Consider the following 59,508-nt stretch of genomic DNA (forward strand, 5'->3'; position numbering starts at 1 on the left):
CCATCGAACAAATGTGGCGGTCATCGCATCCGTCTGGAATGCTCCTCCTTCCGACATGAGGAAGCCACTGAGGCTATGCACTCTTAAATAATCTAGATTGAAAACGAATTTCTTTAGAACTAACTTGTTGTGTTTAGTTGGTTGTCCTTCCCCCGCACCTCCAATGAGCATGGTTGGCTACGTACGGTGCGAAAACAGTTCTACATACGTACGTTCTTATCCACAAGTGATGAAGTGGATAGGGAAATTATTTTCATGGATCGGTGTCTATCATATCTCATACCAAGTTCCCCCAGGTCAGATCGAATAAGAGGAGTTCCATTGTAATGTGAAGCAGCAACCAGGATATAATTTTCTGTTAAATTGTTCATCAGAATGTAATGTTTACTAGACTCCGAAATGTCTACCGCACCTCCGATTAGCATGGTTGGTTATGTACGGTGCGAAAGAAGTTCAACATACATACATTGTTAAATTATCTTTCAGTAATGCCATTGATAATGTGAAACATTATAATGACCAATCCATAACTAGGAGGCCGAATATTGTATCCAGTTTTTTTTTTAAGTCACACTAATAACAAATTGTGATATTCAAATTCACTTCACATTAATGTTTGATCATATCATTCAGCAGTGCTGCACTTAATAAATGACACCTTGAGAGGTAATGGCCTCCCATGTTGACATTTGAATCTTTTATTAAACCTCTATTAGGAATCCATTAACTATGCCGATCTTAATTTCAAACACACTCGTGTTGGGGTGTTCTTAATTCAGGAGACAGCATGTGCGTGTGGAAAAAGGATGAACCACTTTATTTTCAGATACACGACAGATGTGGTTTGCTGAAAAATGCTCAACAACAGCATTTGTAGATACAACTTTGATCAAACGTGATAACACTCACCCAACTCACCCCGTCACTGTGTCAACTCGCACCTTTTTGTGTTTGGCTTGTGGTCCCCCCCTCCCCACCTCCGATGGGCAGGGTTGATTATGTACGGTGGGAAAGAACTGCAACATGCATACATGCCAATCCAACCCTGCCTTCATTTATTGTAACATTCACAAGATAACCAATCAGTTTGCTTCCCAGCGGGATGTTTATTATTCTGTCAGCACATCAACAAACTAGGCTGTAATTGTTTTATTGTTTGCTCAGTCGCCTCAAATTTCCGACACACAGCAGGGCATTCTATGAAGCAGCGATAACCATACATGTATAAATATACGAGGAGTTTGATGTTATCTTCTCAAATTCCAGTTGTTAAGTATTACCACAGTACACATTTATATAATCTGATCATTATTTGCAATGTACCAATATTGATGCTAATCTGGCTGGGTGGGGTAGCAGTGGAGATCATGGATTGTAATTTTAGTTCAAAATTCAGTCGGGAGTTCCTCCAGGGTTGATAATATCGGAATAGTGATGTACAGCAGCTTCAGAGTAAGTTGAGCCTGTACAGAACAATGTATTTTTGCAATGAATACCTGGCAAAGACGTTAAGAACAGTTAACTAATCACTGAAGTTTTTTTTTAAGCTATGACATAATCGCAACATGCCTCTTTTTGCAAATGATGCCACGTGATATTTTAAGTGGGCGCTGCATTTTCTTACCATGACGTGTACTTCAGCAATGATCGAGCGGCTCATCCAATAGTCCAGTGACTAAGTGTGAGCAGCCGAGTTGGCTCAATGCTTGGAGTTTGAGAACATTTGTCCTGATCGAAATATAAACATGCTACATATCCACCCAGTCAGCCGCATGCGTTTTAGCTTCACTGCTGAAAATGTGCAAAATTAAGTCCCCTGTTTTCAGTGTGCCACTCACCAGAAATTAATAGTTTTGTCCCAAGGCAGTGATCATAGCCAATATAAGTTGAAATAGTCATAATATCCATATGTCTGCATGCATTTCCAAGCTCAGGTTCAGGGGCCGTTTAAACAGAGTTATTAGCAATTTCAAATGAGGACCTTTAGAGTCTGGGTGTTAAGAGCTGTACAATCCAGAAAATATTAACTTTTAATGATTGTTTTTATTTATTAGTGAATACAAACAATTTTGGTAGCTTTCATACTACTGCACTGCTTTTGATTGAATAATTATAAGACGACCTTCAATTTTGTAAAAGATAAATCCACACGTGTTGAAATTACGAGATACAATATATATGAAAATAAACAATTGCTCAAAATCATCGGGAACTGCAAAATGACATGTTCATTCATTTACTTGAGATGTGTGTCCCACAAATACAAAAGCGGTAATCTACTCATCAGAATAAAGGCGCAATTCAGACAACGGATGCCACGACCAACGTTTAGAAATAGGAAAACATGATTACGTGCCTTCCCTGCAAAGTATGCATTTGCCATATCCAGAAGAAGAAGAAAAAAAAGATTCACTTGCACGGAGTGCCGCGCATGTGTGAAGGAGAGAGAGGTGGAGGCTGCATTGTCAAGGTCTGCTTCCGTTGATCCGCGGGTGTCGGTCACTGGTGGCCAGGTAGCTTACAAGCCTGCCCAGTGTCGCCCTCGCCCTCCCGCTGTCTTGAAAACGCTCGTACGAGGGACTGCCAGCATAGCCGGCACCTTCGAGTGAGAACAACAACAACAACAACAACTGAACTGAACTGATGACCATCGTATTACAGCATGAGCACGGTTGGCTACGGACGGTGTGCGAGAGAAGGTCAACATCCGCACATATGTACAACAGATGCAACAGCTAGTGCAATAGTTGTGCGTCGTCAGTGTGCACTTAATTACCCATCAATTAACGTGCAATCAGAGGCATTCCATTGCTGTTTGACCCTTCATCTCTTTATCGGTTTAAATATAAAAAAAATATTTCACTCCATTATAGGTGATTTATGTGTAATTTCCATTAACTTTACGTACGGGATTAATGCCTTCTACAGCCTGTATTCAGAGTTAAAATATAAGATTGTTACTTTTATCTCTCGTGATTAACCTGGTAATGTCTATGCATCCTCTAAAGAATGTATGTTCTGATGATCTGACTAAATTGCATCGCATTAATAGTGGTATAATCCTCTTGTCCACATGATTTCAGCAGGGGTAACATCACACTTCGTAACATTTAACAGCTCACAGCAGAGAAGATTGGGTGGTTCATACGTGTAGGTACTTACCGACAGGTTTGGCCGATCTTCTGCCCATTAATCCGTCAAAAGTATCATCCGAGTAGTCTGTTTCCACCACACAGACATACTGCGATTATTAGGATTACTCATGTTCACTGAACACAAATAATTAACGAACACTTACAAATGATTAGCACTCGGGAAAGAATTGACAGAAAATATTTTACAAAGAAAATGTAATCATTAGCGCCGTTGTGGGTAAAATAAATTACAAAATAGATAATCACGTCTCCTTCATACTTTTTGCAGTTCACCAGCAAGCCTGACTGCTGTTGAGACACCGTGTGTTGAAACAGGTCCAGAGTTTGCATGTAGTACATAAATGCTGCTGAACGTATCCTCTCTCAGAAGGCTGTATGGGCCAATGGGTTATATAAGAAATAATTTTATTTGGAGAGACATGTAGACTGACGAAGACATTGCAGATCTATGTTGTTATTACAAAGAGATTAGACAGCACCATATATTACTTACAGGGAAAATTTCCAACTAAAGCTATATAAATGACTTGCTTCATTTCATACTCTTTGGTTCTTTCGGTAAAGTCATGAGGGTATAAAATAAAATAAATCACGACGTTTCGGGCACAACACAAGCGTCTGTCACCAGGTGGGAAAGCATGGTCTGCTGCTGAGGCAGACTGTCACGAAAGCTTAAAATCAAGATTGCTTCATTTCATAAAAGTGCCGTTAGTAAGAAGACCCAACATAAGGTATATATGGTAAAGGGAAAATTATGCAGAATAGCGGTTTTGGGAGTTGTCAATTATGTTTTGGTGGGAAAATTGTTGACTTAATAACTTCTAATAACCGTCCTACGGTGCCTAACGAAGGACATATACCATAACTGCATATGAACTGCTATCACGGGGATCAACAACATGCTGCAAAGAATTTGGAACAAAATCGGAAAAATATACAAAGACACATGGAAAAAAGGATAGTTATTTTTTCCCCGCAATTTTGCGGATAATTTTCCAAATTCAGATATGGGATATGACATCGGCACATATTAATCAATGCTTTAATATAAAATATTTCTATTCCACCAGGACGTTTAATTCATTGCAGTCTGCAATATATTTCAGCCTGAAGAAAATGTCGAGCAGCTGTGGGAATCAAACCAGCGATCTGGTCATGACGGTACCCTAATGATGATTAGATTAGCCACCTGCATTGCGCACGTAATAAAAAATAATTGTGTGAGTCGGACATCCATACAAATGACATGTAAATTTGTATCATAGGAGCAGACCGAAGCCTTATGAATCATTTATATTCAGACAAACTGGTTTAACTTACCATATGACCTTTTCCCCATGAGTCCCACAAAATCGTCTGCTTGAGGCCATCTCTCCCTCTGCGTGGAGGGCACCCATCTCTGCACCGCCCCGCAACTCTACATGGGGAGGCAATCGAACATTTAATATGTTGACCGTTATTACCATGAATTAAGTCCTTTTTAAACCATGCTCCCTGTCGGAAACTGCCATCTACCAATGTTTGTCACAAAAGTTCTGCACGCCACAGATGCGATGTTTTTTTTAAGACAACGCAATTTAATCCACTTGTTTGGCACATGGAGATTGTCTGCTTTATTAGACCACGAGAGAACAGAAAATTACTCTGCAATGGTATATAGGGAAACAATTGAATCTCAAATTTGTGGAATCCATTTATCTTGTTTGCTTGCAATAAACCAATATATGTTTCAAAGCAGCAAAGCAATTTTAATCCAATTTCTCAAGCGAAGCTTGACCTCGCCCTGCCTATTCTGTCCTACACACGCTAAACACCGAGTCCTAATCACAGGAGGTCACCAGAGTGACTCAACAAGCGACGATATTCATCATGAAGTGAACACACAATTCACTCATATTAACAAAATAAGTGATAGATAGAAGGAACCTCAATTGAGTTACAGCGTTATGTGTTGCGCGTGCTTGTTTTATATACCCAATTTGAGTGAAGTAATATGCTTACACTAAATAATGCGCTGAGACTAAATAAAAACACACTGGAGAATAACATACTTAAAATTACACCACAACCTAATTTTAGGCTGATTGCGAAGACTCTCTTTACACTTATGTCCTTTATTAATCCCATTTACTTTCAGATTTATTGCGAGGGAAATCGAAGACAAAAGTAGGTGCAACAATGGTAGAATAAGGTAAGAGATGAGTGCAAACAAGGGAGAAGTGTAAGAAGGATTGTCATGTAGGGGAGAGAGATACAGGCTAGGGAGGAGCCTTTGTGCAGAGAATGTTGGCTACGTACGACGCGAAAGAAGTTCAACATACATACAAGGTTGGAGTGAAAAAAATAAAAAGGGGCTGAACAGTGGGGTGGAGAGTAGAGAGGTACGAGTGGGAGTTAGAAGAGTAGGGAAGCGAGGAGAAGGGAAGGGGCGGATTCATTTAATTTAATTTATTTGGTATAGCCATGGGAGCCATTCGGCTCTTGAATCGGGTGCAACCGCAACAAACAAAAAACAAAACATGAACAAGAAAACATCTTAAAGTGTCTATGTGACTATGTGCAAACAAAAAATCCAAGAAAAGACAGCAAAATATTGCAGTAAAAGCACCGTACACCAACGCTGTGTGCAAAAATCCCAGTGGGATCAAACGATCCGGGCATATAGAGACGCAGAGCATTGGGCAAGAAAGGAATGGGGCAAGGCGGGGTGCCGAAGGGGGAGGACAAGGGGGAGCCGCATACCAAAGTCACGCCGTGCAACCAGAGCGCGGCGAGCAGCAGCGAGGTGGCGAGCAGAGCGTCCAGCTTTGCCATGCTTCTTGCTCTGTCCTGTGAGCGCGCACTCTGTGGAGGTCAGCACCTTGGACAGCAACAACAGCAGCAACAACAGCAGCATCAGCAGCAGCACGCGGCAGTACGACGGCGACGACAACACAACACCGACGCTTCACCAAAGGCGCTCACTCAGCAATGTTTCATATTACAATTTTTTTAAATGCGTATGAAATATACCGGTAAAAGAGGATACCTCTGATTCTTTGGGTCTTTCGGTAAAGTCACGTAAATAGGTAGAAATAATGAAAGTAATACATATGAAATACACAAAAAACTTACTACGTTTCGATCACAACACAAGCGATCGTCTCTTTCCTCCTGATGACGATCGCTTGTGTTGTGATCTGAACGTCGTAAGTTTTTTGTTTTATATCTATTATTTTTTTATTACGTTGTACCTATATACGTGACGTTAACGAAAGACCTAAATAATATGAATTCGTGCAGTCACGAAAGCTTTAAAGCAGGCGTGCAAAATCGCTTCAGAATTTAGTTTCAACCAGAGAGCTCTAATTATTGTATAACTCGAGCCTTGAAAGAACCTCTCACCGTGCCCAACAGAGCACTTTGCTGGCGAGATGATCAGCATCATAAAACAGAGACCACGAAGACTCCAGCTACCTGCGTTGAAATGGGGCCGATGCTGGTTGCAGAAGAGGACTGGGTTTGACGTGTCTGCCGTTCTGCATCCGTAAGCCCTGCCTGGTTTTCACGGCAGCAGGGGCCTCACTTTTATAACCACAAGGGCTAGCGGGGTGGGGCTTTCAAGTTGGACCATTAAGGTACCACAGCATTCATTAATGGGGCTGCACCTGTGCGTGGATGTGAACGTCATCTTCGACGAGCCTGATTGGAGCGAGTATGAGTTTGGTGGTGGGAAGGGGTGGACGGGGATGGAGGAGGGCGTCTCGTGGATTCAGTCCTCCCACTGCTCCATGAGCCACCGATGCCACGCGGTGTTTTCCAATCACTGCGATGCATAGGGCATTTGCTTTTGAATGGAGAATTTTGAAAAACAAGGAAGGATAGATTGTTGGTTGCTGGAAAATTTGATGTCATGGTAGTGGTATGTTCGAGCGGGGAAAGATTAATATTTAAACTGTCTATTTGTATTTATAGTTACATTGAGCTTTATGATGGTAATATGAACATATGATAAATGCACAAAGAGGTTCACAATGTAAATGTATTTTTATTGTATTTCACAGTGCATAGTCTGGGTACAATACAACCAAATTATGTGATATTACAGTCCGTGGCTACCAAAGCAAATGTTTTTTCGTTGCAGATTACAAATAATTTTCAGTTTGTATTTGTGTCACAGCACGAGCACAGTTTCTTACCCATGCTTATTGTGCCACAGGGTCTTTAGTATCTATGTGTGTGTATAGATATATCTATGGTTAATAATGGCCCACTATTGTTGGGTCTCTGCTGGAATTTAATTTCTAGATTTGAAGCTTTTGTGACTGCAAGGATTCATACTCTTAGGTTTTTTTTTCGGTAAAGTCACGTAGGTAAAAAATTTAATTTAAAATTACTTTTATTAATTTTATTTTTATTTTTTTACCTACGTGGAATTTAAATGTTAACTCAAGTACAATTTGAGATTGTGGTAAAAAAAAAACAATTCCAACCGGGCTTTTACCTATCATTTGTTATTAAGTTATATTTTACTCGGTTCAGTAATAAATAGTATTGGTAACTTCCATTTAGAATAAAGTGCTTAAAAAAATCATACAGTCTCCTGCAAGAAGTAAGCTTTGTAATATGTGAGCAAATTTTCTAGTAATGAACGTACATAAATTCTGCACATTGCTGCCGTTGATTAAAATAGATATTGTCCAACCAGAATAACATGACAATATTTAGTTATTAAAACTACGACGTTAAACAATATCACTTGGCTGTGGGGGTTTCAGTGCTCTGTGCTGCAGATTGGCTCTCAGAATGGATATGAAAAGGCACGTTAACGCTCGCCATCGTTGTCAATCAATAGCACTCAAGTGCCGTTTAAAATACTTTCATGTAAGCTGATAATTGTGCAACTAATCGATGGCACAATGGACAGCATTCCTGAAAAAGATGTTTTTCCTCAAAATGCTTTAAACAACAAAACAGTGGATCAAAATGAGCTTAGCAGCAGTCCACTGCCCTAAGTGGACAAAGAGACACACACAATCTGGTTATGCAAGTCGGGCGAGTTGTGAGCATGAATTTCTTGGTAATTTCACGCTTTGTTGTCACTGCTAAATGCCTGACAGGCAGGTTAGCTGAAGGCTAGCATCGTGATTGTAGGTGCAATACCGCCAGTTGTGTTTCATGTCTAACGAAGGCCGGTATTTTAATGGCAAAATATGTTACCGTTAGCCTGTTCTAATTGATATTATTGCGTATGGCAATATGTTGAGGAGCTGAATCCCAATGTATAGTTCTGCTTGGCAAAAGAGAGAGAGAGTTCGTGCTCGCCTGTCAAGGGATGGCATGATACCGGACGGTTCGTTAGCGACGAGGCTTTTAAAGGCAAATGAGTTAAGAGCAGGTTTGTCGAAGCTAATTGTAGTGCTCGCTGGCATGTTAAGGGGAGACAACACATTTCAACCTTTAACTATGTCTAGTAGATTGGGCTCCTGAATCAAGTTCCGTTCCAAGTAACTACTACGAATACACACAGATTCTGTTTGATAGAAAATGCAATACGGTTTTGATCAATATGGCGTCTTAATGCAACTGTATCTCAAAACGATGTGCAGGAATTGTGCAAGTTATAGGAAAAGAGATATTTGTTTTCGCTAAAAGAAACATCGGTTATTGGCAGAGGAGAAGCAGTAGGGTTTGAGCACAGAGTGAAATGCCATTTTTGTAAAAAATAAAATCCAAAGTGGTGGAGGGTATGTGGATGAATACATTAATGTGCAAATAACATTTTAATTTTTAACTGATTAAAAATATACACGTAGATTCCGAAGCTTTACAAATAACATGACGCATTAGGTTGCTGCGTCAGTAGTACTTATGCATAAAATAAGTGGTTTATATAAAAATCATCAGTTTTCTTTCTCCTGCCACTGAGAGGTACACTAATGTCATCTGTAGTACATGAACAGACAATACAAAAGGAAATGTGAATGAGCTTTAATAATTCGAGACTCATCGCAAAATGCCGCAGTCACTGCGTCCCCTCCCCGTGGAAGCAAATGCACATCCTAATTTGTTTTTAACCTTAATCGTGCACCTTAATGCCAATGCATTGCAAGCGCATTGCACCCTATTAGGTAACCCCCCCACCCACCCAAGTGGTTTGTAAATGAGCAGCATAAATCTGCCTCTGGTCCACTACAGTCGCTGGACGCCACGGTGGTGAGATGTTAACTATCTCGCCTAGGAGACATGAACTCATGGCTTCGATCCCCACCCTGACGCATGCTGCTGCATATTTGGAGTTTGCGTGTTCTCTCTCTCCTCGTGGTTGCGTGGAATTTTCTCCGGGTTCCTCCAGTTTTCCCCTCCACATTTAGAATCAACACGCGTTGAGAGTATTTGGCTGCTACAAATTCCCTCGTGATATGACACTTTGTTGAGCTATCATTTGTGGCCAAGTAGCTTCTGAAAAATAGCTATATAGCTCCAGTGGGCCTTACCTAGTAAAATAAAACGTAGTTTATTAATATAGTTTTCACTGTCCAGTGAGTCAATCTACAGGAGCAGGAACCTGAGGTCCTTTCGGCAGATTTGTGGGTTCTCTGTCACCTGGTGGAAGAAGTCGACCCTCTCACTCAGAGGCTGGGTAAGCCAACCATGAAGCATTTCTTAATGAATGGAGCAACCTTCCCCGTGCCCAAACACACACACACACCAATGAATTAATACAAAGAAGACAAACAATAGTTTCACGTGAATAATGCATTTGTCATTTTCCCCTTATGTTGGAAATTGGGCCATGGAAGTGGAAATCGCAAAGCCACCTGTGACACCACACAAAGGAGAGGGCGCCACTACACCACTCGCTCTGCATATGAGAATGAGGTTCACAGAGCTGAAAATTAGCCAATTACTTAAAGAACCACATTTGATGCGGTTGCTTGTTGTGGTGCAGTCATTGGCGACTCGGGTGAGACCATCAGCTAACGACACTTGAGAATCCAGTTTAGTAGCAGGAAGCTCCCAGGATTTGAACCCAGGACCTCGATAGTGCCAGCTCAGGGTTCTGACTTCTGAGCCACGGGTCACCTCAATAGTTCATATTTAGCATCACAGAATGTCAGAGCAAGTGCTTATAGTGGTGATTTGTTAAATCCAGCACAGAACACGAAGAGATGGTGTGACCTACACCACGGTCAGTTTTGTCTCTCCGGAGAATTGTTGTTTTTTAATATATATAGGAGACTTCAATTGACTGGGACAAATAGGGTACGAGTGAGGACAGCAGTTTCAGAAATGATTTACAACATGCTTTGGTCAAGACCTCGCCACTGCCTATGTTATTGCTATGTAAAGGTGCAGCCCTGCAATTGCTTGCTCATGCCACTGCTGTCAGAAGGGCCTAAACTATTCCACTCTGGCCAAAGATCACCACAAGTGACCGGCCAATTTACTGCGGTGTACTTGTGTGTACTGCTGCGTGGACAGAGGCATGAGGCATTTAAGAAACTTTCCCATTAATTCAAACTGCCACTGATATATCGAATCGGTGACCTCTCGATTGCAAGACCCGGTGTGCAAACCATCACACCACGGCAGCGACTATTGCTTATGACCGTGCTAAAATTGGGCAGTGTCTCGGCGAAGCTTCTCCCAAGAAGGCAGGGGGCTTGTGGGGCAGCTCACATAGGCCTGGGGAGGAATGTACCAGAAACGCACGTTAGCAAACCTCGGCTGGAAGAAACGAGAATTCACCCCCCCCCCCCCCCCCCGGGACAAAAAATAAAAACAGATTTTTAAAGTTTGCGAGTTGAGCACAGCAGTTGCTGAGACAATGTCAGAAGCAGTTATACCACGTGTAGCTTGGTGTAAATCAGGTGTTCTGTTTTTTTTATCTTAAATCACAACCCTTGTGGAAATTCTTTTTTATATTTCATAGTTTTTTTTATTAGAACTAGGACCCATTTCTAACAGAGAGAGGAGTCCTTGCCTATAAACATCTACCAGTTCACGAGCATTTGTTTAAGCAAACCTGACTGCTGAGGAGACACTGGATGTCAAAACCGGTCCAGAGGCTGCTTATATTAAACCAATGTTGCTAATTAAACATTCACCCTCAGAAGGTCCTAATTGTGGCCAGTGTGATGTGCAAAATAATACTATGATTTGTTTTATGTGACTTGACAAATATGGCTGGCAAACATGTTGTCAATGTATTTTACCTTTTGAAAGAGATGTGAGACTGAACATTCAAATAAAACTTCAAGTTTAGTGGAGACTTAAGCATTAATCTTTCTCTGCAAGGCAAGTTTCCCAGCACCGGCAGTTCCAAGTAGGGGGGGGGGCGGGGCGAGGGGGCATGGGAGTGATCACCCCCACATCTCCTGAGACCACAACAAACATTGTTATTCTATCAATATTTACGAGAGAAAATACATTGCTAGATATATTTCATACAGGTCCGTATTTAACAGGCTTGAAATTTCAGGACTGCCCATCTCTTGGGAAATTTCTAGATCCAACTATGATTCCCACTACACATTTGAGACCAGGAATTGCATTCCCCAGTTAAATTGTCTTTCAAACATAAGAGGCAGTGGTTGTATATCAACAACTTTCATAGATGGCGCAGGTGTGTGTCCTCCTGTATCAGTTAAAACCCTTCAGTCCATTCTCCTCAGCCAGAAACCTGTAGCAAAACCAGGTGAGTGCCAGCCTGTTTGGCCTTTAAATAGCGAAGACCGTTTGTATGAATTCAATGCAGAAATGATAGGGAGGCACGTTTGAAATTGTGCAAACGGTAACGCTGTTAACGGCAGAACGTCCAAATCCTATGAAATGTTTGAAAGACTTGGGCAACATTTAATTCAGTGGTAACATAATTAATGAGTCCACTTTTTTCAAGGGAATTTTTGGTGTAAAGTGGCCGAGTGAGGCAAGGGCTTATATTGAAATGTTCACGCCAGTTTGCTGAAATGATGTCTCTCCCTAGGATACTTAATTCTGCACAATCCTTAAAATAAGTGGTATCACTGGAAGAGCGTAATGCAATCCTTGTAATTGCTTCTGACTTTGCTCACGGCCAATCAATGTCAGGGTCAGTCCACTTTCATTCTCTGGCTTTGCTGATGTCTGCCCTCTAGTGGGCTCTTTCCAACAGACCTGTTCTTCGCCTGAGGACGGCTGCTTGCGTTGTGGCCGAAACGTCGTGAGAATTGTATTTTATTATGCTTTATTTTTATTATTGTATTATTTCCCTTCTACGTGACTTTACCGAAAGAACCAGGAAAAATACGTCACAGACTTATTGATTCGGTCATCGCACAATGTCACTACACCAATGAGGCTTGTCATAAAACAAGAATTTCGAGTTGTTTTCAGCATGCATGCATGACTGCCGTAGCGTGATACAAACAGGAATGGCTGTTAAGTAATATTATTAACCTGCCTACCGACATCACTCCAGTCTGTGTGCTTCACGTAACCGTGCATTCAAACAGAGGCGCATTGTACCGCAGGACCCACGTTTCATTCTCATCATGTACCGCGCGCATCCAGATCAAACTGGCAGCTCCAGGCACCTCAAGTCCCATCCGCAGCGAGCAGTGACATCTGCTGGAGTGTTTGCGGCGTGGCGCGCACAGCACACAACTGGCCTTGGCTGGTGGATACAAACCCATGAGCCACGTTATCGCAACAACAAAAAATGCAGAACGCTGCACTTTGGCAACATGTGGCAGAGAAGTGGTGAATAGCCTCGTGTATCGATGAGTCAGACTGGTGCCACTCGACCGTTCAATTCCCAGCCACGCAGTCATTTCGAAGAGATGTTGTCACCTGCAGTCATTTGTAAAGGAAATCCATTGTGGTTTGGCCCAAGTTCTCAGAATGATCAACTCTTAACTACACGACACACGCGATCATAGTTCCTTTTCAATAACAATCTCAGGCTCAACGTAAACAAAGGTTATTCATTCACTATTAATTTTCACCGGGTTTTCATTAAGTAGGACAAATGGATAATACCATTCTAATTCTTAAGTGTTAGTGAACTTTACCGAAATGTATATCAAGTGGTTTACGATCAACCATACAGTGGCGGATTAGGGGTGTTGACCACCATGCCGAGCTCATTCATCCAGCAGTGGATCGGGAATGGCATTTGATACAACAAAAAAGTTTCTGCCAACTTGGCACCCTTTTACAAATCTCTGCTGACAGAATACTCACTCATCAGCAACTTATTTGTTTAAATTGTGCTTCACACCACTACATTCTTGCGTTGAAATGCAGCGTGACGGTATCTTAGGTATGCAGCTGTTACTGCAGTTGCATACCTAAATTTTATTTTATACACACATATACAGAGTGCTCAAAAAATGTAACACTTTCTAAGAATATCGTTTTTAATCGATAAGGAACAGATAATACACTGTAACATGATAACAAATGTATGTTAATAGCTTCAAAAAGTCAAAGAGTCTTCACTAGTTCGCCATAATTCTCAACGCGTGCCTGGAATCTTCTCCAGGTGGTCTACAGGACCCGGAGGCAGCACATTTCTCGTGGTCTTGTTGCAAATTCTCAGAAGTGTTCACATTGTTTTGAAGCACCCTGTATATATATAGACTCTGTTAACATACGTCGGGGAGGGAGAAATGAGGAGGGCCCAGAGAGAGCCTCTTGTTTGTGAAAAGGACCCAGCGTGAGCTGTTGTTCCCCCTGCATCAACCAGTACGACTCGCTGCACAACAGGCCCGCATCACACGCTCGTTGTGTGGCTCCCATTCCCCACCGACTCAGCACTGCGCAGGCAGAGAGATGATCAACAGCACAGTGCGGCGAGATGCTAGTGATGACCGCTGCAAGAACCAGCATCGTGAGTCCAACGATGGCACCCCAACCATAGCCAGGTTCATGGTTCTCCGATGATGTTTTCTGGTTGTACCGCGTATTGTTCGGCACGATGTGCAATTTTTCGTTGTACGTGCTGGAGGCTTCGTCGGCGTGTGAATAACTGAACGATTCAGTTCCCGAATAAGCTCCCAGCATGTTGAGCGAAAGATGGGACAACATGCCGATAAGCACACGGTACAACCCCAAAATACATCACAGTGCTTTGCAGCACAAGTGTGAGACCCTAACCCTAAATTTATGTTTTGAAGAGGTGGAATTGTGGAGTCTCGTCCCGGAAGATGCTGTGCATTGAGCCACAGAGCAACCATGCATAAACGTAGCATGCAGCGGCACACATCCTGTGTGTTTCTTGATCTCTTGTGGTACCAGTATTTTAATCAAAATGTCAGAATGAATGTCCTGGACATTCGATATATCCAGGACATTGATGTTGCCCCAAAGCAGCTTCCAATCATGGGCCGCCACCAGAGAATCTAACATTGTCAGTAACAAACATCGCCAGGTCCACTCAGCTTCAAGACCTCCCATGAGCAAACCAGCCCATTGCTCCTCCAGTCCACGATTTTTTAAAAATACGCACTGACCACACCAAGCCACCAAAAAGTGTCTCACCGTGCGTCGGTCGCCAGCGGACACAAGTTGTCGGATCCAATTCCCAAAAGTGCCACACCTTTTGAGCACCGGGCAGTGTGCCTACACCAGCGTGCCGAGACAAACACACGAACAAGCTCAAATATTGCAGGACAGTCGTCATTTTAAGCCCAGAAAACAGCTAGCTGGTCGTAGAATCATATATGTGCCGCGCTAACTGCTACACCACCGCTTCCCACAGACAGACACATATACACACGCACACACATACACACACACGGTTGGGAAAACACTGTCAGTTATGATTATTGACCAACCTTGAAACGATTCAAAAATTCTGACAGTTTTTCTCATCATCTACATGTTTGGATATACAGTACACAATATATAACTAGTTTCTACACCTGCAACAACACTTGAATGCTTAAGAGGTAAAATAAAGATGACACTGCAACCAACCCATAGCCACAAACTGCTCTTATATCATGTAAACTCGCGAACAAAGATGTAATTGCATTCAATTGCAGGTATGCAGCTGACTCAAAATGACATTCAAAATATAATTTGAGCAATCCAGCATTCACTAACACTGTGGCCATGTTAAATGAAGGGCCCCATGTACTTATTATTTCAGAGAAACCCAGACGCTCCATTTAAGACGTGACATTCTTTCTAGAGCAAACATTGCATTTGCAGTTAAATGGATTTTAAAAATGCGCGTTTGTGTTGCTTTTAGATAACACATTACATTAAACCTGCCGATGTCCGTGGCTGTCGGCAAACAGTTATCAGTCTCCCCCCCCCCCCCCCATTTACCGCCAGAAGCGTACGATTCTTTAACAAAAGAGATTTGTCACGGCGCTTCGGTTCTTACAACGGAGCAATTCCTTCCTGGCAATCAGCACGATGGTTTTACGCCACAGAGCACATGAGTCCTTACTCAACCTCATCTCGTGACTAAATACCACGTGGTCTGAATGCGTCTGTACATTTATCATGTTTCTAATGGCAGCGATAAATATTGCATGGATGTATTATTATGGCAGTAGATGACGGTATAATTTTTTTTATGTATGTGTAATATCAACATTCTTTCACAAATGCATGCGGTGAATTACTAGACTTTTAAAAGGCCAAGGGCGGTTTCTGCACACAGTGCCCGAGCCACTGCATTGAGAGACAATTTTCACCGAGACACACGACTGCACCACCAGTGCTGTACATAGGCAAACAGGTGGACATCCATGGGGGGGGGAGGGGCACGTAGGTAGTTAGGTAAGCTCACAGGCAGGAGCAGAAGTAGCCAGGTGGTAGATTGGTATAGAGACGGAGAGGCAGTTAGGTCGGCAGGCAAGCAGCCAGACGTGAAGGTAAGCAGACTGGTAGACATGCACGTAGACAAGTAGGAAGGTAAGGGGCCGTCCATAAATGACGTCACGCACCTAAAAGGGGGGGGGGGTCAGACATTTGTGATGATGTGTGACGAGGGGGGAGGGGGGTTGAGAAATGTGACGTCACATCAAAATGCGCAACTTTAAATAAATATAGAATTGTTATAACAACACTAATTGTTATAACAACACTCCTACAACATCAGAGTGCAGCGCCACATTAAATACGCACTACAATGGCAATAGTTTTAAGCGATAGAAATATGGTTTTGGGGGGAGGGGGCAAAGCTTTGTGACGTCATATTTGAGGGGGGGGGTCTGACTTTTTGTGACGCCGTGTGACGAGGGGGGGGGTCAAAAATCGTCCAATATCGCGTGACGTCATTTATGGACGACCCCTAAGCAGGCGGAGAGTTGGGACGGTAGACAGGTATGATGGTAGGCGGGTAGACAATAGGTAGGCAGGTAAGCAGGCATGCAGGCGTGTCGGCAGGGCGACTGCCGTTGGCGCTGCAGCGCAGAACGTTGAGGCACAGCTCTAACGGGTTGCTGCCCATCTTCTGGGCGCAGCCCCGCGGCGTCGCCCCACTCGCATGCGGGAAACGACGAGCGGATGAACGCAAGCAGCCGTCTTCAGGTGGAGAACAGGTCTGTCAAGTAGACAGAGTCTGACTCTGTCTACTTGACAGACCGAAACGTCGTGAGAATTATTTAATTATGTTTTATTTTTAATATTTTATTATTTTCCTTCTACGTGACTTTACCGAAAGAACCAAGAAGATGAATCCCTGCAGTCACGAAAGCTTTAAATCGAAAAAAAAAAGAAAGAGAGGTCACAAGAGGACAGGACGCGAAAAAAAACAATCCGCAACATCCGAGGTGCTAAAAGGGGTCACCAAGCCACCCGTCGTCCAATTACTTTGTCGGATTACAATTTCTGAATTACTTTCCTGTGTTGCCGGTTTTTATTTTTCGTGTTTCGTTTTTGAAGTCTTAATTGCGCCGCTTTCGTGGCGTCTCGCCAATGGCCAAATGGCTGCAGGTTTCAATTCGCTCGCGAATGATCCAGAGGTCGTGCGTCCTGTGCAAGCACGACGAACGTGCGAGAGCATTCGTTGCCATGTCCCCCTTCTCAGCGAAGGCAGCAACATCCATTCGGAGATTTGGGGCACAACGGTGGCAAGACGTTAACTACCTCTCCTGGTATACATGCATCAGGTCGTGGGTTTTCGATTCCGACCACGACGCCTGTATATTTGGAGTTTGCATGTTTTCTCTCTCCCCGTGGTCGTTTTTTTCCCTGCGGGTCCTCCGGATTTTCCCTCCACATTTCGAAACATTTGTTGAGTGTATTTGACTGCTACAAATTTCGACATGATAAGCCACTTCCGTTGAGCTATCATTTGTGATAGCCAGGTCGCTTTTGAAAACGAGCTATCTCGTAGCTCAGTGGGTCTTACCTGCTAAAATAACAAACAAAAACATTCGTAATCGTTTCAGTGTTTTATCAAAATGCCATCTCTAATAGCACAACACACGATGACATGAAATAATCCGACAGCAACCACATGATTTCACGCCTCCTCTGCTTCTGATTTTCGGATCCTTTAAGAGTGTAGATTACGTGGCAGCATTTGATCAAATCATTACCATTGCCAATTAATTGTGTAACTGTTAGTCATTACGAATTCAAATTTAGTTGTAAATATTCATTGAGAGCCATGACTCATGATTTTACTTTTGGAGCTACGGTATAATCCTTCATTAAGATATGGAGACTATTTAACTCCAGGAATATGTTATGATTTTTTTGTATTCATTTTACAATCAGGCATGGTAGCAATACCCTTGAAATATCATGGTTTGGCGGTGGGTTGGTGGATAACAAAGAGATGGAGCCTACACGAGGCAGTATAAATCATGACAAGTCCATTAGGCGGGGTGAGTTTATCTCTAATGAACAGCGGTGACCGCTATGCACCTTCCATTCAGAGGTAGCTCCTCGGGGTGACTGAGAAGGAACTCAATTTCAAGCTAAAGAGGCCATCAGAGCCAATGTAGTTAATATCATCGCCGCACCTCGCCATCATTTCCTCGAATCTGCCAGATCCAAAAGCAGGAGTACAGTCGACACTTGACCTCCCACGTCAGCTCTTGCAGGATTTCACTGATGGAGTGTTACACTGAGGGTATGAATGTTCGTGTGCTCCGATATGAAATGGAATCTCCCTCTTTATTGGTACCTGCCTGATTGCTGTCCCAGAAGAGCAGTGTAGACAGTAGGTGCCTGATAACGTCAGTGTGAAGTTTGCAGTATTATCCCCTTGTGCGTATGTATGTGGTTTCTCAAGGCTTTCTGGTTTTCTCACACACAACATTCACGAAAAGATGTTGGCCAAATATAAAAAATATATACTTTACCTAGACAATAAGTTAAGAAATTGCATGATGTGCTTTATAGTTCAGTACAAATGTTTGAATCTATTGACAGGAGACCGAATGGGGCAGGCAGGTTTTGTGCGTTTCAGGGGACTTTAGCCATCTTTCAGTTTGACGCCTTGCATTCTTTTTGAAACCACAACCACGTGCCAATTTGAATTATCTCGCCAGTCGCAGGTTTAACGGCTCGAAAAACACCATCGCGTCCACAAAACCTACGCACCTTTTCCTTTCTACTGGTGACTTCGTGTCTAGCCTCCTCCAGGACAACGGTAAGTGCCCCTTCAACAAAATGTTGTTCCAGCATCTTTAACCCCTCCACTGCTTCTGGCTCCCTCCGAATGGTCCCTGGGCCCCAGCTGCTCCCTGAGCTCTCCTCCTCCCCTCACGGCGGTTCGGCAGGCCACCACCATCACCCAAAGCTGGAAGACGGCCTCTAAACGAGCACCCAGCTCGCCAGCAGATTGCAGGTGTCTCCATCCATGTGTGCCGAGCGGCAAGCATGAACTTTGTGACCGGTCACTGATTAACCATCGCATGACTATCACAAAAACGCGCGAATGCCTTTTGAGTTGCAAATCGCCGTGGAAGTCGCTTAAACTGACAGCAGCTTATTTTTGGCTCTAATTATTTGTCATTATCTTCGAGGACGTATTAATTACGTGAGTGCTGCTGCCGGTGGTGCATTTGGAATATCCATAGGCACGAGGCGTCTGGCGACTGGTCTCTTCGAAATTATGCCTTTGTACATACAGCCCTCGTACACCATTTCACACGGCCAATGTTACCCTGAAAGTTTATGATAACCGATTCCGCAGATGTCAACAGTAATTTCCTGGTGCGGAATGTAATTATTTTCACTATCAACCCGAACCCGCGAATGAAAATGGTAAGTTAACATTGAGCCGAATGGTAGTCATTGACTGTGATGATAAGACGTTGTTTTATTGTGTGAAGAGGTTCAAAGTACATGTGAAAGCATACATTTTATTGATTTTACAGCACCTTTGACACGTTGGCATATTCTAGCATAATTGCTTAGATCAGTAATCGCAGAGCATTAACTTCATTCGTGAGATAATAATAATTTACATGTATTTGTATGGCGCCTTCCACTAATGTATCAAGGCGCCTTGCCAGAATATAGAATATAAAATATTGCAATCAAACACCCTGACACGAGTATATGATTGCATATTGTCAACAGGACCCTTAACCCCATGGTACCTACCATGTGCGAGTGGACATGGCACTGTGTAATACTGAAACACGTTTGTGAGCACGAAAAGCAGGCGACTGTTGTCACACACACACACAAAAAACTAAGTTTATACGTAAAGGCGTAAACATTTTTTTTTTAACACTTAATGTTGTCCGTTCGCCACGAAGATGAAAGACGTGAAATTCCCACTCTCTCTGGCATGGCCAAACATGCAGTTGCATATTCTCATTCATCTTGATGGGTTCTTTTTTAGGGATGAGACTGCTTAAGAAGGTAAGCGAGTGTCGCCTTTTCGTATGTCGGCAATTTTCCGATTGTGCGGCTGCACGGTGCATTCATGACCGATGGTTCAGTTCAAATTTGAAAATGTGTCGACGCGGTTTTTAATTTGCCTAACCCGAGTGAAGTCGCAACATATCTAAAATGGCATTACGTATCTACGTATTTTGAACTTCTTTCGCAAGATACGTAGCCAACCGTGCTAATCGGAGGTGCGGGTTAGGCATTAATCTCATCTCTGGATTTTATTCAATTGAATGTTTTTCTTCGATGGCTCAAGATAGTGTGTGTACACAAAATAGTGTCTACTTATTTTTTGATATTTTAAATGCCGACAAACAACACAATACGGAAATATTTATGAGAGATTGTTTTTGCAACTTAATTTTTCCTAGTACTGTAAAGGTCTTTGGGATTACATCGCGTTATTATAAATGTGTTGCAACCCTCCACCACCCGACACGGCCAATCAGTAAACAATGTTTCACATTAACAAAACGCCAATTAGTTACTTCTTCAGCCCACCGGTGTGTTTGAGGAGTGAATCCACAACATTTAGAATTTAAGCACCGTGACGTGTCGCTGGTAATCACATCCAGCATCTTCGGGCGATTTGCCAGAAGAGTGAAGCCATCCACCTGCTTCCGGTATTCTTCTCAATTTCGATAAAATATTCTCATTCATCTAATTAGTCTTGACCAGTAATAATTAGTTTTGCATAACACTTAAACGGTATAAAAATCAATTGAGTGTCCTTGTTAGCACACATGTTCTGCCACTGCTGACAGCTGTGTTTTAGATAATTTAATGTTCCTTTGGTGTTATTTTAGTCTTACGCTAATATTACGTCCCGTCTGTCCAATATAGCATTTACTAATTATAACTGGCCAAGACTAATTAGAGAATCCATCGAAATTGCGAAAAATACAAATAATTGTAACCTCTCCAATAGCTAAAGACTTTGCTCAGCCTGGAAGCGTATTATTAAGTAATACACAAAACATATTACAATTCCTTATAGAGGAATCACAAACTAATTAACTGATTACTAATCTATTAAATAATTACAATATCCCCCCACATCCACCTCTGATCTCGAAACCTGATGGGGTTCAACAACGATGACGTCATCCTGCTGCACTATTTAAGACTGGAAGCAGGTGGATGGCTTCACTCTTCTGGCAAATCGCCCGAAGATGCTGGATGTGATTACCAGCAAAACGTCATGGTGCTCAAATTCTAAATGTTGTGGATTCACTCTTCAAACACACCGGTGGGCTGAAGAAGTAACTAATTGGCGTTTTGTTAACGTGACACATTTTTTACTGATTGGCCGTGTCGGGTGGTGGAGGGTTGCGACACATTTATAATAACGCGATCTAACCCAAAAACCTTTATTATTAATAATACTGGTCGCGAAAGTCTACGTGTTAAACTTAATTTTTACATTTCTTTTAACACTTTTGTAAAGTATCTTTGAAAATAATACCTCCTTGATAGCTTAACTTCGCAGTTACATTTTGATAACATCCATCATTTTCGAAAAACGTCTCACCAGAGAGTGTACGCTCTCACAGCAGTCAATTTCAAATGTGGCAACTCAAATAAATATAAATAAATACAATGTCTTTCAAGTAAACAAACACAGTGCTGTAGCGCGAGCAAATGGACGTATGGATCAAGGTGGTTTGAGAGAGGGCTTCAGCTCTGCCATTGGGAGATTTAAGTCCAACTCCTTAAGCCGGATACAAGTCTGAGAGCACCTCCTAAGACGTGCAATCGGTACGGGGAAGGGGATTCCTTGCTGCGAGGTCACTCAGGAATTCCTCCACAAAGGATGACGGTACACCCAACCTTCTCCCTGTGGTGTACATACACACACCCACACACACAAATAAATACATGTACAAAGAAAACACATGCACATTACTGCACAAGTCGAGTCATATGATGTACAAAGACTGCCTTACACCACCAGCATGTACACCTTCCCCACCACATAAGTCTTCCCCATTCACACTGAAACGCCCCAGATATATTTTATTGAAACAAATTCTGCCATTTAAATTACGAGCACCGTCTCATCAGCATGTTAAACTGCTTTAACCTATCCCATCGTATTACCTGGACGTAATATACAGCTACAGTTTCATACATAGTTTATGACAGGTTGCTGCTGTATGCATGTTCCATTATAAGAATGGATAATGAAAACGCCTCTGAGATGTATTGTCTTAGATTTTCACACCAGCACATCCCATCAACTGAATCTCTTTGAAGGGCACACATTTACAAATATTTCCTGTGTAGTCTGACAGTAAGTTATAGACTGTATTGTTATCAAGCACAAACTAAGCCAGGCTACAGCTCAAGTGAAGATGGTGTTGCTAACATCACACCGATTAATCCGTCTCACATATACTGAACATCTGTGGAAAAAGAGCTTCATAGCTCATCGGATTCCTCCAGTATAAATAAATATTCTGATCCCGATTTTGACATGCCAATGACGATACATTGCGGCAGGTCACCATTTAAGGCCGAATCATGCTAGGCAAGGAACAAGAGTATTTCATATGTACCAATGATGTGTAGGGTCAAGAATTGAACCACAATTGGTAAGATAGTAGTGTACGGAATGTGCTACCATTCCACCAGCACACAAACACAAAGACCCCCTTTATAGCCTTTAACAGACTGTTGGGGCAAGTGCTGTTAGCGAGTACTTTTGAAGGCCAACATGGCACACGAGGGAGTGGGTGGCCAGCACCATACCCATCCACCTTCGTCTCCCCATGGTGATGTTTACACAATGCATAAAGTTCTCATTTTTGGCTCAGTCGACCTAGGAGAGGCCCAGAACCAAGTCAGATATCCATACCTGATGTTGGCCATGAGCAGAAAATTGAACTTGAGTCGCCTGGTTCGTAGCAAAGTGCGCTAACCACTGCACTACCGCTTCCCACACACCCATACACATGCTCATAAAGTCCTCATCAATGGTTTCTGGGGCCCACTCACTTCACGGAGGAAATACTTAGGCACGTGCTCTGTGCCAGCCTGCACACGTGCCCTCTCCTCAGCACGCTGCCACTCCTCCAGCTTGTGCTTATGCTCCGTTGCGGACGCGATGTCACCGGCACGCAGAGCTGACGTCACCTGCTGCCACAGCCGCCTGGAGCAAGACGAGAGGCTGGCTCAGGTGTGATCGGTGGCAAGACGTGGGCGTCACGGTGGCTAGGAGATGCTGACTACCTCGCCTGGAATACAGGAGGTCGTGGGTTCGATCCCGACCCCGACCCTGACACTTATATATATGGAGTTTGCATGTTTTCCCCATGGTCACGTGGATTTTTCTCTGGTTTTTCCTTCCACAATAAACGTGCGTTCAGCATATTTGGCTGCTATAAATTTCCACGTGATAAGCCACTTCGTTGGGCTATCATTTGTGGCCAGGTCGCTTCTGAAAAAGAGCTATATAGCTCAGTGGGCCTTACCTGGTAAAATAAAAAATCACTGAGGGGAATGGATGGATGTGACCATCATCAGCAAGGAAAACCGAAAAAGATAAGTCTTTTATCTTGTCACTGAGCAACTATGATTAGATAGTATCACTTCCAAAAACAATATTGATAACAACTTCAATTGAATATTATGTACGTTGATTCAGCTATGTTCACAATAATTTGATTTAATACACTTAAAAAATACCAATTCTATTCCACTTTTACGACTATAAGCAGGAGGGGGACGAGAGTCAATTCCATTAATGTCCTGAAGATGGCAGAATATCACGCTACACCGGAGAATGACCTTGAAAAATAAAAACTCTCTCGATTCCATAAGCCCCAACTGGCACAACCACAAAAGACAGACCAAGTCAATGTTTCCATCATCGGCCACAAATGCATCCCTCCAAGAATTGTCAACACATGTCCGAATGGCATGTGTGCACAGCGCACAACAGAGTGATTGAATAACAGGGTTGAGAAAAGGGGACTGGCTGGCAGCGATACAAAAAGGATAGGGGCACGATGATTGGTCAACAACCAAGGTTCAGAAAGCAGGACAGATTACCGGGAGTGCATGAGCTCCTGGCGTTCGATGGGCTGCACATGTTTGGGGATAATGAGCATTGTGGTCGTGTCCATGATGACCGTCTCCCCAGAGGTGGCGGTGAACTCCAGCAGGCCGTTCCACTCGCCTTGAGCACGTGCGAGTACAGCCCCCTTCTCAACGTGTCGCACCTCGCCAGTCACCCTTAGAGACACACGCGTGGAAAAAAAATGTCAGGCGTGCCAAAATGTCAGGTGTGCCATTTAAAATGGTAAATGTGCCCGGTAAATAGCTCATGTCACTTCTGGAGCATTTGCCCTACTCTTCCGTGCTGATTAGGCATCTTGGAAAAGGTACCCACACTTTTTCCCACCATTTGCGGCCTGCTAATCAACTGGGGTGGACCTATTTATACTTCTCTGTGGACAGATATGGGGGATTTCTTAAATCCAGTGTGCTACCAATTACACTATGGCAGCATCCTACATTGTAGATATTGGGGATTGTTTTTATTTAACACCTATCAAGGCTGGCAGAGGTGTGATATGGCTGGCATCACGACGGCCTGTTTTCATCTACCAAGTGCTTATGCGCAATGCACTACTAATTTTAGGCTGAATTTATCTTGGAGTTGTCCATAACCAAGTTCAGATATGCCTGGCCAGAAATCAAACTCAAATGACCAGTATCAAATCAGTGTCAACTATTATATTTGTCTGTCAACCATTACTGTACACATTATGAATGGCCTTCAGTTCAAATCTTTAGCATTGCTCTAAGTACAATTATGTAAAACATTACTCCTGTATTAAAGGAAAGGTGAACACAACTTCAGTCATTGATTACTGCGGTCCGTTATCTGCACATGTCATTTCCACCTGTTACCTATGCATACTTATGAACCAATACATTCTAATGACCTCTATGGGGTGTGTCCCCCTAGACCAACTCATAACTTGTGCACATACTGCATAAATTAATTTACCAAAGACTCAGATGCTGATCCAAATACAGTAAAACCTCATTATTTCGGTATATTATTTGTAATTGGGGATAATTCGGCACGGGTGCACTTTCGGCATATATACAGCATATTAGTAATTCTCCATGAGCCGAACTGCCGTACCGAATGGTCCAATTTCCGCATACGTGTGGACTCCACGCGCCACGACCAAAACAACGACTCGGTCGAGTGGCGGCGTGCGTGGTGAGCGTTACTGCAGACCTGTTGCTTTGGACTTTACCTTGTTGATGCACTCTGTGCAAGCCAACCCTCTCAGAAATGTCGTCTGCACCTACATCAAGAAGTAATGGAAAGGGACTGACGTATAAATCCTTTAGTCTATGAGACAAATCCAAAGTTTTGGATAGAACTGATGAAGGTGTGTCAATGCGTATGGTGTGTGAAGAGTTTGGAAAACAAATTAGATTTTTCTTTATTGGGGCAGGAGGCACTAGGGAGTACCATAGTACATAATTCGGAATATTGGATAATTCGGCAAGGCCAGAGCCCCAAATGTGTCGAATTAACGAGGGTTTCCTGTTCATCTTTTCTGTGTCATCCAGTCTTCCAATGCTTAAGTGTAATGCATGTGGGACCCATTATACCGCTGCTATCTTACCGCCCTTTTCACCTGTGCAGTTTGCCGCCATAGAAGGGCTTGGTGTGGAAAGTTACGGAAGCAGCGAGGCAAGTGCGGGCACAGGTAATGGACACTTTTCCTCCCAGCTCCACCCAGGGTACGGTGAGAATGGAGCGAGCGTATCCGCTCGGCAGCGTGAATACGTACTCCTCGCCATGCTCCTGCAGCCACAACCTCCCTGTGAAGATCACGCTGCTATTAGTCGGTGATAAACAAAGGAAGGCATGAAGGCATGCCTGTAGAATCAACCAGGTATGCGGAGTTTGCAATGAAAACAGTCTCTGGTTGTCATACACAGGCGGCTCGATTAGATTTATTGTACAAATCCTTGTGCGTCTTCTAAATGATGTTCCGAGATTTAATGTAATTTCTATGAGGATATTAATGTATATATTTGTTGAAAGAGAAACGTGAGTGTTTATTGGAGCATTATTGTAATGTAATTACGAATAATTTTCAACTAAGTTGTAATGTTGGCTATGATATCACTTATTGGACTATAACCATCTGTGGAATATCTCTGGGATAAATGGGCAATGGCAATACTGTACTCGCCAAATTATACAATTCATGTAAATGACGTTGCTACACTCTGGCTTACCTTCCCCGACCATGGAGACGCCCACAGACATGCCTAGGAACTTGCTCTTGGTCCACAGGTGTACGTTGAGGCACATTCCCAGCTCCGCGCACTCCACATAAAAGGCCGATACAGGTGGGTGGTGAGACACCTGCTCTGCCACGAACCAAACACGGTAACACCCGTCTTCACCGGCATCCTCTCCTCCCGCCCGCCTCCTGCGGTATGCCACACTTGACCTCGGCTCGGGCTTCTCCCCTGAACTAAAGTCAGACTCCGTTCCACACCCAGGTGAGTTCTTCATAGACCCAGGACTGACTTCCTTACAGCTTTTCTCCATCACCAAAGTACGCGGCACGAGCCAAGAGCAGCGGAAAACTTCGCCGATGATGGGGTTGTAGGGTTTCTTGGCAACGGCGCCCTTGCGGCCCTCACGGAAGGAGGACAGGTAGTACTGCAGGAGTAGATACATGCGCTCCTCGGCAGTTTGGCCCCACGCCACAGCCAGGAATGCATCCGTGTGCGCCATGAAGTCGGAAAACATCTCCAGCAGCGAGCGACACTCCAGGATGAAGGTGGGCAACACCACCTGTCCACGTGGGTGAATGCATATGACAGCCAATGCTGCGTGGTATCGTGCATTGCCTTGTGGATTGGTGCAGTTATTGTGAATAGCGCGAAGTATCGTTGGGTGTGGTGCGTTATTGTTCTGTGTGGCGCGGTATCTCTGTCGTGGGTAATGCTGCGCACACCTTAGTAAGGTCCATGCCGAGCTTGAGCTGAGACAGCATGTGCAAAATGATGCTGCAGTGCTCCTCCCCTTGGGGCGGAGGCAGATCCAGCTCATCAAGTTCGCCCTCGTCGGTCAGCTCATCCTCGTCGCAGTTCTCTTGTTCGCCACCCCAATGTGGTCCGTTCCACCCCACTCCCTGAAAAGAGTCCATTAAATCCTGTGACAGTCCAATAAACTGAAAAATGTACCCCGCTGAAAAGTTGAAGTAGCGTCCCTGTCTGTGAAACTAACATACGAATCTGCAAAGAGTAATCCAAAAATACTTCTACATTGCAAACTGTTACGATTATCAATCATTGTTGGTTGTATAGTATAAGTTACTGGTTGTATAATTATGCGGGCAGTCCTCGACTTAAGTGCGGTTCGACTTACGTCGATCCGCGCTTACGGCAGATCACCAATGGCCACACGCACATTATTACGCACGGCGGTCGGACGGCACGACGTTGACTCGGGTGCCGGTTCTGTGCACAAACGTACGGCACATCGCCCAGTGAGTCTGCCTCTCCGACGAGCTCCGGTGCTCAACCTCTGTGTATTCACAGTGAAAATTTGTAAAGCATTTTTCATTTATTTCATCCTTCAAAATGCCTGATAAAAGGAAAGGTCAATGTTTGAGGGATGACCCTGATGATGTTGCTTCATCCTTAATATTACTTACAGTAATTCCTATTTAACTGCAAATATTCAGTCCAAATAATCCAGGAATTACGAATAATTGAGTGAAGACATTTCTAAATACTATTATTGTAATTAATATATGATTGGAAGTTGATTAAATATACTATTTGTATTCATATTCCCATTACATGACTAGCTATCACTCATTCTCCAATCATTCATTCCATTCATAATTTACTGCCATCAATTTGACTTTCACACATCATCACAGATTTACCCATTGCTACCTCATCTATTCCATTCACCTCAGCTCCACCATTGCATTCATAGGTTAAGGCGCTAGATCAATTCCGTTAAGATAAGACATATGTAAAAAGTTGCGTACCAAACCCTTGGTCATGGACGCAACAGACCCTTGGTCATGAACGCAACCCTCTATTATATCAGTTTCTGTGGGCAAATCAGTCTCGACATACGTCGTCTTGACTTACGGCACATTTTCTATGAAAGTAACCCAACGCAAGTCCGCGAGAACTGCTTGTAAACCAACAATGCACTTAATCTCAATGCAGCATCGAAGCTATTGTGGGCAGACAGGGAAGACAAGGAGACAAACCAACCTGCTGTGCTGAGATCGAGACCGAAGAAGGTGGTGGAGCTGGCTCCGACTCACGATGAAAAGTATCCGATGTGCCGTCTGGGGCATGAGAGCACATGTTCCCGGGGTTCACAGAATCGCACGGTGGCACAGGAGCTACCACGACAGGTTGCAATGAGTGGACTCTCCCTGGGCAGGTGAGAATGAAGAGGACGAAAGCAAAAGAACAGGGTAAATATCACCTTATTTTTCTTCATCTCGAATCCCCCTACCATGGTGCGACTCTATATAATGAGCCATACCCGACCACCACATCTAGAAGAATCAATGTTACCGAGGGGTCAACAATCATCGCTACCACCAAGAGACATAAGTGCATCTGTATTCAAGGAAGCAGTAATGTACAAGTTCAATCCAGGAATTCATTGTCGGCCTTCAATTAGTTATTTTTGTTTTGAAAACCCCAATGATACTAATTCTGAACAAAGTAATACTCACTTAATGTGGAAAATTATAATTAGATACCATAGTTGGTAAACAGGTCAACAGGCACATAAGCAGTGGACTTCTATGAATACCTTAACTGGACTCACCACGTATAACTGTAACACACAAACAGCATAATCAATATTAAAACGTCAGAATGTCTCCCCGCATATGATCCTTATGGCAGTACCCCGGGGTACCAAATAATACAAATTGGCCGAGGCAATTAAATACTTTATTTCGGGACACTATTTTTTCCAGGGGTGTACTTAACTCCGCGACTGGGGTACCAATCAATCCGAAATCAGTGCCACTCCATGATGTCGAAACGCAGAGAGGACGATTGCGCTGAAACCCTGAACGCTCGCGGTATGCACCGTAGTGGTGCATCGTAGTGTACAGCTCGTCGAGATGAGTCGATTGCCGCATCGCCGACCATCAACGGACTAAAAATGACTGCATCACTGGACATTATGCGAGAGCCGGGGTACCGTCATAAGGTTCATATGTACTTTCAATCTCTTGTGTTTTTCAGTTTTTAAAGCCTTACGTTCATGTGTACCATTTGCATGTGTGAACTGTACCTTCACAAAGTGTTTCACCAAAGCAGTCATTATAATGTAGATTCAGGGAAATGTAAGAATATAATGCCTTATTTTGTCCAGTACCTTGTAAAAAGGCAAAGTAGAATGCATGTTTAATTTTATCCGATAAATCATCGATTGCAGACAATACAGGAAAACCATGGAAGTGAATTTAAGTTTTTATTTATTTAAATTGAAATACAAATAATAACATTTTTAATTGATTCTTCTCCGCAAAATGTACATTCTTTACTTTTTATGATACAAGTAATTTTACTCTGCATTGTACAAATGTTAATCAGCACTCCATAGACTTTTGAATATTTACAAAACTACTTTATTTTCATTACAATGTTTGATTGTCTTACTTTATCATTTGAAATCTTCTCCCATCCCATACTTAACCCAAATCACTTGTTCACATAATGCATGTAATGTTCGTTCTATATTTTCCAGATCACCCTTGGAAAAGAAACCTGCTGTGTCGAAGAACAGCACGCTCCAAACATGCCGAGTTGTTGATCGGTGGACATGGTGTGTGGCCAACACAGCGAGTTGTCCCATGCGTAAGCGGCCAGGCGAGGTGGCGGATGCTCACCCGCAGGGTCTGCCATGGCCACACTGTGCTGCTGACCTGGAGAACTCCCGCCACCGTCACTGCCTCTGCCGCCCCCACCGACCCTGGCCCGCCCTCGGTGGGTGCGCGCCGCACTACGCTGCATTTGCAGCAGGTGCAGACAGGCGTGCAGGCAGCCAAGGGCTGAGACGGCCGATGCTTTGAGCAGAAGGAGGTCAGGATCCAGCGGTGTGATGCGAGCGTGTGAGCGTGGCAGAGCTTCCATGGTCAATGCCAGGGCACGCTGCTCCTCATAGGCGCGCACCAGCATCTGGCACAGACACACGCAAAGCTGGAACGCGGGGGGGGGGCGGCATGCTGATCTACAAGCAGTGCTAGTGCTATGGGGATGCGCAGAGCTGGCAAGCACAGCTAGCACAAAAGTGTGAGTACGAGGAACGAGCAGGTAGAACTAGCAGGCTGAATTGGTTTGTGGAGCTGGCTCATGAGTTATTGTAAGCAAGCAAAGTTAGACAATGAGCTAGCACAGAGTACTAGGTTAAAAATAAGTGAACTTCACACCCTTGCAAGCAGAATAAATGTTAAATCCACTGTTGCCATGCAAACACACAAACAAATACGTACAAATGAAGAGGACAAAAAGTATACAGCACAGGAAAGATTTGCAAAATTAATAGTAAATGTAGGGGAATATAAACATTCAGTTGAGTGACAGCCAACCCAAAAGCCATCCTTCAGTAACTGCGAGTAGAGATTGCCACACTTTCAGTCTCAATAAGCCTTCAGTAAAAGGCCACTGCATTGTAGATCCGTTTGTATGCAAATCATATCTAATAAATTGAACATGGGACCAAATTTTCAAACGGTCACAATGTATTGACACTTTTTTTTCATCAAAGTATTCTCATAAATGGTTGTTCGGGGGCGTCTGTGGCGCCCCTCACAACCATTTACGGCCTTCGGTCAGGAAGGTCACGAAAAAATTGCACACGAACAACGCATTCACGCAAGCACCCGATGCTCCATTTTTTATTGTATTATGTTTTGAATTATATCATTTTATTTCTTCACTAAAAGCTTATATCATTTTACATCTGGAAGACTTCAATGAAAAGGACATTTCGTGTGAATTTTCTCTCGTCGTTAAGTAGATGGCCTTGCTGGGGATTCGGTTCGATGCAGACTTTCACCTGTTTGGGATTGTGAGATCGAGATAAAACGACATAGAGCTGCTGGCCGTGCGAGAAGACCGCCATCTGCAGATCGATTCCAATGTAATGGAACGTCTGTCCCTGTGCCTCCGTCGTTCATGCAGGGGGCGCGGAGGTTTGCAGCGCCCCCTGCATGAAAACGATGGAAAGTGCAGCGTTCATCAGAGATAAAGTTGTGCACTTATATAAGAGTATTTTGCATGACTCACCCACTGCGCATCGGACAGCCAGTTGTTTCCATGTAGTAAAGTCTTGCTGCCTGGATACGAGTGTCTTTTATCTTCAATAGCATCCTCCCTTGTCCCATATGGCCTTCGCAGTAAGGCCCCAGGAGATAGTGCTGACCTCTTGACCCCCGAGAGGTAGAGTTCATGACCCAACACAGGATTCATCTGAAACACACACCAACAGATATCAACACAACAGCATAAAACATGATCATCTACATCACCCTTATGCAAATGATGTCACCTTGAATACCGATACATGTGGGAGGCATTAAAGAAAATGGCAAGTGGTGAATTGAATTACTGCAAACGATTAACAATATTCTTTGACCTGTGCAACACAGTGGCATGCAATTAGAATATTGTGCAATATTATACGTGAATACAAATTCTCAACACATTATTTTTGTGATACATCATATTGGGGCTGAGCTTGTGACAGTTAACCTAGAGCTAAGCATGGGAAACCCACAATTCTTGCAAATATTTCCATCGTAAAGTTGCTTGCTAGACTGCATCGGGCACAATGAGTAAACGACAAGGTGAATTTCTGCACAGTGTGGAGAGGTACAGACATCTGGAGCTCACCATGCCGATGCAATCAGTGTGGTGCTGCACACACCCCTGTAGGCGGCTCACCCAGTGCTGTCTTTCCCGCGCGTCCTTGGCTGTTGCAGGCACAACGCAGTATGTCAAGTCACGTCACGCTGCAGCACTTGCTTCGAGCTCATCAATTTAAAGAAGCATGCTCTATGGCGGCCTATGGCAGCTGAACCGTGCGCACATGTTGATTAAGTTAATGAACCAAAGACTCGGCTGCTGAACCCAATGCATCTCTCTGTGTCATCCAGTCTTCTAATGCTCGAGTGTAATGCACGTAGGACCCATGATACCACTGCTGTATATCAAACAGCCAAGAGTAAATACAACTTCTTAATTGGAAGTTGTTTAAAGTATGTTTTCATGTTGTCATAGAGGAAGACCTGTAGGACAATGAGAATGTTCTGCCCTCAACTTGATGTTGGCATTGCAAAAAAAAAGAAGAGCTTGGCTGCTTCAGCAAATATGAATGTCAAATATCCATTGGCTCAAAGGGTACAAGATAAACTGTATTTTCAACAATGTTGCCTCAAAGCTTCAAAACACATTCAGCAGTGTGTGAGCTATGATTGGTCCATGCAGACAAAACATTGCTATGAAAATTGCCTTATTACTGGTGTTCCTGCTGTTACATAGATAATTAATTAATGCTTCCTATATTTCATGAAGGTCTACTCTGGAAATGAACAGAATAGGAGCCCTATGGGAATAGTTAATCAACATTTAACAGGTACATACACCTCAGGGCATATTGTGTTTAACAGACATAATTAATCGAGGAATATACACGTACAAAAATGTACCAGGCAAAGCCAACTGAGCTGTATAGCTCTTTTTCAGAAGCGACCTGGCACACATATAAGCCCAACGAAGTGGCTCATCCAAGTGGAAATTTACAGCAGCAAAATAGTCTAAAATAAGCTACCCCCCATTGTCTAATGTACCCAAAATCTGTCTATTGTAGAACATGAAACAGATTCGGTTAAAATGTGAAGGTCAATAGCAGTCCTGAGTATGAGACGTAAAGCTGTCACTTGTTTGGTGTTGATAATGAAGAATCTATTTTTTGATGGAGTTGTTACCACAGGGAATTCAAAGCAAGCTTTGAGAATCGCACTTACTAAAGCAACATATTTTTTGTCCTTGGTGTAACCTATAAAAGGTGGTTAAATAAAATATGATATTTATTCTATCTAGGTATTTACCTTTAAGACCAGAATTCAACCTTAGTGCAGTTATATAAATAGTAATGTACAATATGCCCTGCATTGTACAAGTCCTCGATGCTGCCAAAACAATACATTTTTTAGGCTTTGATATTCACTAAATTATAAATAATGAAATCTACTTCATGGAGTGCTTATCGAAGTGTACATGTGTGCTATTCTCCTTATATGATGCAGAGGATCTGAAATAGTATCACAAATTCCACCATACACATTTAAAAATAGGAAGCAGCGGGTATCAAACCACACTCAACCGGAGTAGCCATTGCTGTACCTGCCATTTGGATTTATGTAGAATTTTTTTAACACCGTACGTAGCCAAACATGCTAATCTGAGGTGAGGGGAATCAGAGGTGTGCGTGGTAGTTAGTGTGCATGTGGCCTCTGTACCCCTCAGGCGGTACTGCTCCCCAGTCAAGGTGATGATCGTGAAGGCATAGGGTTCCTCCTCGCTGGGAGAGGTCACAGCGCCCGCCAGAGCAATGGTGCCCCGTGGTTTCTGGCCTCCCTGTGCACTATGCTCATGCACGTGGTACTCCAGACGCCCCTCAGCTCCAACCAGCACGAAATATCTGCAGCGCAGTGGCATCCATACTCGGCATATAGCAATTCACCCCGAACAGCGATTCAAGCACTTGGCACGATTTAATTCAGAACATGATTTTTTTAGTTTGTACTATTTCATTTATATTGCCTACATCAAATGTTCTGTCTTGTTCTGGCTCATTCTCGTGGCATATCATATAATAGCATATAATTACAATATCCTCCAAATAATATATGAATAAACACAATGCAATGCATGTATCATGCATTTATTTAATTGTTAATTCAATTGCATGTCCAGTCTAGACACACATTTACTCTTAATCGTGGCATGATTGAGACTACTGTCCTGCAAATCCTCACTGAGTTTCCAGATTGTTTTCAAGAGGGTCCTCAAATACAAACTGCTCGTTAAAGTACATATAAGTAAATAATATTTCTCATCTAATTTAACACGTGTGTTTGTTTGCAGACGCTTGTATTCCAAGTGCGGTTTAACGGATGTGGGCTGCATGTTAAGTACTTTTTCTCTTAAGCTTTCGTCATGCACTACTGTGTCCAGTCAGGAGTTGAATATAAATACGCACAGCAGTGCGTGTTGTGCAAGCTTGAGAAGAAACAAATCTCATTTGGCAGCCCAACCTGGGACAGTGAACTTGGTATTCTTGTACAGTAAAACCCCTGTTAACGACTAATCGCTTAACGACGGGCCTCCATAGAGCCCAATGTGTAGTGTATAGTGTAGTGTATAGTGTAGTGTATAATAGTGGAGTGTAGAACCCCTCATAACGATCACCCCTGTTCATGACTAATCGCTTAACGACGGGTCTCCATAGAGCCCAATGTGTAGTGTATAGTGTAGTGTAAAGTAGTGGAGTGTAGAACCCCTCATAACGATCACCCCTGTTCATGACTAATCGCTTAACGACGGGCCTCCATAGAGCCCAATGTGTAGTGTATAGTGTAGTGTATAGTAGTGGAGTGTAGAACCCCTCGTAACGATCACTCCTGTTCATGACTAATCGCTTAACGACGGGTCTCCATAGAGCCCAATGTGTTCGCTTACCGACCATTCCCCTGTTAATGACGGACTGTTGTGGGTGCAGTAAAAATATTAATTAATGCATTTATTACCCATGTTTCTTTTAATATTATGTGTTTGTAGTGTTGTTAGTATCGTTATGTATTAAAATCTATTGTTTAAATATTCTAAAGTAATTTCGATTTAAAGCTTTCGTGACTGCAGGGATTCATCTTATTGGTTCTTTCGGTAAAGTCACGTAGAAGGGAAATAATAAAATAATACAAATAAAACATAATAAAATACAATTCTCACGAAGTTTCGGCCACAACGCAAGCAGCCGTCCTCCGGTGAAGTACAGGTCTGTCGGAAAGACAGCGTCTGAAGACGTCTGAAGACGCTGTCTTCCCGAAAGACCTGTGAAAATAGAATTTTATTATGTTTTATTTGTATTATTTCCCTTCTACGTGACTTTACCGAAAGAACCAAGAAGATTATAAAGTAAGTTTTTTGGGTGAAAAAAGATAACTTGTGATGCAATCGGAACAAATCAAGCCTTTCACATGTATTTCCTATACTCGCTTAACGATCGGTTTCGTGGAAAAAAAGTACATTTCCTTATTTTAATGCCCACACCGTTGCCATTGCAATTCTGTCTTACTGAAATCAATGTCTGCTCCGTCAGAACCACTCACCTGAACTGCCAACCAGTCACCAGGTTGGTGTACTTCTGTAGGTAGCCAGTCAGATTCTCCCACTCACTGCTACAAGAAAACAGGGCAATGAATTACAGATCGATTAATGCCTGATCTTTAGCATTACTCACTCTCATAGCTCACAGAGCAAGAATAACCATTAACAGCTAATTGGCAATCCCCACACTGCATAAGTCATGGGGGGTTATTTTGATCACTGAACTGCGTTGGTAAGTGCGGGTTAGTTAAAGGGACCATTCGCCACTTATATAAACCATGACCAGCAGTCAAGTTCAAGTTGCCGGGTTCAAAGCGCAGTGTGCTCTCAGTAACCACTGCCAGTAGCAGCAGCACATCTCTCAGGAGCTGCTGTTGCGTAACTTCGCATTCAAATAGCTTTACACATGGGGGTGGGGGGGCATTATTCCCATCACTTGAGAAAAGTGTTAATATTAAAAAGACGGCAGCTGCCCTTTACCTCTGTCGCTGGTGCTCCGAGTTGTGTGCTGGTGGTGGCTTACAGGGCGCACAGAACACCACGGCGTCTGTCACCATGTCCTCCTCTTGCTCCATGGGCGTCCCCATCACGTCTGCACGCAGCCCTTGTGCGGGTTCCATGCCTGACTCTGGCTCAGATACTGGCCCAGACTCTGTTGCTGATCCTGACCGAGACCCAGATCCGGCTAAACTTGTTTCGGAGCCAGACCCTAAGACAGAATCCGGTCTCGGGTCAGACTCAAACAATGGCACGGACCCATCCCGCGGTCCAAATACCGACGCAGGCTCAGACTCAATCCAATATAAAGAACCAGACCCAAAGCCGGACTCAGACGCAGGGACCGACCCAAAGCCAGCTTCAGACCCAGGAGCTGCCACTGATCCAAGTTCTAAGCCTAAGCCAGACCCTGGTCGAGATCCAGGTACAGATTCTGATCTCGAACCGGCCCCTGGCCCGGCCCCTGGTCCAAGTTCGGGACCAATCTCAGCCTCGGCCCGGATCCCTGGGCCGCCGCCCGCTGACATCGCGGCCCCGTCGCCTCCCGCTCGATCAACAGCCGCGGCGTCGCTCGCCCGCGCTCGGTGGCGCACCGCGCGCGGAAATCATCGCCCGTGATTGACGAAGGGATTTGCGTTGATGGACGAATCGATTCTTCGTAACGACGACGCGGTCCAAAGGCGACATCAAAAATAAACCACAAATCACGCCCGGTGGGTTGGTGGTGGTGGTGGCCGGTGACCTCCGACCCGCGTGACGCGGCGATGGAGCCCCGCCCCCTCACGCTGCAAGCCCCGCCCCCCTCACGCTGCAAGCTCCGCCCCCCTCACGCTGCAAGCTCCGCCCCCCTCACGCTGCAAGCCCCGCCCCCTCACGCTGCAAGCCCCGCCCCCCTCACGCTGCAAGCCCCGCCCCCCTCACGCTGCAAGCCCGCCCCCTCACGCTGCAAGCTCCGCCCCCCTCACGCTGCAAGCCCCGCCCCCTCACGCTGCAAGCCCCGCCCCCCTCACGCTGCAAGCTCCGCCCCCTCACGCTGCAAGCCCCGCCCCCCTCACGCTGCAAGCTCCGCCCCCTCACGCTGCAAGCCCCGCCCCCCTCACGCTGCAAGCCCCGCCCCCCTCACGCTGCAAGCTCCGCCCCCTCACGCTGCAAGCTCCGCCCACGCTAAACCAACCAATCATCTGCCAAGACGCACTCGGTGAGACCTCCAGCATTACGTAACGCGTGTATCGTCAAACAACTTGCCCTTAGAAACGGAAGAACACATATCTATATGAATAGCACCGTTAGTAGGCGACGTTCCGGGCACTGGCCCCTTTCTTCGTAGATCCGTGGCCTGTGGATGTTGCTACGCCCGAAAACGTCAGTGGCTTCGGTTACGGCAGAAGTTCAACATGCATACAACTGTGGTCAAAAAATGTTGCAACGATATCCATTCATTCGTCACGTGTACATCAAACAAACATGACCATGACTTTCTTTTTAGATGTCCACAAATCGCCCTCAGGTTCAACTCCGCCCCCCTTATCTTCTTGGTTCTTTCGGTAAAGTCACGTAGAATGGAAATAATAAAATAATAAAAATAAAACATAATATAAGAAGATGAATCCCTGCAGTCACGAAAGCTTTAAATCGAAATCCGCCCCCTTAGTTAAACTCCGCCCACGTCTGCTAGGCCACGCCCTCTTATATAAGCCCCGCCCTTTGTTATCGCCCCCACCTCCTCCCCCCATTATAAGCCCCGCCCTTTGTTATAGCCCCCACCTCCTCCCCCCCATTATAAGCCCCGCCCTTTGTTATAGCCCCCACCACCTCCCCCCCCATTATAAGCCACGCCCTTTGTTATAGCCCCCACCTCCTCCCCCCCATTATAAGCCCCGCCCCCTATCATAGCACCCTTGCTGCTCTAGGCCACGCCCCCTGTCATAGGCCCCGCCCATTATTCTAATATTGGCCACGCCCCCTTCTGCTATAGGCCGCGCCCCCTGTCATAGGCCCCGCCCATTATTCTAATATTGGTCACGCCCCCTTCTGCTATAGGCCGCGCCCCCTATGAAGACCCTGAGACCATTACGAGGCGCGCACACGTGGAAGCTCGTGTTGTGCGCGGTGCCTTTTGCAGAACGAGTGTTGGTGGGGTCGTCAGTGACAGCAGAAGGCAGCAACAGCAGCAGCAGCACTTCCCCCATTCTCTGTTACCCGTCGCTCCACCTCGCTTTAGACATGACAACTCCCAAGAAGGTGTGCATCGTGGGCTCGGGCAACTGGTGAGTGTGCGTGTGTGTGTGTGCGTGTGCGCACGTCATTTAAACGGACTTCCCCTGTGTGCGAGACGTGTCATTGAACGTACACACGGTAGTTTGCAGAGCTTCGGCGTACCCAGGGCGCATGCAAATCGTGCACTCGAACAGGCGCAACCCTGGAAACGGAGGCGCGTGTGCCCACGTGCACGCAATTCTGTACTGTGCTAGCCACGTGGAGTACTCGTGTACACGTGTACACAGATGGGTGTGCGCGCACTTCCAAGTCGAGCACATACAGACGCGCCACAGTGCATTTCTTCTACACGCACATGCACGTCTTTGATACAAGTACGCACACTTCCCAGTAAACATCGGACGTTGGGTTAACGTTGGTCCACTGGTTACAACACTTGCCAACGTTTGCCCAACGTTACATGTTTACCCGGTTACCGCTGTCACGCAAACGCACATTTCAAATTCACTCTTAAGCACACACAGTCACGCAAGTTTTCACATTGTACATCGATACACGTGTAAGTACACTCGCTCGTGCGAAACGCACACATATAAGTGTATACACACACATATAAGTGTATACACACACACATGCGTGCACCCACGTACACGCGTGTATGTACTGTGCACATGTGTACACACACAGCAGTAGCCAAGTGATGAGTGAAAGGCTTGGAGGGTTTTAACGAGCCAGCCCCACTTCTTGAGACCACGTAGGGATGGGTGCTAGGGGCTGTTTAAACTTTAAAGAGGTCATGTTATACAATCAACGTTATAAAGCGATAACGCCTTTTTAAAGATCATTAACTTTATAGGTGATTGCTCGTTTGAGACAAAGGTCCCTTTTTGCAAGAACAACCTCTGGTCTAATTAATTGTTGGTACAAACATGTCTCGGTGCGGAAACATAACACAGGCATACAGAATTAACGTGCCATGTGGAGACGCCGGTTTATTGGGATAAACACATTAAAATAAGTAAAAACTACAGCATACATGCTGAAACGTGTGTCGAATTAAAGTGGTTGCAGGTGAATGGTAGAGGTTGTTGATGGTGAGTGATGGTGTTGGTCATTGGGGTGGTTGGTGGATATGGGTTGATGATGATGGTGATGTTAGCCCACTGGATCTTAATTAACAGTCGATGGGCATTATGAGTTGCATGAGCCCCAATGGCCTAGTAGACATATAGTCAACCACACATTGTGGATGTAGACTGATCATATCAGGACATATGTGGACATGCAGTGCGATAATTGCAGACATCCTACAAATGCTCTTGCCGTGCGAAACACTTAAATTATGCCTGAGTGGACTGGACATGGCTCATGATGGCGTAATATACCAATAAAGTTAATTTGTGCTTACAAGCTCCCTGTGCAGGTCTGAAGACTTACATCTGAAACTTGTGGTATCACCAGCTATGAAACCTTACGTGTAAAATATTACATTGGGTGATTTTGAAAAGTCTCCTCGACAGGCCTGTTCTCCACCTGAGGACGGCTACTTGCGTTGTGGCCGAAACGTCGTGAGAATTATTTTATAATGTTTTATTTTTATTATTTTATTATTTCCATTCTACGTGACTTTACCGAAAGAACCAAGAAGATGGTTTAGCCATGTTTGTTTGTTGTAGTACAGAGTTAGACTGATGGCCTTAATCTAAGTTGTCTTGTGGTTGTTGTTGGTTGTTTGACTTGCATCCCACTGGGATTTTTGCACACAGCGTTGGTGTACGGTGATTTTTTTCTGCAATGTTTTTCTGTCTTTTCTTGGATTTCTGTTTGCACTTAGTCACATATTCACTTAAGATGTTTTTTGTTGATGTTTTTGTTTTTTGTTTGTTGCGGTTGCACCCGATTCAAGAGCCGAATGGCTCACAGGGCTATACCTAATAAATGAACTTGAACTTGAGGTTATCATGCCCTCCCTAACAGTGATTGAGCTTGGTGATTATGTGCTCTGCTACATGACGTGTTCAATTGTCAGATTGCGACAGTGAAATATATTCCAGCCTCTCGTTTTCCACGTTATATCCACACAAAATATGATGACGCCTGCAAGGGCCGTCTACCACACATTGCCTTGCGTTGATCTCTCAGTCCAAGGTTCACATCTCAAAACGTGCCCTTCCTTTAATACTCTTGAGTGCATATATGGCTTTGTCTGGTCTGATGCGAAGCCTTGCCTTTATCTTTGCACGCTCGTGCTTTCGTAAAGACTTTGAAATAACTGTGTGAAAGGTTACCAAAATTGCATCTACGTTTTATTCATGCATGCAGTATATTTATTATGCTGTGCTTTGATGAGCCTTAGCTATATTTTGCACACTTGTGTAATGACGACTTCGACGCACTTGTCTTGAGATGGTTTCTTTATTAAGGAGCTACGAGCTCACACACACAGACAGGCCGGTGACCCCACTGCAATAGCCCCGAGTCTCCCGCGCATCTCCCTTTTATCCGGTCCGAGGCCACGCTCCCATTCACGAACCTTCTCGCTGGTTCTAGACCGCTCGCTCTACCAGCAGACTCCACCGTCCTCTTCCGTCACCTGGCGCCGCTCCGATTCTCGATCATTCCTGTCACCACCAGTCCATTCGCATTGCAGGCTGACTCCCCTGTCATTACCTCCCGTGGCCACTAGTCCATTCGTACTGCATGCTGACTCCCCTGTCATTACCTCCCGTGGCAACTAGTCCACTCACACAGTAGGTTGACTTTACTGTCATTACGCTTGCACAACGTACCATATAAAATCTGCAATAACTGTGTGAAAGGTTGCCCAAATTGCATCAATGCTTTTATTCGTGCATGCAGCACATTTATTATGCTGTACTTTTATTAGTTCAACAGGGAGACTCTCCAAACAGACAAAGTCCAAGCGCTCGGGGCAGAGGCATCCCCTGCATCTGCAAGCGTCATTAAGCTCCTATTGCACTCCCGATGCAAGGCTGTCTTGTCACTGCGTTGCAGGAGTGCGCCGTCTCTCCATAGGGCCACTTGGTCAATATCCAGGCATGCTCAAGTTTCCCAAGCGCCGTGATGAATGGCTGCACCAGCTCCCTTCCGCACAATGGGAACCAGCGACGCGAAGAGCTGAACGTGTTGCGTCGAGTTGCGTGCAATTGGGGCCCACTGCACAGTTTCACGGTTGCTGTTAAAAAATAAAGTTTATTGTTTCCCTTTTAAAATCTTCTCAAAGGACGTGCTGCTGCTGCTGCTGATCAGTGTGCAAATGTTTAGAGGGTACAGTATGTGGAATTTCTGAGTGAATTCCCTCAAGTGGGCCTGTTGGCAGTGCACTTATATTCTGTGTTCCAGTAAACGAGCTCTAGATAGGATGATTTTTTTTCCATTGCAAGGTTTTTGTCAGGGCGTGGGAAGAAAAAATTCAAGGACAGTAATCTTGATTTTCAACAAGGTCGGCGTGTTCGTAAACATCGCGTAATGTCGCAATTTGCAGATGTAGTCGGACGGCGAGCTCTCAAATCCGGCCCATGCCGTCGCCCGGCGGAACCGGAGCACGTTCAGTCTTCGCGCTTGGCCTCCCCGCTTTAGGGACCTCGAGCTACGTCCCGTGAATGCACCACTGACAGGCGGTGCTGTAAGAATGAATAGATCTCCTGTGGACTGCTCATCAGTCTGATCACGCACATTGTACGAGACCATAAAATCGGTGTAATTTACTATAACTGCAGGACCATACAGCGGGAGTTGTGCTGCTGTACACATAGTGACAATCACAGGCTATGTATCCTGGTGAGCTTGATTTACCCATACAGTATACAATCCAATCATTGACAACTGCATAACATCCGCCCCTCATACACACTATAGCCATGTTATTCTCTCAAACTGTACAGAAACTCCCGATACGTTATCTAAAAAATACTGCTGGCTCTGTGGCCCTTTCATGTGGTCTCTGAGAGTATAAAAAAAGAACAACACATCACGTGAAGGACTCTCTTTAGTCAGCTGGATCCAGCCGGATGCAGTGGGACAGATCTGATGGTCACAGATGGCTTGTAGTGACTTTTGCACTCGTGCCAGCGCCGGCCTTCTACAGGATCGGCACTGCTCGCGCGGGGCTCAATCCTCGGTGGCTGTCACCCCACGATTGTGAAATCTGTCACGCGCCCGTGCCATGACAGGGAGGTGTTGGGCAGCCATGGCAAGTGCTGGCCGGTGGTGATGGCATCAATGCCATGGCCAAGGTGTCACCGGTGGGAGGAAGCGGTTTGGGTCCAGGGGAGGCTGGTTTTTGATGTAATTTATTAGGATGGAATTAGCCATCCTAAGATTAAGGTTCGTGTGTTGTCAGAGACTCGAAATAATTTGTGGAACCATCGGAATGATCATACATTTCCAGCGTACGACTTAATCGGGGTCACGCCATGTCAACACTGATGCCTCTAGTCCAGGGGTCGGCAACCAAAACAACAAGAGCCATTTCCTTAATTCGGTAGAAGACTCAGTCTTTCAAGAGCTGCAATGCATGTGTCCTCAAATGACGTCGCGAAGCAGTCCTTGAAAGAGCCGCGTTCGACTGCTCTCGTCTAGTACTGCTGTGATTCATGACGCTTGTATCACATGACCTTATTTAATGACTTTATCTCCCGTCGGCTTAATCCCCTCGTGCACGTCTTCTCAGAAGCTATTTTGTCAAAGGTTGTATTCGATGGATGACCTTTCTTCGAGTCCAGGAAATGGTGTGGCAATGGGGAAAACAAAATACCTGCGCTGTCTCAGATCTCCGTGGCCACCGTTGTGAAATGGGACAGCCACCCAGAAAGATGTTTTTTTTTCAGGAACCACAAAACTGCTGCATAATGCAACTCGTGCTCTGCAAGTAAAATGTGTGTTGCGTTGGTTTCTAAAGTCGTAAGATCCACCCAAGTTATCGAGGAAGACATTTCAATTGTGTAAAATGTATTTTCATATTTGCGTGTGAAAGAAAAGAAGCAAACCAATTATGGTTAATGTATTAGAGCAGACATTTTGGTGATGATGCATTGTGTACACATTGCAGAAAACATCCGGTCTGTCTGCATTTCTGTGAATTGCTACCATAAAGCGCAAACAATTCCGCACCTGATTTACAGGGAGTGACTCAATTTGATGATGACCTTTCCCAGAGATAGATGCCCTGATTAGTATTATGTCTCATGCTCTCTGCCAATACTGCAGCACTCGACTGTGTTGTTTCGTGTTGCTTTTGGTTTATCTTTTTAAAACAGTCTGCTTCGGCAGCAGATCATGCTTTCATACCTGATGACGGACGCTTGTGTTGCGCCCGAAACGTCGTGATTTATTTTATTTTATACCTACGTGACTTTACCGAAAGAGCCAAAGAGTATGGATTCCTGCAGTCACGAAAGCTTCAAATCAAGATTATCTTTTACAGTTACACAGTTCTACTTTGTAGTCTCATTGGGCACTCGCATGACACACAATAGGGGTGTTGATTGATGGAACGATTACAATACAATACAACAGAAATCCAATGAGCCGCATTGATAAAGGGGGCAGGGGGGGCATACCGCAGATCCTGTAATCCGTATGGACCTGATGCCCTGTTTTGCACTGAACTAACTTGCACACACGTGCCATGCATCGGACGAGCTGGCGCGAGTATCCGCCTGCGCCTCGTGTATATTTAAATCGCAGGACAGTGACTGTCACGCCGCTGAGTAACACGACCCGCCGGGGCTGAAAATATCTCAACCCAGACCCACAGCGGCGTGGTCAGCGCCGCCTTCAACTCCCACCCCGATGGAGGCAAGGTTACGTGCAATGCCATGTGCTTTGGACGGCAAGTTGCAGGTCCCTGGCATTGCTTGCACAATGCGTTTAATTTAGCAGCACGATTGTGTTTAGTTCTAAATTCATTTTACTGGCAAGTACGTTGCACCGTTTACAGCATCTCTTATTAAAAAGAGACGTTTGCTTCTCAAAGACCGTGGCATCTTTGATTTAAAGTGCAATTGCAACCATTATAACAGAGCTGGCTCTAGAAGTGTAAGAATGCATCAATCCATTGATTGCTGAAATGCCAAATTCTTAAGCTTGTGACACGTGCACCCCTCCTGAATTTAGCAGAGGTTACTGGGGAAATAGAACTTTTCCAACCAAATCCCCAGGAGGATCGCAGCAGCAAACACCGCAAGGGTGGCGCATTCGTCGGTGATGCGTTTGATGGTTTGGATTTCACCACCGTAGCAGCACGCCGATGTTTTGCATTTAAAAAAAAAACGCCGCTGGGGATCTCTGACGTTGCAGCCGAGTAGGAACCCTCTCGTGGTGGTTCCGAATACCCCAAGTGTGCTGCGGCTTCATATCTGCCTTCAGTTCCCTAGCACCACTCACGGTTGGACCTGGACAACCGGGCACATGTGTGTGCTACACATGTGTGCTACACATGTGGGCCCTTCGCCACTCTCGTTTTGTGTACCAGAAGGTGAATGCGTTCGCAGAATTCGCAGGCCGTTAATGTGTGTAGTTTATTTCTTAATCTGTGTTGGTCATATAAGCTTTCCATCAGTTATTGATCGGACACAAACCATGCAACTCACTGTCATAATACAGGAGTGTATGCCCTGAAATGTGCAATTGAAATGAAGGTTTTCCACATCATCTCTCAATTAACTGCAGTGGTCATAGTGATCTCGAATGTTGGTCAGAAATAAAGCTCTTAGTTGTACTTCTCGAAATTTCTCAGATTTCCTTCAAAACAATACTGCTTTGGGTCTTTGGGCAAGAGCTGATGGACAAGTTTATACTCGAGCACCATTACGAAACAAATAGCAAAAGATATTTTAAAATGCGTGCAGCCACTTAACAGAAATGTTCAATCAACTTTGTTCTGTGACGGCCTTTGTATATATGTACTTGTTCTGTAAAGCTACTTAAAATGTGTCTTGAGTTAAAAAAAGTAATCGAATACAAAACGTATTGTATATGAAACATTGATCAAAAGGGTAAACCATTTACTACACTACTTTATCTGAACACTACTAAAACACAGCTTTTTTTGGTTGGGCAAATAACTCTACTTTTTGGTTTGTTGGTTTGTGCGTAAGGCACTCCCCGAGTGTTAATCATCAACAATACGTCCAAGACTAACAGGGCAAGAGGCAGGGGGTGAGGGGGTTATCGATGAGACTTGGCGACAAGCATCCTTCAGTCATCCTCTGGAAAATAAAGTCGCGCGTAGGCAAAACATCTCTACAATAAAACAATCGGCATGTTAATCGGTAATCAATTACTCAAACGTGGGGCCTGAAAGTATTGGTGTAATAATTAAACTTGTTATTTATGGCCATTCGGTGTCACAATTAAATCATTAATGCCTTACCACGAGCCTAAATGTAACATTCACATATGATATGCATGCATTTTACACTTGATTCGATGCACGCATTTTGAGCTTGAAGAATCAAGAAGTGTTCACTCCACATCGCACCTCCGATTTTAGCACGGTTGGCTACGTGTGGTGCGAAATAAATTCTACATGCATACTGTAGTAAATCTTCGGTCCCACATCTAACAGTCATTCCGCCAAACTTTAACCGAGTGAGAACCCAGTGAGATGTAATATCGCAACCCTTTTGCAAGAAAGATCTTCATCTGTGGAACTCCGTTGAGAGATATCTCGCTGGTTTATAGCCCCTGCATTGCTTCACTGCCAAGGCAAGGTTAGTGAAAGAGGGTGGGACAAAGGGTGGGTGTTGCAAAATAAACAAACCATAAAGGCCCTTTATGTATAACACATGCTCACAAGAGATAATTTTCAGTTTGGCTTGCATTTTAGCGGAGTTATTCACAATGTGCCTGCATTGTACCCTAAAATGTAGCTCTTATGAAAGGAATTGCCAACACATGCTCTGTTCTTTCATAAGATGCGTGTGCCCAAGAGTGGCATGTTAGGAAGTATTGTACCCCTCCGACCTCCAAAAAATATGTGAACTTGTATATTTTAATAAAATGTTTTCCTCTTCAATGACTACAGCTTATTATTTTGACTCTACAATGATTGTGAATGGCTCTCTTCTGTCACATGAGGCCCCCTGACGTGAACTTGTCACACCCTCATAATGGCACTTATTGACGTCGAAATTCAACTCAAGGGTTGCCTTGTTAAAAGCAATGCAACTAGATGGTAGATAGAAATATACCCTTATGAGATTTTCTCTGATGAAGCATAACCTCCATACCCAATTACCACAGTTCTAATATGAATAACAATGTTTAAATGTCCCAACAGGAATTCCTTAAAATGCATTGTCCCCTTTTACACATAGAGGCATGGTAATTACAATGGCATGCAGACATTTACTTAAAAACATAGCATTTGATGAGAACTTGAAAGATTTTACAGAAGTGAATTTGAGTCAAGACAAATTGTTGCATGCATTATTTATACTGCAATGACATTCTGCGTGACATTACACGACCGCTGGATTTTTCGAGTGACATTTTTTTTTAAATAAACGTGCGATTCTCAATCTCGGCGTAATACTCGTGCACGACGGTACGGTATTGTGCCAACAGGTGCTGCTTGAATAACGACCTCCGCATCGGCCCGAACAGGCAGACCGCGCAGCCACACACTCGTATACATTACTCCTCGTGATTTAAATTTATCCAGCGGGGCCTCCTCAAGCTGCAACCCCAGCCTCTAAGCCCTAAGATGAGAAATAGTCTCGGTGCCTTTTAAAGTCACATCATATGTGCTAGCTATGTCTGTTTTAAAAGGCCAGAGTTATAAGTGGGTACGTGCACAGTTGCGAATCTGACACACACCGCTTGCCCCACCTATGCGTCAGGGAAGGTTAGATTGCGGATGAAACTACTTATCAGTATAGTATTACAACTCCTATCCAATATTACTGGTAAATACTCAGGTATATATTAATAAACGTGTGGAGGTTTAATCTCATAATGGAAATAGATAATGTCAAGCACTAGGCCATTCAGATCAATATCATGCACTTGTTTAACTTTCCCAACCCTGCTGCTGATGTTCAGTAATGCACAAAACATTTCGGGGTTTGCCCCAAAATGTTTCTTGCATGCACTTGCCTGGAAGGCCCATTGATTGACGAACACAATATAACTTATTGCAATTAAGCGAATGCCCTACCTCTATTCCCCCCCCACCCCCCACAGCATTTATTAAAACAAAACATGCCCTGGAACAGTTTAGAATGTGCCCTGCACAGCAAAATGACCGGTGACATTTTCATTCTCCCATGTGAGTGTTCACATTTTAACCAAATGTATGCTGCCAAGGGCCTGTGGAGGGGAGCTAATACAAATCGGTGTCCGTGTGTCGGTTCAAATAGGTACGTGTGCATGGCCACCTTGCGAGTGATTCTAGAGCCGGCTATGGTGCCTTGCCCCCCCCCCCCCCCCCAATTTCTTTCACTTTTAATAATTGTCTGTGAGTGCAGCATCAGCCATGGAGTAATATGTATGGACATGCTGTGTGCCCCTTTGTTTTTGTTACGGTGTTTTTACACAGGCAAATGGTGCGTGTGCTTTGCTTGTCAAGAGTAGTTTCTGGGGTGGTAAGCAAATGCTCTTCGGTGCACAGAGTTATGTTTACGAGTGTGCTGTGGGGACGGGTAGCACAGCGGTTCACGTACTGCACTACATATCTTTTGCCATGTACAGCTCTCTTTCATATCCGAGCATGCCCTGGGCTGCCTCCTAAATCAACTTTGCCTTTAATTGGTGCCTGGTGTATAGCGTAAACATCAGCACTCGGCAGACAAAAGCAGAAGGGCTTTGTACTGGCCCTAATACCATGCCTGCAGTAATAGTTGCTCATTAATATACATTCACTAACCACGATAAATGAAACGAAGTGAACAATATCTTTGTTTGTGTGCGTGTCCCTGCAGGGGCTCGGCGATTGCAAAGATCGTGGGCGCCAATGCAGCAGCGCTGCCCCAGTTCGACTCAAAGGTGCGCATGTGGGTGTTCGAGGAGGAGGTGGGCGGACGCAAGCTGACTGAAATCATCAACACTGAGCACGAGAACGTCAAGTACCTGCCGGGACACAAGCTACCCGCCAACGTGGTACGCGCGTATATACACACGCGCAGCGCGCCCCCTGCAAACGCTGTGCTCGCAGGGTGCATTGCAAACGGGCACACACTTGTGCACCAAGCGTGGTGCATTCATTCATTCACCCTTGCTTGTGTGTACACTTGTACACACAGCAAGGTGTGCACGTGCCTTTGATTGCATGCACGGCAGGGTGCATTCACCCTTGCTGGCACACGCACACATACACGGTATATGGTCCTTTGTTTCCCTATAAGTAAAGTCAGCAAGGTACAGTATTAAACATCTGGCCGCAATAACACATGGCCAGGAATAAGTGCACGCGTTACAAGGCCAAAGGTACACACGGGGCCCAATGCGGCTGTGGGTGCGAAAGGCTACAGGAGTCCAAGGCATTCCATGCGCACATTGCGCACGTCAAAAGCACAAACCCTAGGTCACCTTTGCGAAAGGGCCTCGTGTCATTGAGCTCTGACCTGGTGTTTTCTACACAGCCAAAATGGAGCGCCTATCACAACTGGGAGCCAATAGCTGATCCGGCTCACCCCCTCCCCCCCCACATGGTGCGAGACAAGGGTGATGAGTGTTACGACATGTGCCACTGCACACATGTTTTTGTTTAAGAAGGAATTGGCAAGGCGTGAGCGTCATTGTGCCGGCTTGATTTTTGGACGACTGATATTTCAATTGGCGATTGGTTGACCCGAGCCGGCCTTAAAGCTGGCCGTTGATCGCTTGCACTACTTCTGCTTTCGGGGTCATGGTGATAAAGAAACAATTTCCGTCGTTGGTGACGTTTTTCAGTCGTTAATACCGGCTTGAAACAAAGAAAACAATGGTAGATTTTTGCCCGGTGAATTATTTTTGGACAATTTATTCAATAACGGGTGGCGCAACAGTAGTCGCAGTACACGCTCTGCATTGCACCCGGTGAGCTCAGTTTCCCTCCTGACCGTGGCGAATGACATCGTAACCGATCCCGGCCTCCACACCTCTGCCCTTGATCAACCCATACCGACGTGCATGGTGAAGTATGGTCAAACAGTCTCCAACACCCACATGGCAACGGGAGGCCTTCATCCAGCAGTGGATTGACAAAGGGCCGTAAACCATTATTGTTGTTTTATTAAGTAGCAACAGGTTACATTAGTTGCAAGTAATTTTATCGCGCAGGAATTTTCGTTGGACATGACTTTGAATCCTGTCTTAATCTCTCTAAGTTGTTTATTAACTTTGCTTTGAGGCTGTTTTTTGCATTGCTTCCTACCTTCACGTTTCTATTACGTAAGTAGAATGTACAGTGCTGTACAGAGTTTGCTTATGTAATTACCTATTGCTCCATTATTTATATCACCAAAATAACACCTGTTCCACTGTGTCTCGCTGTATATAGCCGCATGTTTTTCACATTCAACTCTACTTTTGTTGGATTTGCTATTTGTTTTGCTGTGTAACCAACGAAAATAATACGTACTTGACCTATATACTTTACATACATATCAGTCAGATATTTTATATGTAGACATTAACTGCAATGTGGTGTTGCACGTGTGTGTGTGTAACCATCAGTAATGGGGAGACAAAGGCGGCCAGGTAGGGTGCTGGCCACCCACCCTCCTCGTGCGCCGTGCTGGCCTTAATAGGTTCTTGCTAATCGCACTCACCCCAACGGTCTGTTGTTAACACTATAGGGGGTCTATTTGTGTGTCTGCCCTGTCGGAATGTCATTGTAGTGCAGTGTCTGTGTGGACACATAATCGCTGTCCAGCACTTGTTGGCCAGTATGACTCTTGTTTCAGTGTGTGCCTGGACACGTGATGTTTGCCCGTGTTTGAACTGGAATGCTGCTGCATTGCCGTGTGTGTGTGTGTGTGGGGAGCGGGCAGCATCCTGCGCTACCAACTCAGCGACCAGAGTTCAATTCCCGCTCACGGCCAACACCTGTGACGATTATTTGAACCGGTCCTGGGCCTCCCCTAGGTCGATTCGGCCTCGGCCTCAAATAAGTATCTGTAGTGGTGTGTACACATTGCCACGAGGTAGACCAAGGCGGCCGGGTGTGGTGCTAGCCCCCCAACCCTCTCGTGTGCCGTGCCGGCCTTCATAGGTGCTCGTTAACAGCACCTGCCCCAACAGTCTGGTAAAGGCTATATGGGGGGGAGGGGATCTTTGTCTTTGTATATGCCCATGCAGTCACATACCCGACGCATGAATGCGAATGTGCGCACCAAGGTTGCTCGCCGCTGCGGAATTATGAACCCACTGCCATGTTGCACACGTAGGCGGCCCTCGTGCTAAAGTTCATGAGCCGTGAGTGTCGCCTTGGCATTGACATCGGTGATACATTTGTTATTTCGGATTTGATTGCGTTCCAGGTGAGGCCACGGTAGCATGAAAAGTATTGATGCCTTTTTCTCTGAACGGATGATAACAGCCTAACCTTGATCAAATGTGTGAATTATGGCCCCAAAATAAAACTACCAAAGAAGCAAATTACCTATTGTAACTGTATACAATTCTAGGTAATGGTAAAAGCTTTTAACATGTACTGTTTTCTAATGTAAAACGCCAGCTGAATGTTGTGGTTCTCATTGTAACAACCTCAAATAGAAATACGGGACAGTTTATAAACTGACTTCTAAATATGAATATATAAAACCTGACGGTCAATAATAACATTTTCGATCCTAAATGGATAACTTAACTTAAAACAGCACTCATTCTCTCAAAGGCCAGATAAAAAAACATACCAAATGACATTTGTGTTTTTCTTCCATTTGGAGTTGATTCAATCCATCATTCATTGGGAGTGATAAAATAAACACCACTTTTATTCAAAGTCAATACTGGTTGTCTGAACAGACTGGTCATTGCCATCGGAATATAGAAATTCCACCAATGTCTCAGACATGAGGACCATCCAATATTCATTTAAAACATGGGGGTATGTATTTTTTTTTTTAACGCTGTTCCGGGTTGGACCCCGTGGGTCAAATGTCAGAATCACAATCTTCATTTAGACTGGAGGAATCTGAAGAGCTACGAAGCTTTTTTCACAGACGACGTCGCACACCCTCCGCGTTGAAATTGGTCACGAGCCATGTGCGCCACCCCGGCAGGTCGCGGTGGCGGACGTGGTGGAGGCGGCTAACGGCGCAGACATCTTGGTGTTCGTGGTGCCGCACCAGTTCATCAAGCGCCTGTGCGACCAGATCGCGGGCCACATCGCGCCCGGCGCCATCGGCATCTCCCTCATCAAGGTGCGCCGCTCACGCTCACACGTGGGCCGCAGCTCACCCGGATGAGCGATGGGCGAGGAGGCAATATGTCTTCGCGTGTTCTTCTTATTCTGCCAATAACATCCCAATGTCGGACAGAGACCTTCGCCAGTGTCGTACCACCTCCATCCAAGATATATCACCACCTCCATCCACTGCGCTCCTTTAGATCTTCTCCTCTTATCCCGCCGCCTATTTTTCTTTCTACCCGTCTTTCTCCATCCCTCCAATCGGCCTCCATTATGTTAATTAATCTCACCCAACTGTCATCTGATGTCCAAGGAAGATACCCTGGCCATCTTCATTTTAGTTTTCTATTACATATGTTTTACCACTTTTAAATCGTCACCGTCAAAATAAAACACTGCTTTGCATCTAATTTCCATCTCTCATTTATACAGGTTTTTCCCCAGTAAAATGTAGCATTAGCATCTAATTTGCGTGTCATTTTCCATGATTAACCACATGATTCAACTAATGTATCATGAGCATAAGAATACATTTTAATGTATAAATTGATGCTTCGTTACTCACCTACCCTGCAGGGTTATGCTAAGGTATTTATGTTAATAATAACAGTGCACTCTCTTACATGTGATTGGGGAGTAAGGAACTGCTTAGGGTTAAGCCTGCAGCACAGTTAAGAGTAGCGAATGGTGAAGATTAAGGAACACATTTGAATTATGCATTGGTTAGGGATTAATAACAGATCATGGCTTAACATTGCAATAAGATTTAGCAACTATTATTAACTGAATAATAGTGTTAAGATGCCATTGGATAAAGAACCTTACTTTAAAGACTATGGAATCCTGGTGTTCGGTCAGAGTGAAGGTTTGTCATTGGTGTTTCAAAGGATTGATTGCTTGGACAAGGGTTGTGTGTTCAAGGACTAGGAGTAAATTTAGTCTGTGCTATGGAAGGGTTAATGGGCGTAATAAGTTTAGGGCTTTGATGGGTAGGGTTAGAGGTCACCCTAACGTCATGAAATATTATTGTATTAAGGCTTACTTTAGTCACACGGCTAGGCTTTAGGGTTAGATATATATAACATGTTATTTTGAGGTGTTGGTAGTTAATCACTTGAGCAAAGTGCATGCTACATGAGATGTAACAGTTATTTTGTTGGGGCTCCATCTGTCTCAAGAAGTGCATTTTTTTTTAAGGTTTCGCTTTTACCGTCCCTTCACAGGACTTAGCACTGACACACAAGTTCTCAAAGAACTCACGGTCAGCTCTTCGGTGGCGTAACGATCCTGCATGATTGACTCTTCTCTAATCCTCTTTGTCCAATGAAGCGGTCGGTGGTTCCGTCTATTGTTAAAGGGCTGTGCAGGCAAACAGGTTTTTGCTTTTTTTGTACTGAATGCGGTGGTTTAGGTAGAGCTCATTGCTTCTGGTAGGTTACGAGCAGTTTCCCATTGTTGAGGTGGCTCCTGTGATGTGTGGCTAGTACCTGTGCCGGCCACGCCATCCCTCTGTGCATCGCACTTGCCTGCATAGTTGGTCGCTAGCGGCCCCCAACATCCCCTGTGCGGGCTATTCGGGGGAATCCATTGTCTTCTGCGTTTTGACAGGGAGTCGACGAGGGTCCGGAGGGACTGAAGCTGATCTCCAACATCATCCGGGAGAAGCTTGGCATCGATATGAGCGTGCTGATGGGGGCCAACATCGCCAACGAGGTGGCCGACGAGAAGTTCTGCGAGACCACCATCGGTACGAGCAACGCATGCCAGGGTTGCTGTCCTCTGATTAGCACGGTTGGCTGCGTACGGTGCGAAAGAAGTTCTACGTACATACATTCATACGTGTCCGCACGCGAATGCGCGCCCGTGCCAAGTGCGTGCGGTGCGCACCCGTGGGCTCGCGGAGCCGCGTTATATTTACCCTTGGCCCCACGAGTGAGAGGAATGCTGACTCGTGTCGCCGCAGGAAGCAAGAACCGCGCCAATGGACTCCTGCTCAAGCAGCTGATGCAGACGCTCAACTTCCGCATCACGGTTGTGGAGGAGGCCGACACGGTGGAGCTCTGCGGAGCTCTCAAGGTGTTGATTCTATTGTCATGTTCGTGTCCGAGGCATAGGGAGGCTGGTTATCCGCCAGTTTACTCCACTTATACGCGGGGGGAAAAAAACATGCATAATTTGGAAAAATAGGGCCGCTTATAATAGTTTTCGCGGACCCTTACATCTCCTGTGGAAAATAGGAGTTGTGGGTAAGAGGATAACAGATTAAAGGAGTTCTCCTATACATGGCACGCAGAACATCGTGGCGGTGGGCGCTGGCTTCTGCGACGGCCTGGGCTTTGGGGACAACACAAAGGCGGCCGTCATCCGACTGGGCCTCATGGAGATGATCGCCTTCGCCAAGCTCTTCTGCAGCGGCACCGTCACGTCAGCCACCTTCCTGGAAAGCTGCGGCGTTGCCGACCTCATCACCACCTGCTACGGTGGTCGCAACCGCCGTGTGGCCGAGGCCTTCGTGGTCAAGGGCAAGGTGCGCCATGTTGTGCCACCCTGACGGGGGTCGCAGCGTCTTCTGTGCGTGCGAGGCGGGGAGGGTGGTCTGCCGATTGTGCCATTTTATTTGTTTAACACGTAGGCTTTCGCGACCAATATTATTCAGAAGGTTTTTGGGTTAGATCGCGTTATTTATAAATGTGTCGCAACCCTCCACCACCAGACACGGCCAATCAGTAAAAACGTGTCACGTTGACAAAAGACAAATAGTTCACTACTTTAGCCCACCGGTGTGTTGAAGAGTGAATCCACAACATTTACATTTTTTGAGTACGACGTTTTTCTGGTAATTACATCCAGCATCATCTGGCAATTTTCCAGAATAGTGAAGCCCTCCACCTGCTCCAGGTCTTAAATAGAGCAGCAGGGTGACGTCATCAATTAACCCAATCTGGTGCAGAGATCAGAGGGGGTGGGGTTTATTCCATTTGCAGTTTTATTCCATTTGCGCTATCGAAGCGTGCATTTGAAACTCTTGCAAAATGGTGCATCACGTGTTACGTTAAAGAACGGCCCACAGAAGCATGTCGCAGAACTACCCATGAAATCCCTTTTAAGAGACTTCTTTTTTTAAATCCACACTCTAACTCGCCTGGTATACAGGAGGTCGTATGTTCGATCCCGACCCCGACGCCTGCTGTATATTTGGAGTCTGCATGTTCTCACCGTCGTCGTGTGGATTTTTGTCCCGGGTTCTCCAGTTTTTCCCTCTACATTTAGAATCAACATCACGGCGTTTTAGAGTTTTTGGCTGCTATAAATTTCCACGTGAAAAGCCACTTCGTTGAGCTATCATTTTTTGGCCAGGTCACTCTTGAAAACGAGCTATACAGCTCAGTGGATGGACCTCACCTGGTAAAATAAAAACAATATTTATAGATTATTATGGGGTGCAGTTTCCCACATGCCCTGCGACAGAGAAATGTTTGTTACGTGGCAGCAAGTGATGTTTTTATATTCTCCAGAGCTCGAATTTGGCCAAACGAAGTTATAACCAAATTTGATTTTGATGGTTTTCTGCACAGCCATCGATGGTAACCTTATTCCAGAGCCTACGGCGTGATAGGGTTAGTGCTCATATCTTTTATACATTTCTTTTCCACTCCCATCCCACCATGAACTGAAATCGGTGTGCTGTTTTTATTTCATTTCAAAGCTACAAGCTGCTTGAGGGGTCCTGTCCCATGAATGGGAATAGCCTCAGGACCTAATCTAAGAGAACATGTTTAATTTTTGTATCTGTATTTTTTCTTGCCGGTACATTTTGTATGACAGATCTCCCATTGCTAAAGGCACTTGCTGACTCCGTGTGCTGTCACCTGGTTTTGAAGTTCGTTGATTAATAGATTAGTTGCTTAATTGCAGTTGCTAAGCACATGGCAATAACGCCTGTGTAATGCAAATTGTTTAGCAACAAAAGAGAGCCAGCGTAAGGCTAGTCGATATTATGAATAACCTTAGAATTTTTGTTAAAATGTATTTAATTAGAAATCGAGTGACGATAAGAAATGATAGTGATAAATTATCCAAAGTAAAAAAATATCATTACTCCATCATCAGATGAGTCGGCTTTTCCCCGAGAATGGGCGAGTGGAATCGCCCGAGGCATGCCGACCACGTCCTCGGAATCGAAGGCAGCATCGAGATTCGCGGTGTCAGAGATCACCAACTTGGAGTTCCCTCCTCAATCAACCACGTGTGCTCATGGTCAGCAGCCTGCACACTGGTCCTGGAGGACGAGGCTCGCAAAAATCTTTGTCTGGGCCTGTACTCAATAACACAAGTCATCTACCTCACCCTCCAGAGCAGTGGGAACCATCCTATGGTGTTGCTCACCATGATAGGATGACATTTGGTGGAGTAAAATAGAAAAAAGTATAAGAGACGCATCGTGGCTAACGCGCACTACGCAACGGACTTGGCGACCCAGCTAACGTAAGTGGCGAGTGATGTCTGAACTGGTCCTGGGCTTTCCCACCCTATTACCTTCACCAAACCCCCCCCCCTGACCATCATGGTGAAGTACGATCAAACGACCCACGCGGCCCACACTGCGTGAGGGGGCCTTTCTCCAGCAGCGGATTGACAAAGCACCGCAAAACCAACACAAAACGAGGACAAGTGAGCTGTATGGATGAGCTGTGCTTGTGCTTACAGAGTATAGAGGAGCTGGAGAAGGAGATGCTCAATGGACAGAAGCTCCAGGGCCCACAGACCTCAGCGGAGGTGCACCGCATCCTCAGCACCAAGGGGCTAGTGGACAAGTAAGCGCCGCATGGCCCAGGCCGGACACCAGTGGGCAGGGTTTCTCACACGCTTGCTTCGTGTAAGAGCCACGAGCAGGTGTAACGATACATTGATTCATCGGTTAATTTGTATTATTCTACAGTGTATCAAACCGCTTGTTTAAGAGCCAATGTGCATCGTATTTGTTGTATGCAGTGGGTTCACATCACCCCTGGAGCCACTAGAGAGGTACAGTACTACTATTCACTCCAAGAGTAAAAAAAAACTATTCTTGTATAGTAACAGAACTCTGAATTGTGACAAACGGCGGTGAAGCCTTACACTAACAATAAGTACATTTATAAACTCTATACATTTGCAGCTGTTTAAGCTGTGCAATTTTAAGAATAAATCCGCTCGTGTTCGGGTTACGGGTGGATTATTACAATGCAGGATCGTGAGAGACGGTGGTGGCGAGGGAAGGCCTTCATCAAGCAGTGGCTTATCCATGATTTTAAGAAGAGTATTTAAAGCAATTAGAACAGGGATTCAAGTATTGAAGTGATGACTTTCCTGTGCACCAAGGTTGATTGTTTGAGATTTTAGTCTGAGAAAGTGCCATTGTTTGTGCGGCAGGTTCCCGCTGTTTACAGCCATCTACCAGATCTGCTACGAGGGCAAGCCTGTGAAAGAGTTCACCAAGTGCATGCAGAGCCACCCCGAGCACATGTGAGAAGACCTCGCGGCGCAGGAACCCAGCGTTCTCGCCCAGCCTGCACAGCGTCACACACAGCTCGCAACCGCACTTGCATTGGCACGGACACACGCACGCATTCACAAGTGCGTGTGTGCGCGCGTTCACATGCGCGCGCAAATTCTCGGGGCTGCTCACAATGCTGTCTCATGCCAGCATGCCAATCTGAGGATGCAGTGGACAGTCCCACTTATCATCTCCCAATGAACATAAAGCAGAGGTCAATCTCCACCACTGTCAATTAAACACAAGCAGGCAACGAGACTTTTAACGGCTCATTTCGTTGATTGGATTGGCATGAATAGATGTGTACAGTGAATACACAGCAGAGCAATCGCATTTCAACATGCCACTTTTAATTGCGTACTAAACAAGACAGAACCTTTGCGGAAAATAATTTGGTGCCAATTTCATGAATGGCATTTTACAACATCCTGATGCATCACAATTAGTTCAGGTGTAGCATTTATACATGCACAGTAGTGTGGATGCCCAGTGCCGACATTTAAAAGTAATGTAATTGGACATGTAAGCAGACATCTGTGAATGAAATTCACAGCCCTTGGATGTGAATTTTCCTTGGATAATGCATTTTGGTCAGGCTTTGTAAACAGTATCGTTTGAAACACAAACTAACCATCAGCATGAAAGTGACGTTTAAGCCAGTTAAGGAATTAATTTCCAACGTTTCTCCAGTTTTTGTCTTGTTAAATTATGTATATACATTCATGTGTAGGGTGGCTTTCTAAAAAAATGATATGTGCACCAAGTGTTAGGACTGAAACACTGTCAGAGAGCTGTATCCAGGTGGTGTTTTGCCAACGTTAACATTAACAAATTTGCTGCTAAATATAATTACAGTCAGAGGGCATGGCTACATTTAAAGGAGGCCTGCACACCATCAGGCTGCCAGGGTCGTCTCTGCCCTCGCAAATATGGAACGTACCACTGAAGGTGCATTGAATATAAAATGCCATACAGAACTATTTAAATAACAAGTGACCTCTGGCACACTCTGCCAAGAGGTTTATTGCAAATAAGATTCAAAGGTTCTACTCAGATTGTGTCGGGCAAATCTGACCCCCACGTCGCATTACAATGTTGCCACTAACAGACAACCGCAGCTGCCTGTCGTTATTATGCAAATTACTGTGTGCAAAAGCGAAATTCTTTGTGCCCGACAGCCGAATGCTTGAACTGTGATTCGGAGGTTTGATCGTAGCAAGAGTCGTAACGTGACTTGTGCTCGCTTCTTCCCTCGCTGGCACACCATGCAGTGCGGGGGAGGGGGAAGGTCTTGGCCAGTGGCCAGGTTATGGTCCTCCCACTCAGCCGTTGGGCCATGTAGGGCTATGGGGATGAGCTCCTGCCCAGAGCTGTTCTGTACTTCGGAAAAATCCAAATGTCAACTCGAAGGCTCTCCCCCTGGTCTGGCTTTGGTGCTACAGTTGAATGGCAGCGATTTTCGTTGGGCACAGTGACTGACGGGGAGGGAATTTCAAACCGCAGTTTTTTCCACATGTTTTGAGAAGTGAAAATGCCATGTAAAAGTTTGAATGCTACAATGTTAATGCGCATTAAGGGCATATACAATATACATGCGTGCATTTTCCTATACACAAAACATTTCGGCAGAACCATGGTGACAATGGTTTATAATTTTATCACTCTGGCCTAAGCTGACCGCTGTCCTGAAAAGTTTAACTTTCCACGTGGAGTGCCAGCCCGTGTTGATGGACAGTGGACCTTTTCACGCGGGTGCGGAAGCGTGGACAGGCGAGTTGAGATGAAGAAGACGCAAGCTCTGGAGAATTGCGATTTTTGTGCCAAGCGGCTGCATGCTGCAGGGAAGGTGCTGATGGTCTGCATGACCACCGACCAGTCTTTATTTGCTTAAACACGCACAACTCTTAATGTAGGGTATTGAAAAATAAGATAATTTAAAAGTTGGCGCAAATGCCCGAGTTGCTCAATGTGGGCATTCGGGTTAATGGAGTGGGCCTCCCTTATTTAAATTTCACAAAATGCTGATGCAATTTAGTGTTTGGGTCATCGTGTAAACAGTTGATTTGAAATTATTTTCTGTTTGCCTTGCCTCAAGTTGTGCAATGCTGATTAAAGCCTATTTTAAACGATGTGATTTTCTCAATTTAGACACGAAGCTGTGTGTAGTTCACATTACATATTTGCGACATCTGTAAATAAAAATAATTAAGTGCCATATTGAAAGAGATGTATGTGCTGTTGTACAATGCACAGGGCTTCAGTTCAGCTGGGGAAATATTTCTGCTCCCAGTACTCCACATCCAGTATACTTGTTGCTATGAACCTCGGCGTCTAATAATGTACCTAATCCAGTCTACTCGGGACTCGTAAAATATTCAGTGAAAATTATTTTTAAGCCCTGCTTACTCTCATACGCGTGACTAACGTTGGCTTTCGGATAAATACTCGAGCGATATAGCCACTGC

The 59,508-nt window shown here is 44.8% G+C and overlaps 2 protein-coding genes across 5 annotated transcripts; one reads left to right on the forward strand and one right to left on the reverse strand.

The window, feature by feature from the left end:
- Positions 1-19,393: 19,393 nt before the first annotated feature.
- On the reverse strand, positions 19,394-36,686 carry LOC133346165 (oxysterol-binding protein-related protein 11-like). Of its 4 annotated transcripts, none has more exons than XM_061557622.1 (14): positions 35,913-36,686; positions 35,435-35,500; positions 33,563-33,744; positions 31,935-32,014; positions 31,329-31,511; positions 29,930-30,218; positions 28,284-28,450; positions 27,457-27,573; positions 27,002-27,178; positions 26,271-26,838; positions 25,661-25,847; positions 24,048-24,230; positions 22,992-23,145; positions 19,394-21,831 (listed from the first exon to the last, which is right to left on the reverse strand). In XM_061557622.1, the coding sequence occupies exons 1-14, from the start codon at positions 36,455-36,457 to the stop codon at positions 21,787-21,789; spliced, it is 2,943 nt and encodes a 980-aa protein (XP_061413606.1). In that variant the 5' UTR covers positions 36,458-36,686; the 3' UTR covers positions 19,394-21,786. The 4 variants fall into 4 exon arrangements, with proteins under 4 accessions (XP_061413606.1, XP_061413607.1, XP_061413605.1 ...); XM_061557623.1 differs by having other exon boundaries at positions 29,966-30,218; positions 35,435-35,503; XM_061557621.1 differs by having other exon boundaries at positions 35,435-35,503.
- A 1,300-nt stretch (positions 36,687-37,986) lies between these two features.
- Positions 37,987-59,172, forward strand: LOC133346167 (glycerol-3-phosphate dehydrogenase [NAD(+)], cytoplasmic-like). Its single transcript, XM_061557630.1, has 8 exons — positions 37,987-38,197; positions 48,095-48,272; positions 51,380-51,520; positions 53,116-53,254; positions 53,471-53,583; positions 53,801-54,034; positions 56,215-56,321; positions 56,920-59,172. The coding sequence occupies exons 1-8, from the start codon at positions 38,154-38,156 to the stop codon at positions 57,014-57,016; spliced, it is 1,053 nt and encodes a 350-aa protein (XP_061413614.1). The 5' UTR covers positions 37,987-38,153; the 3' UTR covers positions 57,017-59,172.
- The last annotated feature ends 336 nt before the right edge of the window (positions 59,173-59,508 follow it).

This window comes from Lethenteron reissneri, chromosome 23, assembly GCF_015708825.2.
Source record: "Lethenteron reissneri isolate LAM-NWPU_2019-01 chromosome 23, ASM1570882v1, whole genome shotgun sequence".
Classification (NCBI taxonomy): Eukaryota; Metazoa; Chordata; class Hyperoartia; order Petromyzontiformes; family Petromyzontidae; genus Lethenteron; species Lethenteron reissneri.

Bases quoted from the DNA above. Each gene is read 5' to 3' on its own strand.
- LOC133346165 (XM_061557621.1), bottom strand. From the start codon at position 36,457: ATGTCAGCGGGCGGCGGCCCAGGGATCCGGGCCGAGGCTGAGATTGGT. The intron at 32,015-33,562 runs GTACAGAGGCCA...TGCCTGCAACAG, and splicing joins GGAGCAGTACCGCCTGAGGG to CCAAGGACGCGCGGGAAAGA. The intron at 24,231-25,660 runs GTGAAAAGGGCG...TGTGTCTCTAAG, and splicing joins TATGGCGGCAAACTGCACAG to GGTGACTGGCGAGGTGCGAC.
- LOC133346167 (XM_061557630.1), top strand. From the start codon at position 38,154: ATGACAACTCCCAAGAAGGTGTGCATCGTGGGCTCGGGCAACTG. The intron at 38,198-48,094 runs GTGAGTGTGCGT...GTGTCCCTGCAG, and splicing joins ATCGTGGGCTCGGGCAACTG to GGGCTCGGCGATTGCAAAGA. The intron at 48,273-51,379 runs GTACGCGCGTAT...CCACCCCGGCAG, and splicing joins ACAAGCTACCCGCCAACGTG to GTCGCGGTGGCGGACGTGGT.